At 31.6% G+C, this 66,026-nt stretch overlaps 1 protein-coding gene across 1 annotated transcript; it reads left to right on the top strand.

Moving 5' to 3' along the window:
* Positions 1-37,023: 37,023 nt before the first annotated feature.
* LOC134685519 (myomodulin neuropeptides 1-like) lies at positions 37,024-60,783 on the top strand. Its single transcript, XM_063545280.1, has 2 exons — positions 37,024-37,319; positions 59,609-60,783. Exons 1-2 carry the CDS (start codon positions 37,268-37,270, stop codon positions 60,511-60,513), a joined length of 957 nt encoding a protein of 318 aa, XP_063401350.1. The 5' UTR covers positions 37,024-37,267; the 3' UTR covers positions 60,514-60,783.
* Positions 60,784-66,026: the final 5,243 nt, after the last annotated feature.

Genomic DNA, 66,026 nt, shown 5'->3' with positions numbered 1-66,026 from the left:
TTTATACGTCTATGAATATAAACTTCGACATTTAAATATATTTCATGGAAAAAAAGTAAAATCACAAAAATACTGAACTCAGAGGAAAATCAATTTGGAAAGTCCATAATCACATGGCAAAATCAAAAAACAAAACGCATCAAAAACGAATGGACAAAAACTGTCATATTCCTGACTTGGTACAGGCATTTTCAAATGTAGAAAATGGTGGATTAAACCTGGTTCTATAGCGCTAACCCTCTCACTTTAATAACAGTCTCATCAAATTCCGTTACATTTACATGATGCGTTAAATAAACAGTCACAATCAATAAAATAGTCAAAATATGGGAACATCAGTCATCATCGTATAACAATTTAACAGGACACAACAACATCTACTATCTACGAACACATGGATTGATTTGAGTGTCTGACGTCAGAAAAATTATATACGTCACATAAATTTGTCGTTCAATGTGCATACAATAGTTATCAAAAGTACCTGGATTATAAACAATTTTAAATTTTACATAGGCAATGAGCGCAGACAGGGAATATGTCCTTTAATTTCCTCTTTGAAATGCGTGAAGGTAACACTACATAATTCCGTCATTAGATAATTAACTTTTTGAGATCAAAGGTTGAAATGTCCCCTGACTCACAAAATGGAGGACCATGGTTGCTAGTAAATATCACACGACTAAGTAAAGCAGATACATCAAAGGCCAAAAGACAAAAAGACAAATATCAAACTGCAGTTTAAAGATTGAGTAACACAAACTCTTTCGAAGAAAATTATTCATCAATCAACGTTTGATTCCATAGCTACTTGTAGCCTTTTTTTTTGCAACCATTGCCGGGGTCGATGCCACTGCTAGTGGATATTTATTTCACTGAGGGTATCCCCATCCCAGTAATCAGCACTTCGATGTTGACTTGAGTTATCATTGATATGTTCATAATTGTAAATTAACTGTTAACCAAATTCTGATTTTTCTACCTCAGGAACAGATTACCTTAGCTGTTTTTGGCATAATGTTTAGGAACTTTTGGTCCTCAATGCTCTTCAACTTCGTACTTTATTTGGTCTTATAAACATTTGTTGATTCGGGCGTCACTGATGAGTCTTTTGTAGACAAAACGCACGTCTGGCGTAAATATATTTTTTTTATCCTGGTATCTATCTATGATGAGTTTATTAGATGAGCTTACATTTTTGGTGGTATTGTCTGATATCTTTTGGTTTGTACTCAGGTGTTTTGAATTTCAGTGGATTTATCAAGCTTTTGACATTAAGAACAGTAGTTGACGAGTAAAGCTCCGTATAGACTAATAACTTATTATATGTGACTTACATACGAGCATACAATTATTTTTAGTATGTAAAAAAAGGCAAATGTAGGCATAACTATTCAAAATACTGTACCAATAACATGTCTTCTTACATACATGTAAATTATAAAAGTTCGTACTTGTTTAATATTTTAACATTAAGTTTTAGTTTGAATTTAAAAATAAAAGTACCGTGATTAAAAACAAACACGAACTCACCAGACAGTATGTTACAAAACAGTGAACATAGATTTCTTTGAACTTCCAAAAGAAGTTAAATGGATTCCGCCTGCATTTGTGTCGCTTGTAGGGTCAAACAGTAGTTTTAATGTCATCAATAGAATATTAATAATATAATAAGTAACTAAACATATTAAAAATTCCAACAAATTTTTCAACGTGAATCCACATTGATTCTGTCAGGCTTATGGTTTATTATATCATTTTTAAATTTAAAGTATAAGCATTTGTAATATTACTACAAGTTATATACATCATAATGTTGGTAGACCATTGAAGTACACGAATTTACGGATAACTTTATCATTAGAAATTGTCCTGATTTGAAATAAAAAGTAAAATCACAAAAATACTGAACTCCAAGTAAAATTCAAAACGTAAAGACCCTGATCAAATGACAAAATCAAACGCTCAAACACACCAAACGAATGGATATCAATTGTCATATTCCTGACCTGGTACAGGCATGTTCGTATGTAGAAATACACCAACCCTACCTCTTAGAAATGTTAATTACAGTTGATACATCACTTAATATACCTTTCTCCTCATTATTTGGTAAATTTTTTGATTTAATGTTTTACTTCATTTATGTCCAGTACTAATGAAGTTGTTCGCTGGTTCCCTTTTGTGGCGAATGATTGTAGCTTTTTTTCCTTCTCGATTTACATTAAGAGGTTACTGCATCAGATAATGATATACATTTGTTATAATCTTTGCACTGATTGGAGTAGCGTCGCATTTATATTACTTCATCCTGGCACAGGATTGTTTCTTTGAGCTCATATTTTTAAAATTCGTGATGAAAACCATTGACTCTCCTTTTTAACAATAGAAAACTGTAGCTCAATGCATGAAAAGAGAGATCCATCTTCCAGTTTAAAGAACTGCAATTAACAATTTGTATGTTTATATGCTTCATTAAATGTGTATTGAGTTTTAAAAACTCATTATTCAATATGGGTTACTGGTACAAAGTCATCAAAAGTCGCAATGAAGAAATGACATGACGTTAATTTTCATTCGTGTATTTATGACAAATTAGAAAAGCAATAGAATTCTGACAGAAATAACTTTCGTCCGTCTGTAAATTTATTTTTAAAATTATCTCTCTAGCGCTTAAACCAATATGCTACAGAATTAAAACCAAACTTGGTCAAAACCATCTTTAGGATGCTTATCTTCAAATATAATCAAGACGTAACGCTTGTAAACTAATCTTACTAAAAAAATACATAAATGGGGGTTAACATGTTTTCATTGAGCCAAAAGGCTCAAAGTGAATAAAGACTTTGAATTTGAATTCATTGCAGCGTTTTTTCTTATTTTGGGTTGTAAATATGTTAAAAGTATTGTCATAAGTAACCTATATACATGTCCGATTACTGTTTTGACTTCATAACATGTCTTGGATTAGCATGTAACATTGAAATATTTTTCTTTTTCCTTTTTTTCTGTTGTTGCAAATTTGGGATTGGTAACTGTTTATTTATGAGTTTCTGATCATTGATGAGTTTCATTATGGCTGCCGTACTTCAAAAATACTTATGGCCTTTCGACTCAAAAAACCCATTCGTCTCTTTGTACAGTTCCGATTAACCAAATAGCACACTATAAAATATGACTCTTGTGTTGAAGTACTCATTGAAATAATAGACCATGTCATCGCCGGAAAAGTTCGTGCAATATATAGAATAGACCATCCAACTACTCGCTCAACATGGACAGGCAGTTACGAGCCCTCATTAACGTATGAATAATGTTCACTAAAATCAAAGTTTTTAGCTAAAGTTCAACGAACTCGAAAGTGGTCTATTGTTTGTTTCTATGTTGGAAGTCTTCTTTTTTTTCTTGAATTGTTTTACATAGTCTTATCGGGGCTTTTAATAGCTGACCATATGCGGTATGGGCTTTGCTCATTGTTGAAGGCCGTACGGTGACCTATAAATGTTAATGTTTGTGTTATTTCTGGTCTTTTGTGGATAGTTGTCTCATTGGCAATCATACCACATCTTCTTTTTTATATATTTTTTTTAACTACATAATCAAGTCATCATTGCTAAAATTGTAAAAAAAAAAGCAAAACATTGTTTAAAATAGTACACGATGAGAATTCAAGAAGTATTCAATCGTGTATGTGTCATTCCACGTAACAACTGATGGCAAACACATATCTCATCACGTATATTTGAATCGTGATTAGCATCTGATTGTTCGACTCTTTTAAAATGTGTCTGGCTGAATGTCCTCGTATGTTACATGTACTTAATCTATTCAACAGAAATTTACGCAAGTAACTGAAAAACGAAAAAGCTAAAACATTTCCTAGAGGAGTGTCATTGCCTAATACGGATCATCGCGTTTTGTTTAGTGGGGTTTGTTCTTGTGGTTTTTTTTGCCATGCGCTTCAAATGTCCATAATAAATCGTACGTTTATGTAACTTCCTTAAAGTTTTTGTAAACAAAGTCAGATACATTGATTAGGAATCGCAATTAATTGGTCAAGTGTAAATATTATAGATTTTATATGATTTTAATTGACAGTGACGTAAAGGTACCTTAACATGTTAATAGAGTTTACTTCGAATAATATTGTAGATGTCATAATATACGGAAACTCTTTATCTAGTGGTCATGACGTTGTATGGATACAATGGGACAATAGTCTGTTCCAGATTCTAATTATAGATTAGTTCTTAATTAGGAAATACACTTAGACTACTCTCTTTAGATTATAATAGGGTTACAGTAACTTAATCTAGATATTGATGAACTAATTAGGTTTCATATGTACTGCTTCACGCAATGTTTAGCGCATAGGGGATTGACATTCTATATATTACACACTTTTGATTGGACACTTACAAATCACATGATTTTTTTTTTATACCTTCGAAGTTGACAGCAATAATTACAACTGTCCGGTAGTTCCTGACTTTGAAGAACAATGTATCTGATAGGAATCGCTAATATATATCAAGTTAAAGGGACCTATTAACATTTAACAAATTATAGAATGACTGTTTTAAAACTATCAGCCCATCATAGTTATGTCTTGAGGTTTAAGAATTTCCATGTTTTAACTTCATTCCAGCAGTAAATTTAATGTATCAATTGATAAGAAACCAGTGTTCACATATATTATTTCTTTGCACCCTATAATACTCCAAAATGAAATGTGGAAAAAATGTAAATGGACCGACGTTTTTTTTATAAGATAAGTTTCTTCTTCTCCCTATATTTCCACAGTAGTACTTGTATCATCCAATGTTTTGTTTGTTTTATCAATATATTTATGACGTAAATTTAATAGCATATCCGTTATCAGGTTCCGCAAGCTTGACAGTCAAAAGTGGATCGAAAAGTCGCTCTTGTTGAACAATGCATTTCGAAATATGTATCATTGATAAGTGGTTCTATGAGAGGAAGATCTACTTTAAAGGGGTTCTATGAGAATCAGATTTAGTTAGATGTAGCGTAGATAAATTGATTTTTTTTAATGTCGAAGAGTTGATGTGTAAAATATATTGAATAAAGCTAAAACTATCAAAATAAATTAATCTACATTACATTACAAATATTTCAAAAAATTAATGCTTTGATGATAATACTACAATCAATGTTTCTTGAAATTCAAGGTGTAAATGTTTCGTTGCCAAAATTCTCAAGACGTAACAAAAGGGACAAGTTGGTAATATTTTGAAAACAATGTCTAAAGTCCATCTTCGAGCAAATTATCTTACTATGTAACTAAGTGAAGAGAAGATAAAATCTTAAAGAATATACATCTGATTTTTTTGTTTTAGACAGTCCTAATTACAAATATAGCTGTCATAACTACTTACAAACAAACTCTTTGTGTAAACCAGATCACAGCAAAACCTTTTTCCAAGTTACAACCGTTCAGTTTATCTGCAATCAAACCCCGTCTTTAAGTGATCTTCACACTTTCTACGTTAAGGGTTTTGTGTAGTCAACGTTCCACCTTTAGTTTCCGTGTACAGCATAATGCTTTATGTACTGTTATTCATTTTAAAACTCTACATTAATAGATTTAGAAATTGTTAAGTCACGGAGGTTCAAATTAACTCAATCAAAGTTGCCTTAGCTGGATTTAGCTATCCTTTCAACTCCTTTTTGGTTATGCAACTCATCATGTTTTCGTCTCTTATTTATAAACTTCAGTATCATGTTTTCTGCAAATTGAGACCACAAAATAACAACTACGGGTGAGTTACTTGAAAGAACTAAAAACAGACGATACGATTCAACTTATAAACGCGTAGCAAACATTGTTCCGCTAATAATATTAGGTTCTTTTTATACTATGTCATGCATATTTGACACCCTAAAGCTATGCTATGCAATTTTATGGAGAGCTGAGAAGAAATCTGATAGACACAAGGTAGATAAATTAATATATTTCATATATCCTCATTCCAATACATGTATATGATTTTTATCAAAATCTATGATAGGATTTATTGATTTTGAGTGTTGTACTCAAAGGCTTAGAGAATAAAACATACTAGATATATAGTTTGTGTTAGAAAAAAATCAAATATCGAAGAGAAGAACTTCCAGCTACATATATGCAAAAATTTTATATTTATATAAAAAGGCACCGATTCATTATTTAATTAAGCCCATAGAAATCATGAATACCGCCAAATTCATGATTTCAAATATATAAACGAAAAATACTTTCACGGGACATACTTGTCTGTATTTTTAACGCTGTCATGCTGTCTTTTCATAATATCTTTAAAATACCCAAAATACAATACAGATGGATAGTGAGGGAGGATCGTGATGTATAAAATAGGGTTAAAAGCAGAATTATGTGTTAGCACTTCCTTCTTTGTTAGGCGTAACGACACTAAGAGGTAAAGTCACCTTTATCAATAAAATCATTTCCCGACCGGAACTTACAAATCTCAAATCCAGACATCTCACCGTAATTCTGTTCACCGAGTAATGGCGTGCATCTGACACTGTTATTTAATTAATGCACAACATAAAATGCAAATTTCTGGACAAGACAACTTGAAATGGCCCTTTATGGCTTTGTTAAGATATTATTTACGACATATTGTATAATATTACGTTAACTTGTTTACGTCACAAAGAAGGGATCAACTAACTCGACATTAACTCGTCATTATAACATACCGTCCTGGTAAAATATAAAGGTATTACAGCTGTAAACGTGTCTTACTGCGTTTAACAATAGTTACCACGCAAAATAAATAGCGGTAATTCAATAAACAACCACCATAACCCGTTGTTAGTTAGGATAATATTAACTAAATGTCACATTTTTGTTTGTAAAACCGTTATTAAATTTTTCACTGGCTGTGAGCACGACTTCAAACCTTTTGTCAATTTTTACAACATTTTTTGCAAATATTATTTTCGATTTCCGATTTTATGATGTGTATTTAAGCCTTGTTAATTTATGATAAAAGAATAAATCCTTGTTGCATTCCTTCCTACTATATTTTAGTAAGATAATTACTCTTTTCTCTGGAACGAATAATAATCGGTATGCTTGATTTACAATCTACCATAAATTTTGTACATTCATTATACTTGAGAAACTTCACAAATTCAATAACATGAATATAGATTCTACCACTTCGTTGATTCTAATATTTGTTCAGTCGAGACTGTTATTTTTTTTCAAAATTTAAAATGCGAAAGAGTGGATAAATATAAAAGTGGTGGAGTTTTGCCGAGAAAGTCTGATTTCCATGTGTTTTTTGTTTTGTTCAGCTACCATTAGTTTGTTCAAAGTAGTAGTTTTTATGTTTCATGTTTTTGTATAAAATGTCTTTGTTTAATCTAGGGTTTTGACATTTAGAGAATCTTAAATAAGTGATTGATAGTAGGTATGTTAGGAATTTAAACTGACTGAAAACTGTAGTTTTGATATATTGTATGGTAAATATTTAACATATATTCAAACAAATATGTAAGAGGACATTTTCAACTAAAAATGTAATTGAAGTAATTCCTAAAACACCAGCGTTTATTAGCTTGCATTGTTGGTAAGAACTAAAGAAATATTTATTCTTAGAGTTGACACATATATCTATAGTTTCAAAATCAACAGTTATTTACCGATGTTTATATTAAATCAATTAGGAAGACAAGTCTAGGTACAAAAAGACAAAATGAGAGAGTGGCATGAATTCCATAAGGAGGGAATCGTGATACAAATATATATGTAACATCTGTCTTTGCAAATCCACACTGAATAAAAATTTCATAATCGGGAATTAAATGAATTCGGTAAAATCATATTTCAGAAGATTATTCAAGTGTCTGAAGATCTTCTAAGAATGCCAAAAATCCGTGGCTAGTAGAGAGTTTGAGACACTAATAAATCGGCCAACAAATTCAGGATGGAGAACGCAAAACCTTATTTATTGTCGCTTTAAGTCGTTCTTCCTCATAACTCTGTTTGGACCGTTGTTTTTAGGAGCACATATCTTACAATAAAGTCAATATGGAGGGAACATGCACTATCATAACTTCAGTTGAAGTATGGAAACACCATACGATGGAACTGTGTGGGTGTTATTACTGAGGAATGAGAAATTGTCGATTGTAAAATTTTGATTATAGTGTTCCATGGATTATAGTTTTAAGTACTCAGTCTGTGTCAATATCGATGCAAGGACCAAAGCTTGAAACAGGCTCTCTAGTTTGGTTGTATTCCTAGTCGTACGTTCAACTGGAAATATAAGCAAGAAGTCCTTAGTCCTTTCCTCTCGAGTGTATCCTCAACCCAGCTGTTAGAACTTCTTTGTTTACATGAATTATCGTTGATAAGGTATAATCAAACATTAACTGTCTTCAAAACATTGCATTTTTCTATATATTAGGAAATCTTCATCATGCAAATATTACCACATCTGTATTGGGCAAAACACATTGTGCGGTTATGCAGTTGTAAACTTGAATTCTACTGGCTGCCTTGCCACCTGCTAAATAACCATGTTCGCCGTACACAACCCAATCAAACTGTCCCAATAGAAGAAACCTTCTCACAAAAAATGTGCCTATAGCATATCAGAAATAGCGTTGTAATATGGTGACCTTTGACCAATGTGCTCAAACTCTTGACCTAAAATCATGTGTGCTATAAATAGAACAAAGTAAGGTACACGCTGTCTTGTGATAGCCTTCGTGTATTGCCCTACATAAGGCCAGTTGCCTGTTAGCCTGCCCGCTTGTGGAAATTTCCACTGGTTGACATCTATACATGCATGACGCAATCAATGGCTTTATCAATCTAGAGAAATTCAAATAAAATATACTTATTATACAACTCTGTATTATATTATACAAACTTAACAGTAATACCGGTAATAGATTAAGAAAAAATGTTTTTTGTCCAGAAAACCCTTAAAAATACAAATAAGAAAAACAAAATATAAGATGGAATGAAACAAAGTGAAATGCTCCCGATCACATTAAACCGAACGGTAAATAAAAATATGTTCTAAAACTATCAGATCTGTTCTTCTTCTAAAAATGAAGTCTTTCTTTATTATTAACAATAGTTACGGAACAGTTGTTGAAAACTTGTGGACGAAGTGTAGTACGATTTATGTTTACGGCAGTTTCATTAAAATCGTTAAACAGTTCCTTAAGATTAACACCTTGCAATGATTCATTAAATAATTGTGTGCTGTTTCCTTGTTGGGTTGTACTTAAATGTTTTGGCTTAAACGTATTACATGGTAAAGGTCCACTAAATGGCAACGGCGGCGCTTTGTATTTCTTAGCAGATGAATACATCTAGTCTGTTGTCAAACGTTATAAGTAACGGAACTACGTTATGTGCTCACAAGTGTGGTGCTGGTTGTTGTAATATTCGGTAGTGGAAGAAATGTAGAAGGACCGATTGCTAAAGTTTTAGGAGGCACTGTACAACTTTAGCTTGGTAAAGCACGAATATTTGATGATGTTTCACCAGCAATTAAGGGTAATGCTTTAGAAAGTTCAGTGATGCTTTCTGTTAACGTCTGTACCATACGTATCCTATCACCATTATCAACCCGCTGATACAAAGAAAGGGGTGGTACTGACTTATGTCCAGTTACGGCCATGATCTGTGCATTGCAATATGAGTTTTTAGCTAGAACAGTAGCCCCGGTAGCATGGATTGAGTGGTAAGTGTAAATTTCAGACAAGTGGCACTTCTTGCTCAGGTATGACATGAAATTGACAAGCGTTTTTTCGCCGACAGGAATGTTATAATACCATAAAGGGTCCTCTTCCCAAAACTGATCTTTTGGTCTCTGCCATAGTTTCTCAAACTCTGGATTTAATTTATTTATACTTTTCAACGGAAGACACGGGGCAATATTCAGAACCGGTATTTTCTGGTATTATTCCTGAAGTTTTTTCTTTGTCACTGCTGCGATGGATTTTGTCAACTCATCTAAAGTTTTAACAACATATTTAAGCCCCGTCTTCGGATTTTTTTTTTACAGAAAACGTGGATTTTGTCATTTGTGGTATATTCCATTCCCCGTCTACAAAAATACAGGCGAATATCAAACTGAACTTTATTTTGAAGTCCAAATGGAGTATTTGGTGATAAATATGTTGAGGTATACATTTTTCTTCCGTCAGCTTCGTCAATAGACGGATAATGCTCGACGTCTCCTAATCCCATGCGTTTAAGCTCTGCCATTGCCGCTTTAAAATTTTCTCTGGAAGCGCTAAAACTTTCATCGTTCACAATGTCATTTTTTTTATTGTACGGTGGAGCCTTTAAATATCTATTTAATGAGTATCTCAAGCATTGCAGTGAATTTGTTTTATAACGATTTCCATCAGCTTTACGCACATCCATATAAAAATGACCCAACACTTCATCCAGTTTTAAGGTGTCATACTGTTCAAATCCAAGATCCATTTTCTTTACTTTTAAATACTCCCGGAAAATAGTGGATGCTGCTATATTCTGCTATATTGTTTTGTCAGCACTTATTTTCAAACGTTTTTTTTTCAATTTCTTCATCACTAGTATCAACAAATCGTCTTTTACCAGACTCCATCTTTAGTTGCATAAAAACACACGAACTATGCACTAAATGGAAAATCAACAGATCATCAGGTTACACGATACACATTAAGAGTGAGGTCAGTGGGCGGAGTTAACATGTACATATTGCGTAGTGAAATCTAGGACACCTGTGTATTAAACGTTCATTAATTATATACCTAATACGGTTAGCATAACCGCACAAAAATGTTATCATGCTTTGACCCAACTAGCATGATTATTTAGACGGAGTCGAAATAACCATGTTAGTTGGGTCAAAGCATGATAACTTATATCAGACTGGTTGGCTTCAGTACTCTTTAAAGATCGTTCTAATTTTTCCGTTTTAGATTTTTATGTGAGCGTCACTGAAGAGTCTTTTGTAGACAAAACGCGCATACAAAAGAAAGACTCATTGTTGCCCAAGGATGCTAGAAGGAAAAAGTACAAAGTCATGACCATTCCATTTACAACCTCGGTTTTCTTTAAAGAGTAAGAAAGTAATAATGGCTCATTGTAGATCGTTAATTCTGATTTTGCTACTGAACGCTTGGCCAAACAAATTTGATTCGTCAGGGTATTTATCCAGCTTTGGTTCATTTACGGCAGAGTAACCTTTCATTTTCCAGTTATGGGAGAATTCCATTTGTTGGCTAACATGTCTCTATCTGTACATTGTTTACGACACCAACGTCTCCAGTAAGCACATGACCAGTGGGATTATAGGGATGACTGAGGACGATGAACAATAACAAACGAGAGTAAAGGTATCTGGATTTGGAATGTAATTTTTTAAAGTAGATTTAGGTATATGAGATGGACGGAAGAGTTGTTTTCTCTTTGAAGTATTTTTTATTATTTGTATTAGAAAGAAGTAAAATCACAAAAATACTGAATACCTAGGAAAATTCAAAACGGAAAGTTCCTAATCAAATGGCAAAATCAAAAGCTCAAACACATCAAATGAAAGGAAAACAACTCATATTTCTGATTTGGTAAAGGCATTTTCTTATGTGGAAAATTTAAATGCAAATGGTTAAATATTTCTCCCGTATGGATGTGAAGAAAATACAATCTATAAAACACGTCAAATTAAACTTCAGCAATACATAGCGACCAATAATAATAGATATAGGTAAATCTTATTAAGTTTTTTATTTGGAAACCTGAGCTATCATTTATTCAAATACCAGTAGGTTTATCATATCTTGTTTTTATTTTGTAGATATAACCATCCATACCTTTTATATTACTGTTCATTATGTTGAAAAAAAATTGTAGCGTAAAGAAATGGTTAACCATGTTAAATCTAATTGTTTATTTTTAGTTATCGTTCTAGAGAAAGTCGTCCAATGAATTATGTTGAAATTAAAGCTTCAACTTATTATTTCTTTATACTCCTCTATATTGTCAATACAAAGATTATTGATAGTAAAGGTTATAAAATAATATTTTCCGATATTCATCCCGTTTATTTTTGTGTAAATTAGAAATAATGACTTTTTATTTGAATGGTTTTGACTGTGAATCGAATCTATCTTATATTGTGACGTCATTTCCGTTGAATTATTCAAAAATAAATACATTACTTTTTTGATAGCCTTAATATTTAGTTAAATGGTCATCAAGAGTTTTTTTTAGCTGTTAATATAATGTGAAGTTTATTAAATTTGCTTTTCCTGGTATTTATTATTGTTGACATAGTAACTGTTCCTTGACAATTATATAAATATTTAGTCCACACACAGATGCTTGTATCACCATTTTAGTTTGAAAAGTCATAGTGGCGTCTAAAGTGCATACATTTTGAATTTTGTTTTGAATTGAGTAGGTTACCTTAAAAAAACGAACATTAGGTGTTAGGTTGACCAATATGAGGTATAACCTGAAATACAGGACAAAAAAGGTATATTCTGACAATAATTGTGGATAACATGAGCTCATCATAGATGAAGGATTTAAATTATGTACTCAAGACACGCGTTTTCTGTACAAAAATCGACTCATCATTGATATCCTTATAAATTATTTTTTATATGATTTAATAAAATGGATCTTTGACAAGAATAGTCGAGAAACCATCATATAAGAAAATTTTTTCACTCTAATAATTTCTTGGTGTTTAATATAGCCAAAGTAATCAAAGGGGGATGATGCTAATTTAAAAGAAAAAGAGGGTACTTTGAGTCTATGAAGGTTTAACCCGGCATTTACATTTCTGGCATTCGGTTGCATGTTTAGGAACTATCTGATAGATATCTTTTCGTCCTTCTCATTTAAATTTATATCATTTCTCTCTTTCTTTCTTGTGCATACACACCAATGGTAGCTGGAGTTACAAAAAAAAAGACAGAACACACACAATGAACAACAGACTCATTAGAAAAAAAATTGAGGTAAACAAAGGAAACCCGAGACAAGCAAGCACAAAATTTGGTCCAGGTAGTCAAGAAATGTTGCCGAATGAAATAAACCAGTTGCTTGAGGGAGATAAACATACAGGCATTTCATTGTCCAGAATTTCCCAACATCAGATAAATGTACTAAAACATATAAGAGGCTCATGACAACTTTGAGCATTCATTTTTAGTATTTGATGTTTAGAAACCATAAATATATGCTCTGCCTTCTATATTATAATGATATACAATGTTTCGAAAGTTTAAAAAATGTTGTTTGCTGAAGATACGAGGGTCTAGATGGATTGCAAGTGTTGTTATGGAACTTGTTTATCTATATAGATAGTTATCAAAGGTACCACGGTTATTAATTAATACGCCAGACGTGCGTTTCGATACGGCCAAGAAAAATTCTTAGTATTTCGAATAATTCATACTTTTGAAAACAGTAAATATATGAAAATGACCATATAGTTGATATTCATGTCAACACCGAAGTGCTGACTACTGGGATGGTGATACTCTAGGGGACGACACGTCTACCAGCAGAAACTGTCCCTATCTAGAATAGTTAACGGTCGTCATATTAGTGCATGGTTTGTAACCCATATTTGTAAAGTACATGAAGTAAAGCTACGGTTATTCATTATATTGTTTTAATACTTATCAAAATTTAATCAACCTTATATTATAGCAACCTTCGATTTTTAATTTGTATTTATTTTTTGTTTATGATCATGGCACCTCACATTCCATTTAATATTTAATGTTTACTTGTTTGGCAACTTAAGCTGTCCTGAAAGGTCAACATATTTTACAGCATTATAACTGAATAGTTGTGTATAAGTACATTTTTGTCTAACACAGCATGAATAAATTGTGCATTTTTTGCTTTGATTGTTGTCAAGAAATAATCAAAGTATAAAGGCATATTTAACTCTATCAGGATTAGTCTTGCCTAATATTTTGATGTTTTGATCTTAACTTCTATGCAATCATTTCATTCTTTTCTTCGTCTATATTCACGGCACACTGAAAGCGACTTATCCTCGCCATTAAATGGAATATCACAGCTTGAAACATAGATTTAGGGGATAAAAAGACTAAAGCCAGCGACTGTAGGTTTATTAGATTCAATTTTTCCAGCCACGCAAATTGAAAGCATATCAATAGGACACAAGGTTCGTTATATCCTTGTCTGTAATTATGCATTCTGTTTGTATGTTTCTTCAGGATTACACAGAATTGTATAGCGGATAAAACGTCAATGAAATAATTCGTCAGATTTCAACAATTTCACGAGGCATATCGTATAAGATATAGAAAACTATCAATACTTTGTTTTATCTTTGCTTTCAGACTGGTTTTTAAATGGTTTATAAAATGTTAAATTATTAACAATAGAAAACCATGCTTTTTAAGTGCATTTTGTTTTTATCTTAATATATATACAAAATATGAATAGTTTTGTAAAAATTGTTTATCGTTGTGATGGGTGTCCTTCAACATTTTCAATGCAAAGATACAAACTAATGTTTAAACGTAGTTATCGCCCATGTTCACAAGCAATTGAAGCTTTGAATGCTACAATGCAGACATATGCGTATAATCATACCACATCTTCTTTTTTATACATGTGTTTTGTATAACAGAGGAATTAGGGAATGCTGAAGTTGAAAATATACTTAGAATTTAATATTTTGTTAAAAGAATGTTAAACGTTTATATATTTCATTGGCAAATTTCATCTGCAAGGTTTTTTTTTTTTTTTATCAAAGACTAGAAATTAAATATTCTACAATTGAAAATGAAATGGGGAATGTGTCAAAGCGACAACAACCCGACCATAGAATAGAAAACAGCCGAAAGTCATCAATGGGACATCAATGAAAAACCCTCACCCGGCGTTCTTCAGTTGGCCACTAAACAAATATGCCAACTAATTCAGTGATAATGGACGTCATAATAAACTCCTAATTATTCACAAGGGGCTGAAATTAAAAATCATTCCAGATTGACAAAGCCCAGAGGCTCCTACCTTGTGACAGGCGCGAAATTGCGGCGGGGTTAAACATGTTTTTTTTCAACCCTTCCCTATACCTCTAGCCAATGTAGAAAAAGAAACACACACCAATACGCACAGTAACACTCAGTTAAAGAAAAGTCAGAGTCCGATGTCAGACTATGAAACAAAAGAAAATAGATAATATGACAATAATACATAAATACATAAATAACAACAGACTACTATCAGTTACTCAACTGCCAGCTCCAGACCTAAATTAAACTGACTGAAAGATTATGTCTTCATCATATGAATATTAGGCACAATCCATCCTGTTAGGGGTTTAGTAATAAAGTAATAAAGTGAAATATAACAAAAAATAATAACATTCACCGTGTCTGCAAAGTAAACTGTTGTATTTTTTTTTGTATATTCTTGAATCATCCCTATACAACTTGTTGAATTTGTATCTATTGTAAAATATCGTATTCTAAACGCTAGATGTCAATCCAGCAGAAACTTTGTCACTATGGTTACTGAAGTGAAAAACATATCTCATACTTATAATAATAAAATAAGGAGATGTTGTAAGATTATCATTGAGACAAATACATGTATCTTACTACAATTTACGACAAAAGAGACGATTTTTCATTTCCTATTGTTAATTTTCCTTTTTTAGACGGCGATGTGCCTTTGGCTCCATCATACGGTGTTTATATATCCCAACTCGTTCAGTATGCCCGTGGGTGTTCTGATGTAATAGATTTTAACGAACGTAATCCCTGCATCACTGGAAAAGTATTCTGTGAGGGATTTCGATGCCATAAATTACTTAAAACTTTCACTTAATTCTTTCATAAATGCAAAGATTCATTAGTAAATTTGGCTGTATCTGTAGCAAACTTATTATAAATGGTATTTCACATCCTAAATTTTACGGTAATAGTGTACTTAAAGCGAGGAAATCTCGATTTTGTCATTATCAAAATAAAACGTAACTTAATTGTATCTCATTTAGAGACGGGTGTATAGAGACACAAATAAGTTCATTTTCATCTCTATGGAAGTCGCTCCTCGCTATCCGACTACCGATACATTTATTTTTGGCATTTCACAAGTCATGTCTTTTCGGACTGTTTATGACGTTAAAATATTAAATCCCTGGGATGTGTTTTAGTTGATTTTAGTCTCTGATGCATGATTGTTTTATTAATCATTGTCTTTTGCTTTTAACTAGCTGTCAGTAACTTCGAGTACTCTCAAATCGTATGTTCTTGTTAATTTGATCTTTTGATACTCTTTATAATGCTTTTTGATATTTTATATTAATATGGATCTTGTCTATATACCAGCTTTGATTATTTAGAATATCTACTATTTTTCGCTTCTTCGTACTACATTTGTATGAACTCCAAGATTATTCTTCTTAAATCTGTACAGAGAAGTTTTAGCTAGCTCTATTTGTATAGTTCATTGTTGATATTTACCCCACTTTGTATCTAGTGATAAATTATGTATTTATAGAACAGAACTTTCTTGGTATTCCTAACTATTGGAAGAATTTTATACACACAAGTAGTTTACCTAAAACGTCAAAGTTATTTTTCATTTACCTGTTCATATTATTAAAACCGCTTTTTTCAAAAGTGATTATTTTCGAAGGGTTAAATATCTCGAGTAGGTGTCTTGCCATGGCTTTGTTTGGACTTGTTTGTTTGTTTTATTTGCCTTGAATGTTTGTCCCTAATATTTATTTAACTGTGCATTTGCATTCAGATATCGCAGATCAAAGGAGTAGGTCCGGTAAGGACCTATTTTGGCCTCATCTGACAAAAGATGTTGACCACTTTTTAAACACTTAAGTATCTATTTCATTTGAATCAATTAGTTTAAGTAAAAGATTTGAACTGATTTAGTCATTAAAACGATCCGATTCAAGCTCAAATATGGAAAATCAACCAAATATGCCGAAAAATATCAGTTTTCGGATTGTTTTTGTCAAAAATGAAAGTGGCCGCATCCGTGTTCATCCTCAACCTTTATATATGTTATGTATTATCATAAAATACAACTTCCCTTTCAATATTAAGGATGAACACGAATGCAGCCACTTTCGTTTAACACGAAAACCGTCTAAAATTTAACTAAAATGTAGAATTTTGAAGAATTCAGTAATTTAGCATGACTTTAAGGTGCCAGTACCCGATATATGTGCATTGTATAGTCAAAAATAGTCCATATTCATGTAGCAGAAGCACTCTACTGTTCAATAAATAACTAAAAGGTTACATTTTATCAGTTTTGTAAAACTGCTATATTTTGAGGCCAAAAATGGCTCTTACTGGACCTACTCCTTTATTCGTTCACAGTGTTTAATTTACGTTTTTTGATTTAATTAAGCCTGCCAATTGATATTTTATCGTGATTTTTTTCTAAGTTGTAATGTTATGCTATTGTTTCAGGAGAAGGTTTGGTACCATTAAAACGTTTAAACCCGCTACAAATGTTTGCACCTGTCCTCAGTCAGGAATCTGATGTACAGTGTAGTTGTCGTTTGTTTATGTAATTTATACGTGCTTTTCGTTTCTGTTTTTTTATATAGATTATACCGTTGATTTTCCCGTTTGAAATGTTTTGCACTAGTAAGTTTGGGGCCTCTGATAGCTTGTTGTTTGGTGTGAACTAAGGCTCCGTGTTGAATGCCGTACATTGACTTATAATGGTTTACTTTATAAATTGTTATTTGGATGGAGAGTTGTCTCATTGGCACTCACACCAAATCTTCCTATATCTATATACCACAGTTGTAATGACGAAGATATAACTGTAATTATAGGTCAACGTTAGACCTTGAGCAATACGAAAAATAGATGCCATTTATTTATCTGGTAAATAGGTGCCGATTAAAAGAATAAGAGTGTAACAATTCAAACATAAAAATTAACAGGCATGTTTTTTTTCAAAAAGTAGTCAGGAGGATTGTGAGCAGATTATAAACAAATTTTCTTATATACAATATGAAGATTTTTTTCTTCCTTTATAAGAATTAACCTTTCACTTGTAATACTTTATCATGTTTACAACCAAGTCCTCTGCCGACAACAACGAATGTGAACGACATGGTATATGCCATTTTAAAAACACAGAATATGACGTAGGTGGTCTCTATAAAAATTATATGATTACTTTAATATCGTAATTAGATTCTAAATGCAATGAATGTTTTCATATTTTGGAAGTAACTATTTTTATTTCAATGATGATATCCGTTTGCTACAGTACACGGAAATCGGCGTAACTAAATGGTGTCATTAGTATTCTGTAATAATTATTTTTACTGATATTCATGCACATCATTGTTATATTTTTTGTAATAAAATTACTCGTCAGGAATAGTTTAATTACTGTTGTTTTTTGTTATGTTACATGGTAAATTTATTAAGGGGACATAAGAACCATACACATTGATATTACATGAAATCTTGTGTTAACTGAACACTCATTTCATAAAAGCATGTCACTAACCTAGAAATATATAGAAGAGTAAGTTTAAATTGCTTCCCGATATAATTACAACAATCACTTATTTGGGGATTTTCAATTATCAATTCGTTTGAGTACACACGAAGATGCAGTGTGGTCAACGGAAAGGATGGATTGAATTGTTATGGTTTAAAGTGTTGATATACATTTGTTTAAAATTGTTTATTGATTGTGGTTGTTATATTATCATATTACAGGGATTTCTGTGTTAAAAACTAGATTATTATTAAAAGAGGATATGATTTGGGAAAAACTCACTAAAACTATAATGACAAAGTGTTCTAATCTGTGTATGACGAGCCCCATGTCCAGGTTATGCTAACAAATTTCGCCCACGAGTTATACAATAAACAAAACAAAGTTGTTGGTAAAGTGAAAATGTTTGACAGATTGTAAAACATACTTAGTCTTATTAAAGCCTCAATTATCAATGTTCATCAAACATGTTCAAAACTTATTTTATAGCATCTCCTCTGGTATGGCTTATTGTATCTACTTGAAGCCACAATAGCTAATTAGTTTTCCGTTAAATCTATGTAAATGTAAATGTGGGTACACGTATAATATGTTACAGCAACCGGTTTAGATGAATTTGGAAATTTTATTTTGGAATATTTTTCTTTCTTTCTAAAGACTATGAATGCCAAAGAGAAAACTTGCAACTACTAGTTTATACATAATTTTCAATAGAATTTATAAGCGTAGGCTTTCCCAATGTGTTTGTACGTATATCGATGTGAGTAAATTTGTTTTATAAGTTCTTGATTTCTCTTAGAGCATGTTTGAATAAGTGCATCAGCAGTTAAAATTAAACTCACGGATATTTGTAACTTATTCATGTTCAGCCGAGCTTAAATTTGCATTGAAGAAAGTACAAACGAATAAGTAATGCCAATGACATACATATACAAGTCGTAAATAAGGAAACAGTACTATACCACCGTTTATTTGGCACGAATGGATTAAGCAAACACAAATTTAGGTAACAAACTTAAACGTTGGGAAACACATTAAATATAAAACAACAGAACAACAGAATAACTGAACTACAAACGTCAAAATACATAGAGACAGACTTAAGATAAAAACGGCCATACTCTTAACTCGGTGCCTGACATTTTAACAAAAGAAATAGTAGATGAAACGCTATCAAAATGCAATACAAAAAAGAAATTATGTTTAAAAAAAATAAAAAATGTTTCATGATTTATCCCATCGTAAAGAACGAGGAATCATTAAATTAGGAGTCAGAGCGTCGGACCTTATAGGATTAAAAACACATACCTCTCTTTATTTCTCGGTTGGTAGATTTAGAATAGATCAGAAGATATGTTCCAGCTGTCTTATGCAAAATTGCCCGTAGGCTATATTTCGTTTCGTTTTGTCCTATACATGTAGATCATCTAGTATTCAGATATTTTAAAATTCTTGCTATTAACAAGTTGCATGCTCTGGGCTTTCACAAGGAAGGTAAATACAATAAAACACTCCGAAAGCACTACATTACTCACTTACAGTTATTTTTAATTTCATGCTCATGTTGTACCTTTTAGACTGTCAAGTTGTGCTTGTTAGCTTTTCCTTTAAATTTTGTTATTCCTTATTTATTATAGTATAGTCGTTAGCGTTCTTTAATGAAAAGGGGCCGACAGATACCAGAGGGACAGTCAAACTCATAAATCGAGAATAAACTGACAACGCCATGGCTGAAAAAGGGGGAAAAAAAACCAAAAAAACATACAAACAAAAGTACACTTACATAACTAAAGATTAAGCAACACGAACTCCACCAAAACTAGGGGTGATATCAGGTGCTCTGGAAGGGTAAGCAGATCATGCCCCACATGAGGATAAAAGGCCATGTATATCTATCAGTCTAAATTGCTTGTGGCGAAGTGATCTGAAATTATGTTCTCGCATATAAACAATATAGTATAACCTTGGTTGAAAGTGTAGACAAATACATTTTTTATTTGAGAAAAAATAATGTCGAATAAATAAAATTGTAAGTGTTTCATTCCAGCTCTTTAATTCTACGCATTTATCTGATATGTATCAACATAAAGACAGTTCACTTCAGATATATCCATAAGCTGTGGGAATATAATTATTATAATTGTTCGACTTGCTTTATCTGTCGATTTAATGGCATCTACAAACGAAACGCTGAACCTTGGATCATTGCACTTAGTGCGTGCTGAATGACAAAATAACTATCAGAGGTCAAATATAAACACTTTTAATTTCAAATTTCACCTCAGAATAAGACAACTAACATGATAATTATATTATTTGAAAGATATTCATGGATTTTATATCAGGTAAAAAGGTTGGTTTGTTACCATCCGTGCGAAACCCACAGACATTCTCAAGGTCCTTAAATACTAACAAGTAGTACAATTAAAATCATATCGACATTTTTCGTCCTGAAACGTTTTTATATACCAACATATAAAATGACTCATTTATAAATTTTCGGTTGCAAGAATTGAATCGTTTTTTTAATGAAGCAACATTCAAGAGGCAAAGGCACATTCAGGCATCTATAACTTAAACATAGCTTGAACCCCACCCCGAAAAACTGGACATTGATTTAATTATGAAAATAACTCATAAGACTTGTTTACAACAACCAATTGCACATGCCCTTTTTATTAATATATGCAGTTTATTTTATTATTTCTTATTGGCAAAGATACATACGTTTTTAATTCTTATAAATGATAGTGAGGAAATAAAAGTTTTACTACGAATAACTAGACAGTTCAATACTAAAATCAGCATAACAAAGACGACAATAGGATACTCTGGTATTCGAACAGCGGTAAACTACTTGTGCCTTTATCCATTGTCAACCGCTATATAATAATCAAAAATATTTTTGCGAGAGAACAATTATATATATTTACGAAAATAATAACATTGTCATTCTCTAAAGAAGATGTGGTATGGTTTTTAATGAGACAACAATCAACAACAAACTAAATAGTAAGTCTTCTACGGACCCGGAGTTGAAACATGAGATACAACTCTCAAAAAGAAAACCAACAACCAATTGAATATTGCAAACATTAAACGTAAAACAAATATGGCAACCGTGCATATAACAATCACTGACTTACTGGCTGATAACTTCGTTAATGCTGGTAGATAAACATGTGGCTGGATAAAGCTTCTTACTGGTGGCGAGCCACACATTATTATTTTTTCTCAAAATGAAGTAAGATGAAATTTATCTCTGAAATTCTGATATAAATAGTTCATTATAGATATGTAAAAAAAATTAATTGTATACATATGATTCACGGAAGTCGAAAACCGATTGAAATATATACCATCATACGACGTGCGTATACATGCCCGTCTTCTAACTGTATTTTTTTTCTCTTAAAAACTAAATTGTTGAACAGTGAATGAGTAATATTATTATTGAGGAGAATTGTCCATGTAGTAGATAGATATTCTCCTATTATACCTTATTTTGGTGGAACGTGTTAGTCTTGTTGACGTTAAACTAGCTTTGCTGATTTCAATGTACTAAGAGCTATATGCCAATTCTAGTATTAGCTTAGATATAATAACACCCACACAAAAGTTGAACAAACCTTAGAGAGTATTGTTGGTCATTATTTTGAACCCTTGATGCGGCTGATCATAAGATTATTAAACAGATATCTCATATGATAAGTTTCAGATTTTCATTATTTAAGACTTATTGATATCTGATTAATTAACTGTAATTACATGCAAGATGTAGTTCCCTTGTCCTTATTGTTCTGAATTTACACTGTATAATTGTCGCACCTAGTTTATACAATTTTAGACAAATATTATGTACACATTAAATTCTCTTTCAGTGGCGGTATCTATCAAATTGTATCATTGAAGAAAAATAGTGTTAAATTTAGTATAATGTCTGCAAAAATAAGTTGCACTTTCAGTTATACAAATGAACACATCGAAAATACGTTGCTTAATATTTTGTACGCCAGACGCGTGTTTCGTTAGCAGCCACGCGTCCCCAACAAATGCCTCATCAGTGACGCTCGAATAAAAAAAAAGTCAACATGACCTAGAATAAAGTACGAAGATTTTACTTCTGAATGTTATTTAAAATCTAACTGATATAAACTGGAGGGTTGAGATCTCATAAACATGTTTAACCCCGCCGCATTTTTGCGCCTGTCCCAAGTCAGGAGCCTCTGGCTTTTGTTAGTCTTGTTATTTTAATTTTAGTTTCTTGTGTATAATTTAGAGTTTGGTATGGCGTTTTGTATCACTGAACTAGTATATGTATTTATTTAGGGGCCATCTGAAGGACGCCTCCTGGTGCGGGAATTTCTCGCTGCATTGACGACCTATTGGTGACCTTGTGGTGTTGTCTGTTTTATGGTCGGATTGATGTCTTATTTACACATTTCCCATTTCCATTTTCAATTTTATTATCTGCTCTATCTAAAAAAAAATGCTTGCACATATTTTTATTTACCGACATTTATATTATATAATGATCCGTATCAGTTTAAATGTATAAGAAAAACTTAGTGCTGAAACGAATATTTCTTTACGCTGTCACACATACAATAACGAAGTTCATAATTGTAATCCATAGTGAATGAAAATGTTCAAATCTATACGACCAATAACTCTGTTCGATGACAGATTTAGCATATTGACGTATTATTTTACTGAATTATATAGCATGTCTGTTCCCAATAAAAATCAACAATTCGTCCTCTTTGTCGTATTCATTAATAGAAAATTAATTGCGAACAGAATTATTATGTTGAATCAGTAATTGATATTAATATAATAATGCGTTAGATAGGTTTTATCTTTAATGTCATCACTGCTATATTATTTTAATTTCATTATATTTTCAATGCCGTTTACATTTTATACAAATGAAAACAAGTTCATATATGCCAAATTAAAGCATTTTGATTTTTCATAAATCTGTTTTTATGCCATCTATCCAAAGATAGCTGATAATTTTTATTATAGTTCGAAGTTTCATCTGATAAGACAAATAAAATACGTCAGTGGAAACATTTTATCATATTTATTGAACATTTTATTTTCTTTTATCTAAAACATAAATTGTGTCTTCATATGTTCAGTTTGTGCAAATATAATGAGATAAGTAGGAGAAATACGATTATGTAAACAAGAAATTATTGCTAACAATATATATGTACTAGAAAAAACCCACACGAGCGCGACTTGAAGCCTACTTGAAATGTTTATGGTGGTACACTGCTTGGATTCGTGTTTTAAACAAAGATGCATTATGATGACATTTTTATCAGTTCTTCTGCCCTAGACGTTTGAATATCTAAAAAGTAGCCTCTGTCATGATGTTGCAAATGTATTAATATTCGTAGAATGGGGGAAATTAACTCAGAGAAGACAATCTATAACAATGCATTGATTAAAACATTTCTTCAGTGGTGCGAGTATATTTTATATCGATTCAGTTCTGTCTCTCTATGACACGGGTGTGCCGTGAAAGGAGGAATTAACTAAGGGAATAAGAAAACCATTTAATGTGCGAGTGTTTGTGTGGTGCTTGTTGGCTGTGAGTCGAGTTGAATATTAAAAAAAAAACATGCGATCGCGGCTTAAGACTAATTGAACTGTTTATTGTTTAACACATCACACCCCTACATCGTCAGTTGTGTTTGTGTTTCTTAAATTGATTTTGTGCGATAATGAATGATGCTGATTATTTTTTTTAAGTTTGCCAGTTTGTCTTCAATACGAAATTTGAATGTCTAATATTTGTACCTTTTGCGCATGCATAAAAAGATACAAAACCATTTCCGCCTCATTACAAAACGTAACTAAGATCAATTATTTTGGGTTTGTATGAAGTAATAGTAGTAAATAATATACACTAAATACTCATTATTATAATACTTCAGACGATCGTCGCATCTCCTTCTCGGTTCATGAGACAGAATTGTTATTGTTATTAGTAACGACTTGTTACGTTACCTAACAGTCACGTCTTGTAATAGTTTGTATATATGATGGAATCTTGTTCACAGACCGAATTTCACTTCCGATTTAAAGCTGGCTTGCACAGGTAACTAAAATAGTGTTCTCCGGCTTCACGCGGAATTTTATCTTCGGTCCACACCTTACAAAAGGAAATACTTAAAATTTTCCCTTTCTACATTATTGGGGAAAGTATTCAGAACATTGAGACTTTCTACTGACGGGTCCTTTATCTGCTGTTTGTAAACTCTCACTCTATCAATTAGTCTATTGGTTAATGCTTTTATTAGGTTTAATTACTGTGCCTGATTTTAGAGTTTTACTTTGTCCCACTTTTATCATTTCGCACGTTCCACATCTGGGATCCTCGCATTTTTGTATTTCTGCCACCTTCGAATTATGTGTACTGACATTTGCTTTTGTGAGAAGTTTCTTTAGATTTGGTACTTGTCGACGGCTCCCAATAAGCTGTGATTCCTTGACGACATCTTTCAATTTCTTTGATTGATGCGCAATAGGTAAAAAATAAACTAAGCACAATTAAAGATCTGTTGATAATGTGGAGTATGAGTTATAACGAACGGAATTGATTGTTGTTTATCTTTGTTGTCATCCTTTGGAACTGTTGTTTTTTTATTTCAGCAACTGTAATCTTCAATGCATTTATTTATTCCATTGTCAATTGAAATGACTGGATAGTTTTGTCCTTTAAGATAATTTTTCAATTCCTGTAGACTCAAAAAATATAACTATTGTGCATATACGTCGGGCCAAGTTAAAATGAATATTTCGTTTTGTATGTGACGGGTGACATCACCTTAAATCTAAATACTGATTGGTATCCGTTGCTTTTCAGTATAATTCCGTCATTATTTGTTTATCTGCCCTGATAATATGGATGTCTAAGAACAGGTGTTTTGGGGAGCTGCAATCGAAAGTAAACTGTATCGATTCATTTAAAGCATTCAGCATCAAATGAAATTTATCTAATTGAACTTCACTTTTTGTCCAGAAAATAAAACAATCGTCAAGATATCGCATCCAATTTTCTTCAAAATAACACCTGTAGTTTTCATTGAATTTGGAAGGTATCAGTTCGTATAGCTGTTTTTCTATGCAACCCACAAGAGTGGAATAGGTTCTGGAACATCGTTTGTAAAATATTAGATACTTTTTTAAATGCAAAGCTTAGTTCTTACCTACCCTAAATAACACTATGTACATGTATGGTCAAGTACCAACAAGACCTAGTCAAGAAAGTCTCCAAACGTTTTTATTGCAATGAGATTTAAATAGCAGAATTCGATTTTAATGTATGAAGAAGGCATAGTGTATCTATAATAACATTTAAATAAAGTGGTATCAAGATAGTCTCCATTTAAAAAAAAAATTCATTGAAAGGACATTTATGTAGCTGAATATGATTTTAATGGATCATAATGCTAGATTTGATCAATTCTAGAGATTTCCTCATACAATTAATCAAACAGGTTGGCGAGAAGAAGCGATAGAGATCAGTTGTTCCCAATAAAATTCACGAATGTCTGTTTACGCAACATTCCACCACACATAAAAAAAAATAATTTGTCATTAAAAGACCATGCATTTTTCTTTTATCCGTCTCAGGAACTTCATTTTGATCATACGTTTGCCTTACAGACATGTTGTTTCCTACGTTTGCCTTTCGTGTCTCCTATTATAAAGTTAGAATGAATCTTGCAAATTGTTGCCTAGGTTAGAAAGAAAAATACTTCAGTAAAGTAAGAAAAGTCAAACGTTCGAAATGAGGCATTTTGAATAGGTTTTTAGAAGATGTTTTATAACATTCTCAGCTATTTTAACAAAAACTCGAAAATTAAAATCAATAATCATTGAAAAATATATCTCAATATAAAACGTTCGAATTCGTACACTTTTTCGTGAATTTCCAATGTCACAATGCTTTACATGAATTCGTTTTCCTCGAATAACCTCCGACCAACAGGTGTGACTCATTCATAAAACTAGAGATTGTTGGGTTTTATTTTAAGTCTGTAGATACCGGGAATATCATAAATTCCTATTATATAACTTAGTTTATCTTAATAGCACAATTACCATATGCTGTACGTTTCTGTCATGGTCATGTGTTATATCTTGATAATGCACTTTATCTGAAAGTGAAAATAGTTCCTAAAGAATGAATTTTCTTTGATCATTTTCGTATTTGAATTAGTACAACAATGCTTCTCATTTCTAGCGTAATACTTTCTCCATTTAGCTTTATTCAACTATTTTTATGAAATGTATTTCCTGCTTGTTATCTCAGGTTAATATGAATTCATTTACTATAAAAACGGCTGTTTTTAGTTTGCATTTTTGAAACTAAACGCAACTATCATATTAAAAGAAGGAATTAAAGTACGAATGAATCACTTTATTACAACAGCAAAGCTTTGATAAAAAAATTAAATTGTAGGATTCTGATAGTATTCAATTTTGCTTATTATTATTATGCTTACTCTGTAATTGATTTTGCAACAGTGCATGCAATTAAAGAAAGATGTAATGAGGGGTGTACTGTTGTACATTATTTGAATATACATAGAAAATGAAAATAACACATTATACATTTCATGTGTTCGAAATTTTATGTATCATATCAGGGGAATGAGTATTGCATTTACATATAGTCGATTAATATACAATTATGGCCCGTTGAAAAGGTGAATATCCAAAATTGTCAACACGCGAAGGTTATTTCAATGAGGGCGCAGCCCGAAGTGAAATAACTTTTAAGGGTTGACAATTGTGGATATTCATCGATTCTACGGGACCATAATTGTTTTATTGTGCCGAACTAACAGTGGAAAAGCCGTTCGAACACTTTCTATATTCTTTATATTTAAATATAACAAAGTCAAAGACAAGCTGACGACGTTTGAACATATATTTGTGTTCTAGAATTTCTAGAATGTACAACAAAAGTAGTATCTTTTTGTAAAATATTGATGGCCCTGAAAAGGGCCGTTACTTTATAAGAGATATCATCAGCTGCTGGCACTTTAATGATGTCTAATGCCTTATTTCCTCGTATTTCGATGGGCTTCCAGTGTAACGTTAACGCTGCCATTTTGTTTATTTACGTCTGTGACGTCATTTTCATGGGAGATAACTCAAGTACAAATCAACAAACTCAAAAGGTTATTCGCCGGTGAATAATAGGGTTATTCAGCGGTGGTGGAAATTTTTAGGTTATTCATCATTCCTTGTAATTGAATGAAAAACAACTGAATTATTTCATGTCACGTGATAACGTTTTACCCAATAGAATTGTTTAAAATATATGTAAGGTATAATAATGAATATAATTACATATAGTGTTGCATAATTTTGAGTAGGGTGACCTAACGCTTACGTTTTTTTAAGGATATAAGTTATCCAAACCTTCACAATTTACCTATTTCTAAACTGAAACGATAATTGTGATCTTATCAGTTTATTAAAGCGTTAACTGTGAATTATTCAGCTATTTTCAGTCTTTCAGTATTCTTTTCTATGAAAGATTATCAACTGTTGTAAATTGTAACTGTTAACACAATTCGCTCGCAATTAATTATAATCTTTTAAGTCTATGTTTTGTAGTTATCTTATACATGTACAAATTAATAGCATACTGAATTGTCTGAAAATCCAACGAACAATATTGAATAAGCTGCAAGGGTATTGTCTGAACTCTACAAGTGAATTTACTACTGATTATCAGTCTTAAATTTGACTGCAAGACTGAGCATGACTGAACTATCTATTGTCCCAAATATGGAGATGATGTGAAAATCAAAATGAACATATAAGACTAAAATGTATTTACGAGTATCATTTATTTTTATTAGAATGAGTTAATCGATCGTTATATTATGCCAATATTCTGTATTCCTGTTACAAAAATACAAAGGTAAAATAAAGGATCTCTTATTTGCACTCATTTTAATAAGATTGTAAAGCAAAACATCTTCAAATAATAAAACATACAGTAAGATATAACATTAGACAAGTCATTCTTTGACAAGGGTCCTGACTTGATATTTATATGTATTATATGTTGATTTCTGGAACCATTTGTTTAAATCAGATCGGTTTCACAAGTATTATTTACCTGTTCGTACAACATGATTTTAACATTTTATTTGAAACGAAGTTGATTTAGAATAAGGAATGTGTGTAAAATGAAAATATCTTTAGCGCTTTGCCGGTATCACTTTTCTCCTGAATCTGTAACGCGAACACCAAATGCAAAGCAAGAGATATACAGGTAAATGACTGAGAATTTTTGTAAGGTATTGAATAGTAAGAAGAGATTTACTTACATGTATTCTAACAGATCTTTGAAATTATTTAGAATACAAATTAATTTCCCTAGAGTAGATATTTCAACACTAATTTGAAACCTGGTTTTATTTAATCAAGATGATTTTCAGTTATCTATATTAGTAAAAAAATCAAATATTATTCCTTCTTAAAGACACATGTCTGTCAGATGCACAAACATCATTTCATTTTAAAGGGATCATCATTACAGTTTTGTTATTAGGTCCGTTCTGAAAAAAACCAGTTACAAATTTATTTTAAGATAATACATATAGCTGGTCAACTATATAGATGTTGAATAATTAGAAGCTGAACTGTACTCTGAGAGGGTTCACTTTGTCGTTTTATTGGTCAATATAACCTTTTCGTTATTATGTTCGTTTCTTCTGTGTTTTTTTTTGCCTTTTTACTTTTTTTTCGACATCACTGATGAGTCCTTTTTATACGGAACATGGTATCTATGATGAGTTAACTGTAAACAAACATTTTTTTTAACTGTATAAAATTTAATTAGAATCAGTTACACGTGCCAGAAATTCAGCGTGTGTACTGTTCTTTAAAGCAAGACTATCAAAAATGTTTTATTTGACTGTTTTATAGGATTTCTTTTAAAAAGCAGTTTTCACTAACGGCAATTCCGTTAAAGATTTCTGTATGTGTAACATTTTTCAGACAAATATATCTTTGCCATCATCTATTCAATACACAAAGGATTTAGTGTGTATATACACCCCCTTGACTTGAAACTGTATATACATTTATGTAATATATGATTATTTTTAAATAAGCTGTTACACGTTTTCGTGATATATTTTCGGATTGGCTTGTTGACGTTATTCCGATCAGCATTCGCGTAACATATCAAGAAATCAGATATTCTCTCCAGTCAACGATAATTATATAAGCACGACCTGTATCAAAACTGCTGTTAGTTTATATATGTAATTAAGAATAATGCTAAAACCGGTGTTGAATAATCATTAAATGCAAGTGATTAAATAAAGGCAACAGAAGTATACCGCTGTTCAAAACTCAAAAATCCATGGACAAAAAACAAAATCGGGGTAACAAACCAAAACCGAGGGAAACGCATGAAATATAAGAGGAGAACAACGACACAACACCGAAACGCAACACACACAGAAACGGACCAAGCATCATACAAAAAAAACACGAGAATAACAAATATAACATGAAAACCAAATGCATGAAATTGGGATAGACAAGTACCGTGCCACCGTGAAAACACAAACGACTCAACATTTAAATGCAACACACACAGAAACGAACAATAATATAACAATGGCCGTCTTCCTGACTTGGTACAGGACACTTTTAAAGGGGAATAAAAGTGGTGGGTTGAACCTGGTTTTGTGGCATGGCAAACCTCGCACTTTAATGGCAAAGTTAAATATAACATTGAAATGACAACATAATATTACAGGACTACAATACAAATAAATAGGAGAACATATTAGACAAAGAAAAACATGATTAATAGATAACAAAAAGCATCAGGTTTAAAATGCAATACGCCAAAAACGCGCCTTGTCCACACAAGACTCACCAGTGACGCCCAGATTTAAAAGATCGAAAGTGAAAAAAGTACAAAGTTGTACAGCACTGACGATCAAAAGTTGAGAAGATTTCGCCAAATACGGCATTGTTTTTATGCCCGGGATAAGAACATTCTTGTTATATAGAACAATTCATGCTATTGCAAACAGTAAATTTTATCAAATGAATATGAAAGAGATATACATAAAGAAACTGAAGTATTAACTAATTACAGAAAACTAAACCCGAATACATAACGCCCAAATATAAAAGATCGAAAGTGAAAAAGGTACAAAGTTGTACAGCACTGAAGATCAAAAGTTGAAAAGGTTTTGGCAAATACGGCATTGTTTTAAGCACGGGATAAAAACATGATTATTATATAGAACACTTAATGCTATTGCAAACAGTAAATTTTAACAAATGAATATGAAAGAGATATACATAATGAAACTGAAGTATTAACTAATTACAGAAAACTTAACCCGAATACATAATGCTAAGTTTATCACAAAATAGACACACCCGAATCAGTCCAGGTCGTCAACGTAATTAAAAAATGTGACGTCACATACGATGGCAAAAAGGCACAAACGTTATGCCACAGTTGAATTTCTGAAATTAAGAAACAGCAGGACGTCACATATGAAAAACTATCATTCAAAAGTGAGATAGAATTAGGATTGATTTAAGATTGTATTAGAACTAAATACTGATAATTCATTTAAACAAAATGCATATTGCAATACTTATTAGTAGCAATTAACTGTAATATATATATATGTCCAGTTTGTAATGAATGCAACTTCAAACATGAATAATCGTACAAAATTTAATATAATTAATAAAGAGGCGGTGATTATTTTTTCTATCCGTAACACCTAAATATAATAAAAAGACGTCAACACATTTGACAAAATCCGATGAGAATTACAAATATAACATTAAACATGTAAACCCATGAATTTGGGATAAACAAGTACAGAAACACGTCTTATAGTAATGCGAATTAACATTCGTCACGATTGGTAATTAAAAGATTAGACGACATAATGACAAACCACAATCTACCATGTGGTAAAAATGTCCTTAGCTAGTTTGGTTAAAGAGACATCATATGGATCCACCAATTCGTTATGGTGTCCATAAAATTTACGGAGTGTCAATTTTAATCTGTCCTTCTCTTAACTTTGTTGGAGCAGTTTCTGCGTAAGGAGCACACTCCTGTATATGAAGTCCGTATAGTGTGAACAAGCACGTGAATAACGTATCAATTGTGATATGTAAACACCATACGAAGGGGCAGAGGGTATGTTACTGCTGAGAAATGGGAAATTGATAATTGGGAAGTTGAAATCGTCCCGTTTATCATAGATTTTCGTGTGAAGTCGTCCATCTACATCAATATTGAGGAAAAGATCAAGGTATGAAGCAGTCCTTCTAGTATCAGTAGTATCCTTAATTTCAAGTTCACTGGGATATATAAGATGTGAGTATTGCCTGAAGTATGGGTTGTTCAATGATAAAACATCATCAATATATTGGAAAGTAAAATTAAAGAATTTCGCAAGGTGCTTTCTCTTTTTGTCTTTTAGAAGGTTCTAAATAAATTCTGCTTCATACGAATACAAAAACAAATCAGCCAGCAGGGGTGCACAATTAGTACCCATTGGAATACCGACTGTCTGTTGAAATATAAATCCTCCAAAAAAGTGAAATAACAATAATATCGAACTCTTAGAAAAATTCAAAACAGAATGTCACTTGTCAAATAGAAAATAACGTTATTGCGAAAAGGCAGAAAAAATATGACAGCCATTTTTTTTATTGAAGTTGATTTGTTAAGAGTAAGTTACGAAAAAAAAGGTTGACGACATCATTGTCGTATCACAAAATTATGTCTATTAGCTGACAGACAAAACCAAAATATCCAATCAAAAAACGTGCTACATTCAAATTGAATTTTAAATATATTTTAAAACACACCAGGGTCATAAAAATCCACTAAAAATGGCATAGACAATGGTTGTCTATAACTTGAATACACCTCACGAATATTTAATATACTTACAGGGGAAAACTATTACATAACAGGCAAAAGTAGATAATCTATGTTAAAAAAAAACTCGTGCAAAAGAGCGAGACTAAGTGCCTAGACAAAGTAAAGCTTACATATCAGCATATAATTTATTGCAATGAATTCAAAGAGTAGCATATTTTTTGTCAATTTAATTATTATTGTACTTGAATTTAGATGATACCAAGCATACACATAGGCTAATATATACCTTCAAATACGCATTCATTGTAAAATCAATATCGCGGTTTCCACTCCTACACCTATGTCTGTACAATGCGTTTTCCAACCCTCAATTATCATACGAGACGACTTTGATATTCCCGTGGTCAACTTTGAATATTTATGAAATGAAGAAACGTTAATACATGTATACCAGTAGCATTTGTATATAGAGTACATTATGAGCTAGCAGGATAATTATTCTACCGCTTGTGTTTGTTGTATGCTTATTCTTTTTAGTGGGTTACGCTTCCACGTGAGCTTATATACTAAGCGATCTTAATGGGTAACATTACAATTATCCGTTTGAATATTTACCAAATGCCAGCATGTTTTGTTTAGTGCGTACGAGAAATTTGATTAATCGTTAACCACTGATATGTTCTATTCTTCTCGGATTGAATTCGGTACTCCTTTCTCTATTGATGACTATAACTAAATTGAATACTAAGCCATCATCGCTCTCTACCTATCACAAAAACCGGCGAGTTTTACTAGTGGTGTTAGAACAGCTTACTCTTCCAGAGCCATAGACTTTATCCAATCATTTTTACAGCGAGATTTGTGTTGATTTTCATCAGTTTGCTGAGTAAGAATTGCGATATGTTATGTGTTTATTGAATGTGTTTTTTTTTCTATCTATCCCTTTTAATGTAAAACTACTTATATTTTCACAAACGCTTACATTCGATTCTTCAATAAAATTCAAATGATCTAAAACATTAACATTACAAATAATGTAGATTATCGTTTTCCATTATGTGTAACTAACGTGACTCTAGTGTGACAGAACCCTTCCTATGCCATATTCTCATTTACAACGATTTTCGGTCTTTTCATGTTCGAGCTCTTTGACCTGCAACTGCAACGGCTCTTTTTATATATGTTCCGTCTTAATTTCATAGGGTTTTTTGATGACCCCTAGTGATGATTAGCTTTATCTCTTTGCTGATGTCTCATGTGTTTGTTTTTTTTTTTTTAAATCGATTACATTATTATGCTGTTTGAGATTTAAGTATCATTTATAAAAATATATATTTACTCCGATTCTTATATAATAAAAGCCTGCGTGTATCATATCAGACTCATGGTCCATTTATAATGTTCTTTGGAAAGTATTCCATAAATCAGGGTGCGGCCTTTTCAAGAGTTATTATAGGACTCGTTTCATTATGATTTGCAGGTTGTTTATTTTAGAATTAGGTTTCAATATGAAATATTATTTCAAAGCAAACTGAGCTATAAAAATAAGAAATGCCGACGCTTAAAATATGTGTGTTACATGTTTTGGTTATTAAAACTTATAATAAATGTTTTACCGAAATAAGTAATTTAAACTCATAAGTCTCTGTGTCCGTCTGAGTATTACAGTTTACATGTTTTACTTTCCGTAACTGTTTTGTTGGACGGCTTATAGGACATACTACAGATTGATACATGTAAATTCATATCACCTTTTTGGAGAAAAGCTCATTACATATGAAGTTCCTCTTAAATAAAAAAAAAAAAGAAAAGAAGGAAAACAACTATTTCATTTCGCAGTTTTCCTTTTCACAGCTTATTTGAGGATATAAATTTACATATACTAATATATAAAAGAGGGACCAAAGATACCAAAGGGACAGTCAAACTCGTAAATCTAAAACAAACTGTATGTTGGCCATTAATGATAAATCATTACAATTTTAAAAAAATATATGAGACCACATGACGCAGAAATAAAAATTGAGAGTAGAAATAGGTAATGTGTCAAATAGAGAACAACCCGACCAAAGAGCATACAACAGCCGATGGCCACCAACGGGTCTTCAATACAGCGAGGAAAACCCGAACCTAAAGGCGTACCTCAGCTGGCCACTAATAAAAAATGTATACTAGTTCCATGACAATGAACGTCATATTAAACGACATATTAACTACTATAGATCACTGTACGGCCCGCCACAATGATTTAAGCCCATACCAAACACATCCTAGCTATAAACTTTATGTATGACGCTTCCCTTTTTTGAGTCTGAATCAATACAATAACAAAGATACATGAAGGACGAACAATGACAAAAATACAATCGTAAGTGTTCCGCGGTACCCAGTGTCTCGCCTACCTTATGCATGTAATTAATGTTTTAAGAACTTTAACTGCAGACGATGTAATGTTAACTGGAAGAAAATTAAGACTTTATATAAGTAACATATTGAAAAACTGGAAATATGTTTTTACAAAATGTCCTTCTGCATACTAGCTTTTGGTCATAAAATAGCTTCTGTTCAAATTTGGTAGAAATCCAGGATAATTAAAGAAAGCTATTAGAATTTTTTTTTTACCACAGAGTGTATGTAATGTTAACTGGTCGAAAACTAATTCCATTTATAATTAAATAAGATTTTTTTTTTAAATATTTTATGATTTATACATACAGGTTCTGTCCAAGAAATACAGGAAAGTTTAAAAAAAACCCATTAAAACTTCTAAAACTTAAAAAACAGAGTTAATTTTTGCGGACTACGCCGACAACGAAATGTAGGATCGCTATGTCAAGCTTTTTCGTCAAAACCACAAGATAAATAAATAATACTGGTTTGGTTAAATCAAGTTTCGGTTTGGCTGAAAAATGAACACACAATTCGTGATCAATGAAAAAGTTTTTAATATACCTTTACGTACTACAACTAAACTGATTTACCAATTGATCTATACTTAGTAACATTTAGAAGAACATGCAGAAGTTCAAAATCACTGTTTTTATAAAACGGCGGCAAACATTACCTGTATCTACGTACGTCTTCTTTACAAAACGTTATAATAAAATAACTCGGTATTTATAGTAATTTGGTTCCCTCTGAAAATTTTCAGATTGCCTTTTGAAAAAAACATGCTTTAACTTGCCACACTAGGTAAAACATAACTTGCATACAAAACATAGTTTTAGTTTCAACGTATCAGTATACCATTTTTCTTTCTTTTGAAATAAAAAACGATTCTGTATGGTATTGTGTTTGTGAAACTAAGATGTTATATGTACAGAAAGTTAATGTTTACCAGATAACTTTCAAACGGCCAATAACCCATGGTGAAAATCAATTGAACAATTACATAAATAATAGAAGATAGAAAAGCCAATTATCTAATTAAATACCATCAGAAATATAAATACAAGTATTCAATTTCTTAAGAATGAAAATAAAAGATCTTTTCTTATCTACCCGATACATATAATTTTTAATATTGACTTTTTAATATTATCATTTATTTACTAAAGACAGATGTGAGGAATATGTCTATGAGACAGCAGGCAAAAAAGAATGGAACAAAAGTTAGAGGAAATAAATATAAAAATCTTAAATGATATCTACAAATCCCTATTTTTAGATACAAAAATGTGTATGAACATTCTAAATGAGATGTGAGAGGATATTAAAATAAATACCAGTTATAAGATATTCGCTAATTTGGTTAAATTACAAAGGAAGTAAAAACTACCAGACTGTTTTTAATCTCAATGAAAAACAAAAACTATAACAAAATCTTTAATTCTTGTAAAATACGTATTAGATAAATTCATGTTGAGACGTAATATCTGTGTGTTGAAATTGCAAATGCAAACAGTGAAGTATATACGTATATAGTGTTAATATTTTCAGTATTTTACTGAAATAACTCGAATTGAGCTCACTTTTTTTTCAATTCACTTAATCATAGACAGCAATGATAGCACGTGTTGCAAATGAAGAAAAAATATCAATGAATTACTGCGATAATACAATTTATCCAAATGCACTTTATAAAATATTAGTAATACAAATCAATCACACAGAAGTACAAAATGTAGTTCCTTTAAATATAATTAATCTGGAACGTATATTTTGTATACATTTTTGAGAAATGTGATCAGTAAGCAATTTAAGAAAATGACCATATCCGGTATTCACCCTAGCATCTGCGGAAGTTTCGCCTACGTTAAGTTGTTGTCAAGTTCCATATTTTGATGTGCCAACCCAATATAATTAAACCTTTCAAGCCTTTGTTGGTACGATGATAACTTTAAATTAACAGAAAAATACATTTCATTGATTTGACTTCACATAAAATCAATTAAGTTCTTTTATAACAGAGGAATGTCTATTTCCATGCATATTAAAATGACCAAATAAGCTTTCGATTTCACTTAGGAAAGAAGCATTTCCAGCATCTCAAATTAATGAATATTCAGTAGGGCGGAGATAAAACAAAATCGTCACAATCCAAATGAGGGATTGATTGTTAATCTTTTGCGTCAAAGAACTTTCGCTTGGGTTGGACATCTTAGTATAAATAGGTGTTTTCAAATTGTCACTTTCATTTGGAACAAAGTAGAAGCGAAAAGAACATTAAGGACATACAATTTTAGTAACAGGACAACTCTAGTATATGGTTTCAGAGGAACAAACTTAACAACTTTATATACTTTTTCTAGCAAACAACGGAACTTACCAAGATTTTTCAAAAAAGACTTAGAATGAAATACAGCTTTACATTATTAGTAGTTTTGTATTCTTATGTAGTTGCAGGTGAGTAAATATTTTATGTTAACTGATAACATTCTGTTTCTTTATTTAAAAAATGATGTATATTTGCAATAAGTATGTTAATTCATGAAATTCCGATAGATTACTTCAAGTATGCTTAATTTGTAAAGGCTAACGGAATATATCGCCTTAACAACAGAAACAATTTAACAAAGTTGTCTTTAACCGTTCTGAAATATGAATGTTACGAATATTCAAAGTGAAAAAATATATCGACAAACCATTCTTGTGCCCATTTGTTATTGAAAATAGCGAAAGACAATTCTGGTAATTAACAAAGTTACTATAAGTCTTATAAGTTTTAATGTTCAACTATTTAAAAACCTTTTTTTAAATACGTTTCCTACATTCTTCGAGTAGATATTATAATTTTGAAACTTCAGACAGTCTTTTGGAACTTTAGATTTAATAAATACTTAGTAAAACGTGTACAGTATATTTAACTGTAAAAAGCAAGCGAAATAGAAAAATTATTTAGACCGTTGGTTTTCCCGTTTGAATGGTTTTACACTAGTAATTTTGGGGCCCTTTATAGCTTGTTGTTCGGTGTGAGTCAAGGCTCCGTGTTGAAGGCCGTACTTTAATTATAATGGTTTACTTTTTAAATTGTTATTTGGATGGAGAGTTGTCTCATTGGCACTCACACCACATCTTCCTTTATCTATATGTAGTTATAAAACTTAAAAAAAAAAAAAAAATGAAAATAGAGACTGTTAATTTATGTTTCATTTGGTCTATTGTGGTGAGTTGTGTCGTTGATAATCATACCAAATCCTCTTTTTTTTTTTTTTTTTAATTGAATGCGCCGAATTATCATCAACTTTATTAGATAGAATGCTATTTACGTTTATTTTGTCAATTGTGTAAGTTCAAGGGATCAAAGAAACGTAAGGATGCGTAATCTGCGTGCTCATCTACAAACTTCCGGTGATTTTTCTGTACAACAAGTCAACATACATTCATGTTTAAAACTTGATCTGTATAGATGCTTTGGTTTGTGATATTAAAAAATGATGAATCATTGCTTTAAATGTCTATTAAGTAAAATTACGTATGTAATATCCTTTACTAAAGATATTAATCGTATCGCGAAGATTAAGTGTTTCTCGCTCATTTCTATATTCAGCTTAGTGCATAATATCATACATATACTATAATAGATTTTCCATTTATCCTTATAGTTTGTCCTATTAAGCCGTATAGTAAATTAATAGTAAATGAGCTTACTTATACTTTTATGTGATAACTTATCAAATAACAATGCATATTATATTTCATTTTTGTCTACCTAAAAAGTAAAATTACAATAAAATGAACACAGAGGACAATTCCAAACGGAAAATCTCTAATCAAATTGCAGCAAAATCAAAAGCTCAAACACATTTAACGAATTGACCTAAGTGTGTATATTTTGCTTTTTGAACATCTCTACACTTTCAATTTGTGATCATTAAGGAAACAAACTTTTTGATTTTTTGTCTTGGTAATCTCTGAAATATTATTTTATAACATCCCTATCTTTCATAAAAATACTTCATAAGTGTCATCGAAAAAAAACCCAATATAATATAACAGCTAGAATAATCTTATTACACAAAATTAAACTTTACAACATTAAACTTTATAGATTTGAGTCGACGTAACCACTGCAGCAGAAGTTTAACATACGCACAGCACAGGGCGTTTTAGCATCTGCAATGGTCACGTTGTTCACGCGATAGTGTTAATATTATTTTTTTTAAGATATCATATTTGCCAAATCACCGATTGTGTCATCATCTTAGACGCTTGTCAATAATCTGATTTTAAATGAAAACATTATCCATTTTGGACACATATTACATTGAATAGATTATGGATTCTCCTTGAAACTTATTAAAAAGTCAGTAGACCTATACACATTCCATTATCAATTTAATTTGTTTTACCCGTAATTGTCAAATGTATATCAGATAAATATGATAAACGAAACCATAGATGTATACACAATTTTCTGCATTTTAACCCAAAGACCTTGTAATTTGTTTAATTACAATGGATTCATCAAATCCAAAGTCAAGTGTATCCACATGTCGCTTTCATCGCTGACTTTTTATTTGTTCAAAAGTGCAAAATATAATTGCAACTTATAGACTATAATATAGAGTAGATATGTGTAAACAAGCACAAGTTCAACGATTTGTGATCCATTAATGGCATAATCGGCAATCATGATAGTATCATTCAGCAAAGAAATAAACAGTTGATTGTCTTTGAATTGTGTTTTCAAAAGGAAATAATTTTGCGAAAAGTTAATTTGATAATACTTGTTTTCAGTTACTAATATCACACACGTGCTTTTTTCGGAATAACCTCCCTTATCATTATCAGATCTTAAACTTAAAGGATAAATTCGAGGCAGCAGTAGTTATCAAATACCATAACTACATAAAGAAGCTGAAAATCACGGTAGATAATAAAAAAAAACAGGAATAGTTTAATGAGAATATCTGACAAAAATGTATTACATTTTAAATATAACCGTTAAACTCAAGAGAAACATATGAGATTAAAAACTGCAAATTCAATACTTTTCATGAAAAAATAAAAGAATCTGTCTGCTAAGAGACGATCAAGTTTTCGCTTGCAATGTTCACACTTGTTCAAGTAATTCATTTTTCCGTTCTATATTTTCAAACTGCAGCGAATAAAATCGTAAACTGAAGTACATGTTAAATAAGATTTTAACCTTTAAAGTAAATACGTTGATTTGATAATCTGTTCGTGTTCATCGATTCGTGGGCCGCATCTTATAACTCATATTTGATAATAAAATTTTATTTACAAAGTAATTAAAAATACACAATGTCATTATAAAACTGAAGATTTTTATACCATAATCACATTCTTCGATTGATTAAAACTATATCAAATATTTGTCTAAGACAATTAAATAACATCTAAGGAAAATCTGGCCGGAGCTGAAGATGCAAACACACCATCGACAGGTTGAAAAGAATAATCATCAACGACCTCATTAAGAAGCAAATAATGAAAAACTGTAGAAAACATCCATAAAACTAACAGATAATCCTAAAACGAAAGAAATTGTATAATATGCTTTATTTGATATAATAGAATATAATTTAATTCAGTTTTGATTCAATGTCACTGTTAAATCATTGCTTCTCTGTCTGTTAAACAATAAAGTATTTAATCATTTTCTTAATTTTCTAAGTGAGATTAAAAATAGAATCAAGCAAGTTTTTATTTTTGCAACTTCTTATCATTGCTTATTATATAACAAAATGCAGTTATATTCTATCATCCACAACACAATGAATTATGGTTTTTAAAACCAAGGTCAACTATTTGAAATTTGGGGAAACTATCAAGGCAGTGCTAATTTGCATGTTACATTTTACCATAATTGTTAGAGGATTAATTGTTCAAGTGCACTACATAATTTATATGCATTTGTCTTCATTTGTTTATCTGTATATATTTATACATACGTTTTCGAGGCGAATCAGTGGTGGGTTGGTATTCAATTATATTTCTTAGTATTTAAAGTCAACGCTTTTGTTTTCGAGGTGATATGGTGAAGGTAATTTCATAGAATGTGTCACGAATATTGTAATTCGTATAAATATTCTTGCAACAGAATATTGAATGAATGAAGTAAGTATTTCTTATTATCAGGTTGTGCACAAGAAAGAAAAGGCTAACGATAAGTCAAACAATTTCTTGAAAGAAGGGCGTAGTCAAACATAATCAAACTTTACTCCCAAGTCTACAAGAATGCGAGTCACAATGAACTTAATGAATCTAAGTAATCCACATAGTTAAACACTACTTTTTGTAGAGGAGCGTTTCCGTTATCCGATATATAATGGTATACAAAACTGCAACAACAATTAAGAGGATTTCAGATTAAAAAAGCCACCACTTTTATGACTAAAAATGTTTCCATGTTATTGATATATGCAGTAACCAAATTAAGCACAGAAACCATTGACTTCAACTTATTTTTAACATTATCACTGGGGTAAAGCTGATGACCGTAACTGCATTCACGGTCATCCCAAGATGTCGGATGAAAAACTAGGTCAGTATTTTTATTGTCTGTTAAGGTGTTTCTACATCATTTTCTTTACAAAGCATACTTTGATACGATGTAAATTTATAAAAGATTCACACGTAAGTCACAAATCTCTACCGAGGAACGTGTATAAAACGGGAATTTGGATTTGAAAAATTCGCTAGGATGACCGTAAATCGTAATCGAGATGACCGTAACAGGATTAGCGTTTCATAACAAGGCTGACCGTAATTGGTTAAAAGATGACCGTAAATTGCTAAGGATGACCGTAACTTTTAAAGGCTGACCGTCAATAGAGAAACTGAATCCTGTCATTTAACAATTTTTTTTTAAAATAACAACAATAACTAATTTTGCGAAACATGGAATATAAATCTGCTATTTGCAGTGTTTAACCAAGAATCTACATAACTCTTTTCATACAGTTGAGTTCTCACAAGACAGCAGCCGTAGCAATTTCCCTAGGGAATTTAAGTTAATGAAATTGGAACATGATTCAGATGTGATATAAATAGTGTCTGTCTTCGTTATATTTTGTGCAATAAAAGAGAAAATGAACTTCATTTTCAATATTACCAGAATAACATTGCTGACATACGGTCTAAGGTTTGGAGAAGTACCCTGGTATCGTTCTATTTTAATCTGCAAATGGTGAGATGACACCCCAAATTTTGTTAATGATCTCCTACGCTAAAATTTTGTTATGATATTTATATAGATACTTTTCGAAACCATAATTATCCTTAACTGTCACATAAGTGCGGAGCTCTCCTTCTGATTTCTTGGTCAGTTGATCCTTCCAAAATTTGTATACACGTCTCTTTCAATATTTTCCTGATGGTATTATTTGAAATATTTTCCCCATCATTTAGATTTGCAAAACCAGAAAGAGTTTTTAAATTGTGTTGGAGAAAGCTAACCATGACGATTTATACGGAGAATATAGAGATTTGAATGCTGGTATGCATCTTGTAATAAAGGAAATTATTCTTATTTTTTAGTTTAAGCCAATAATTCAAAATAGACCTCACTAAAGTACAGTGGAAACCGACCAAGTTAAAATAAGGCTGCACAATTTGTGTTTTTATTTGTGCCGACCAGAATGAATTTACAAAATTTACTGTGTAGCTTTTCACAAGTTAAATTTGAATACATTTTATACATGCAAATTAGTTGGTTTCCATATCTAAATTTTGCTATCAAGGGATTGAATGAGCTCCAAATTTCACTTCCATATAGAGGAATAAGCTTAATAGCATGCTCAAAAACATGCATTCAGTACTAGTTTTTAAGGATTTAGAGATAATATGCCTATTCATATTTACATGGTCTAGAGATTTTTCCAAATAGTTGGGAAGGTCATTGATGAAAATCTTAAACAGGTTAGGACTTATGTTATCTCCTTGTATAACTCCAAACTGTGTAGGGAAGAATATAATACAAATTGACAGCAATGCGACGAAAAGTTAAAGAAAAAAGACATTGATTAAGCATAAGATTATCCAGCGGAATCAGATTAAAATCTTAACATCTGCCTTGAAATATACAAACAGTCCATTGACAACACCGGATCCGATGGAACTGCAAAATGTATTCGGCATTCAGTTGGTTTGCCTGAGATTAAACATTCCGTAACAAATGAAAAGCAACATGTTCAGTAAATATTCCATTAGATAAGGATTTCAATACGGAATTGAAGTCTTCGTATCGCCCTATCTCTTTTAGTTTTGCTTCAATTTTTGGCAATAGTTCATAAATATAAAAAAGATGTGGTATAATTGCCAATTTGACAACTCTCCAAAAGACAATTCTCCACTGGAGACCAAAATGACACAGAAATCAACAACTATAGGTCACCGGACGGTCTTCAACAATGAGCAAAGTAAATACCGCATAGTCAGTATAAAATGCCCCCTAAATAACAATGTAAAATAAATTCAAACGAGAAAACTAACGACCTAATAAAGTTCATTTTTAATTCCGTTGGATACCCTTCTTGAACATAATCGCCACTGACTTTAAAATTGATGGAACATCTTTTGAATGCTACAGTTAGTTCTTCTAAATTTATAATTTGGTTTTTACTTGTATTTAGATTTTTTACAGTACTATATATACATTGTACATCGGAAAGATTTAGAAATGTAAAAATTGTTGAACAATCCAACCCTCATGTTTAAAGCTAGCAAGATTCCTCTTTCATTCGGATACGATTTAATACAGTTGGTGAACTATGTATTTGAAGCAAGTCTTATTTTCTTCTACCTATAGGATAATGCAGTCTTATAAATACGTTTTATACCAACACACTTACTGATTATTTGATACAAAAAAGGTAATGCAAATACGAATATCTGTTAGAATCGATGGTCATCCTTTATAAATTACGGTCATCCTTTACAAATTACGGTCATCTATTTACCAATCACGGTCATCCTTGTTTTATGTTACGGTCATCTTGAAAATATTTTACTTACGATTTACGGTCATCTTGGCGATTTTTTCAAATCCAATTTCCTGTATCATACACATTTCTCGGTAGTAATATGTGATTTCCGTGTGATTCTTTTATACATTTACATCGAACCAATGTATGCTTTGTAAAGAAAATGCCTTAGAAACACTTAAACAGACAATACAAATACTGACCCAATTTTTCATCCGACATCTTGGGATGACCGTGAATGCAGTTACGGTCATCAGCTTTACCCCAGTGATTATGCTGCAGCGAAGACACATGCTTAGAACCATTTAAGTCTTATAAATAAAGTGCATTAATGTCAGAAGTTAATTGAATTCCCCATTAAAATATAAAGAATTGAAGCAACATTAAGCTTAAAAATTTCCTGTTTTTGTCTGGATCCGATAGAAAGATGAAATACCTATTGTCTAGCAGAAGTAGGAAAATCACGTAATATTAACAAATATTCTATAATAACTTAATCCTTATTTTATTTGTGACTTTTTATTTTAAGTATATATGAGTATAAAAGCGAAAATGACTTGTCATTTTAAATGTTTATCTTCCAATAGTTTCCAAATGATATGGATTGAAGCTACGATATGCCACTGTACGGCCCAACAATGGGGGAAACCCATACTGTATAGTCCGTTGTAAAAGGCTCCGACACAACAAAATTGAAAACAAAGTTGTCTTTAGAAAGTATTTACTTATACCACAAGTATATTTACTTATTAAAAAAACATCACAACAACATGTCTATTGGAACAGTAGACTGTTGTTATTTGTTTTTACTGCAACGCATGGTCATAGAATTATCATGTTATCTGGTTGACAATTTTGACAGATCCGTGAATGCAATGTGACATACGATGCTAGGTAATTTAATTATCAACAAATTATTGGACAATTTAGAATATTAATCGTAAATAGACCTTTTCTAATTAATTGATATTTTTTCCTGTTAGTGACAGAACTTGTTTACAATCTAAATCGTATTTTTCTAAGTTCTGATCAGATACTTTCAATAGGTTTGAGGTATTACCTTTATTATACCGACCATAGTGTTGTCATTTATATTGTAGGTTTGTGGTATTTTCTTATAACGACCGTGATATTCTCACTTGTGTTGAACTGATAATAACAAGATGTATAATGATACATTAGACAGGTTACAACACAATTGTCAGGAATATCTCTGTGATTGTAATATTACTTATATAGCCATTTTTCGAAATATTGGATTCAATTTGTAATATGGAAGACGCTTTAAGGGATTATGTTCGTGTTAGTAATTCTATAGGGGGTTCATGTATCATTGATAACCTGCTGTTTTAGATTCCGTTCTACTCTTCCTAAGTATTAAGCTATAGTAGAATGATGAGACTATCCCGTCTTAAAACTCGATACCTAAACTAAGAACGATATGTAGCCGGGTTCTCGTCGTCATTATTTCTAAAGAAAAAGATAGCATCACAAATAACCGAATACACTTGTAAGGATCCACTCTCAAATCTACAATAACAATTGTATAATTTTGCACTAATATAAAATCTTGTTACACTTCTATGCTCAATGTGCATTTGAAAAATCGACTGTATCGTCTCTTTGAACAGATTTATTTTTTCAAAATGGAAAACAAACATAACAAAATCTTGATTTTAGGTCGTGAAAAATCTTTGTGAAGATCCACTCTTGATTCCATCGGGTAATACTTTTGTATTATTTGTGCACTGGTAGTTATTTACTTCTTTTTTACTTTGATTTTTTATTTCCCTTTCAAATGTATTTATGAGGTTCTGTCGCTCAATACTCCATATTCCAATGAGTAATTACATCTGATATATCCTGGTTAACTTGGAATTACGGATACTACCGAAACTAGATGGTCTGCTTCAAATCATGATTTTTATTTTCATCGATATTGACACATATGGACAACTTCAAACATTCATCTGTGACAAACATGATGATTTCATCATTCGAATTGTATACTTCCCATTTTTCAAAAGTAACAAATCATTTGCTCTTGACACATAGATTGCAGCCAAATTACTCGGTATAATGGTTTACATCGACACTACAAAATTTTATGATAATCATCACGAATCAGTTTACCGGCATGATTGTATGCATACACAAGCGATGTGTTTGAAAGTTCATGCAAGTCGCTCAGTTTTTGTTTTTTAGCTGGTGTCTTTTCCTAATCGTATTACGACATTTGAACATTGGTTAACTACTGTCGTCACTCTCTTTTGTTTTCCTCGCAGCTTTTTGTCATGATGTTTTTTGTTTCTATTTTTTTTGTTTTTATAAATTTATACCTTTAGAAATATCCGCTTTTTATAGATTTTAATAGATTTCCTTTGCTTTCATTAATTGAAGGGAAGGTTTTTTTTATACATGTTAAGCATTAATTCATATGTTGTTTCAAGCTAAATGCTTGTTCCGTTTTCTTCCCTTTCCTTTTCTTTTTGCTTTTTTAGATAGACGACATGGAAGAAATATAATTAAACCTTTAGATATTTTTTTTAATTCAAGCCAATCTACCATATAAAGACATATTATCTATATGTCATAATGTGTAAAATGTAAAATCAAAATAGAGACTTCAATAGCATTGAGTTTCACAAATATTGATATTCCAATTATTCAGATTTCTAAAAGCTCGTCCCACTCCCTGAAACATCATCAGACTTATTTTCACTTCATTTCATTTCTGAGATACCCTTTTCACATCAAAGAATATATAAACGCTGTCTATAGGCATGCCTTTAGTTAATAAATTTATTATCCTTATCAGTAATTTTTACAGTTCTTTGATATGCTTCACGTTCAGAAAATAACTTAATTATCTCATTATAATTGCTTGAAAATTGTAATTAAGTTTTTCAGTACAAAATAATAGCAAGTGGTTTGTTTGACGATCACAAGCATGGGTATTAAACTGTAAAATATCAGAACCTACGTATCTGTCATTTCCTTCCAATTTTGTGACAGCGTTTTGTATTGATACATTTTTACATGTCTACATATCAGTAAAATTTAATACAATAAGATGAAAAAAACTAGTAATTCGAAGTAATAATGCCAAACGATTTTTACCTGTTTGAAATGACCACACTAAGGTAATGTAATTTATAAAATAATATTGATAATATTGAAAGTTATGCAACTCTGTTGATTTTACTATTATTGGAGCAAAAAAATGCGAAAAATTCTAAGTGGACAATCCAAATTCATAACGTGAAGGGAAACCATCAGAACCAATGCTATATATGTTTTAAGTATATAAATTTGCAAATGCAATGTCACAATTATCTTTAAAAACCTAGTAAAAGATTTACTTTTAAAAAGACATTTTGATATGAGGTTTAACAAACAAAAACAAAGTATGCATCGCTACAATAAGAAATGTAACTTCATCACAAAAAATAGATTATTTGATGTTACAAGTTGATATAAGAAACACTCTTCATCATTTCATATGTTTGTCAAAAGTAAATTGCTGGAAGGGTTTAAGCATGATCCGAACTATGACGTAATTAATATTTGGAATAATTGCTCCTGGAACTTTAGATTTATCATTTGTAATGGTTCCATGATTTTACATGACTCTTCCCACTTATAAATTGTAGAACGACTTTTTTTCTATTTTTCTTTAATTGGCCGATTACAGTTAAGTGACTTCTATCAATTAGGTAGCATTTGAAGACAATTTTACCAACAAAGTTGAATTCATTACTTGCATATAATTGCAAAGAGTTCATCGGAAAATTTCCATATTTGTAAAGCCATGATAAAATTATCATAATGACATATAATGCATACTTCAAAAATTTGTATCTTTAATAGTGTCAATAATATGATCATCTCTGAGATACTCCTCCACTTTTGCTGTAAACAATTTAAAAGGTTTTATCGAATAAATCTATCCAATACCTAATTGTTCCAATTAAAAGATAGGCATTGTCCAAGAGATAAAAGGCTAATTATCATAATATTAATTATGATTTGAGTGATTTTATTATCCTAGATATTCTAGATAGAAAACTGGAATACGGCAATTTCATCTATTTATTGTTGACAATGATCTTTATTTAGATGACTAGAACCTGTCATAATTTTAAGGTCAATCAGTGGCTATAAAACCACATTAGCATTATTTTGCGAAAATGTATAATCATAAGAAATTAAAAAAAATAACTAGCAATTATTCGCGGCCCAGTCCAATTTAATTTGCAAACTGTGAGTGATGGTTTACTTTTAAATTTCTCTGATCACTTAAAGACCCTCGACAATAATAGAATATTCGGTATAAGTCATTTCTGTTTTTATTTGTCCATTTGTGTATATGTTTACATTGTTATTGTAGCAGTTCAGTATTTCTTTTATTCAATTGTTTTCTTCTATAACTGATGTGTCTCCTGATGGTTTTGTTTTGTGTAGTCACTAGGTACTTAAGATTATTCTAACTCGTGACAATTACATAAAAACTTTATCAAAGAAAATACTTATCTAGTTTGATTATACCCTTGATTCAGATAATTTTGCATTAAAAGTGTGTGAACATTTTCCTTTTACAAGTCAAAACATTCGTAACAAGTTGTGTATCTCGGTTTTATGTTGGTCTCTTGTGGAGAGCTGTCACATTGGCAAGTATATAACATTTTCTTTTTATAAGTATATTTGATATTTTCAATAGATATGCTAAATAAAAAAGAAAAAGGGATTTTTTTCATTTGACTCATTTTTTGTAAGTGTCCTTGCAAACAACATCAAATTGACTGGTTTTCAGATTGCTTCATTCGACTTCGAGTTTGAATCCGTATGACTGATTGTGTATGGGCAGCAGCAGACACTTGCTCTGTTGATACTACCAGCCATGATTCTCTTTGAGTTCATATGCTTTCCTTCATTTTGTTTTTGCTACGTTGATTTGTTTTAATTAATCCATTTACGAGGTATGATATCGGTAAACTACTTTCGCCATTATTTCAAACCATACTACCTGTACTTCTTAGCGGAGGGAATCTAGTATTTATTCTGAAACATTTCAAATTGAAATAATCGAATACAAAATGATGATACCTTCTCCTTATAACTCTAATATAGCATAGTTATAGTATAAATATTAGTATTATTATAGTTTTAAAACCAAAATTCTTAAGGCACGTTTGTTAATATTGAAATGTGAACCAATCTTAAACATATAGACTATACCGATCTTTAAAAGTGTTAAGACGTTAAATACTCTAGCATCAGAATTAAACAATAAAAAGAATCAATTTAAGGTCAATGCACAGTTTTAAGTTTTTAAATGATTCTAATGTAAAGACATGGTCGAAAATAGCGTACTTAATCACTTCACACTTTCTTTTATAAAACCTTTTATAAAGCCAGCTTCTTATCAAATTCGATGATGCGGTGATTCGCTTGCACTTCGACATTAACTAACTAATCCATTTCCCACCAGTAAGAGCAATAGACACTAACATTGTATCTATTAGCAATAAAATCGCCATTAACAAAGAAACCCATGAATAAAAACAATGACTGAACGAACCAATTAAAGCAATAAAATAGCACCAAGTCTGGTATTTTTTCAAAGCATCAGATACAGTCGCAATAAATGCAGATGGACTTTTTTGTGGGTGGACGTTGTCCATTTCCTTGATTATGTCTAAGTTCATTATTTTATGCAGAGGAATGCATTTATAAAATCGCTCATGACACACGAAGATCATCACTGTTATTTCTTTGTATGCTATCGTTAAACAGGTTTTTTTTAATTAAATAATTTGTACTATTTATAGGGAGGTAGTCGAAATTACAGGAACTAGTTTTGTATTGCTGTGTAAAATAACTTGACTGGGTTCTGTTGAATTCGCTTAAGATCCAAGTCTCTTAGTGATGCTTTGGGCCAAAATATTCAAAAGTGAGAAAAGTTAAGATGACAAAAATTCTAAATCACATTTAGAGACCAATGGGCTTCTTTATGAAACTTACTTTTTTTATCGACCATGACAAAACATTACATTGTACTTGGTCTTTTTTAGCTATGTATGTTGCGTTGCCGGTTTTTTTTTATTGCAATTCAGTGTTTTCTTGTTTTGTCGTTTTCTTCTTATAGTGATATATTTTCCTAGGATTAGTTTGTAACCAGGATTTGTTTTCTCTCAATCGAATAGTGACTTTTGAACAGCGGTTTACTACCGTTTCCTTTATTAAGCTAAATGTATCAGTTAAAATGATCTTTCGTCTAGGTGATTCATAAAATGTGATTATAAAAGTTGTTTTGGTATCGGTATCGTTGTCTTAAGTATAGAACTTGTCTTAAAACAAAGGCAAATCAAGTGCAAATATCAGACCAATATTGTCCTCTTCTGGTCATGTCATAGCCATCCATTAACAGTAGGCTATTGGAGAATACTTGGTACATTTCCAATAACATCAATCATAAACATCAAGCTGTGAATTATAGTGCGAAATGCACAGTTAAATTTGAGTATTATGGCATTACTTAATTAAGATTAAGTAAATCGAATTCATTCAACTTCATTTGAAATAATTTTACCAGTAAAGCCGACTATTGATATATCTTTAGGAAGATAATTTGGAATTTCAACTATATTTAGTTAATCGTGAAATAAGATATACTTCAGGAATTAGACCACCATATGATTAATGTTACCGTATCGACCTAATAATGTGGCTGGTTTAAATAAGGGTTTAGAAAACCATTCTAGTTGTCAAATAAAAGACGATTTAGAGACTTTATCTACAGAAAGAAGATAGTATTTCAACCTTAAACAACTAGAAATTATTATGAAAATTAATACAGTACTCATAAACAAAATTAGTTTCTTAGAAAATAGCTGAACCATATATTTCCTGTAAGAAATTAGCGTTCACATTGATATAACCGGTCAGTTAAATTCTCATTTGCGTATACTGCATGTAGTGTGCATGATTTAACTAAAAAAGTGAAGGATAAAAATTATCAAGACATTAAGATCAAATGTGTTCAAAGTTGATGAGTTTTAAAAAACGAAACATGTAAAACTAAAACATAAATTGTTTTTTTTTCTTGTTGACCGTGTCGCACATACATAGATATAGAAGATGTGTTATGCGTGCTAATAAGACAACTCTCCATCCAAGTCGAAGTTTGTAAAAGAAAAACCATTAGGGATCAAAGTACCGTTTTCAACACGGAGCCGTTGCTCACACCGAACAGCAAGATATAAATGGCACTAAAAAGAAAAAGAGGAAAATCATTCAAATGGGCGACCAAATCTATATACAAAAATGATAAAACGAGAAACACTTATAAACCACATCAACAAACGATAACTACTAAACATTAGGATTCTTAACTTAAATCGCGTGTATTTGAATATAATATTTGTATTTCATTTATTTCATACTCGATTCATTTGTACTTGACTTTCACTTTGTAATAAGTACTTTAAACGGCTGGATACGACTTCAGGTGCTCTGACTTCGCTGAAAATAAACAGACTTAATTCTTCATGAGATATACATAAGGTACACATTGAGCAATTAAAAACCTATAAAGATATTATGATAGACCCCAAGTTGTTATGTTGCTATCATTTATACTGTTTGTTTCTACATCACTAAATATACTATCCATTTTTACACTTCAAACTGTGACTTAACACTTCTAATTTATATTTACCAGAGTTACCACTACTGATGATAAAAGCTGACTTTCATTCAGCTTAACAATCAATTTCAGATCCATTATAATGCCAGACCATTATCTAATGTACACAATCAAAGTGTTATAATCTGTCAGGGCCTGCTGAAACCGCCATATTTACCTGCCATCAGATTATTTCCTATGCTTGAGTAACATTGCGTAATTTTTATTATTTTAAACGTTTTATTGATAATCTGATCAGATTTAAAGCAAGGTGTATATACAGTCCAACCTTTCCCAATTAATTTCCAATTTTTATACATTTTCCCCACTAAATACTAACGGTCCATGGGACACTCTATCAGATACAATTAAATCGTAATTGATCGTGAGGATTCCAATCGAATATTCTTTATTAATGAAGAGTGTGACAAGATAAAGACTACATAGGAACTGCTTTAATTTCTCATTTTGTATTTCCGATTCATTCCATTTGCTCTTATAGTATGATTAGTGTTAAAAGGTCTTTTCCAAATTGAACAACACCTTTTACAATAGATTACTCAAATACTTTTAGAGGTTTTAGAGGTTCTTTGTGAAAATGATAACCATTTTACAATGTGACAAATTTGTATATAAAGCTTGTTAGAACATATCATACTCTAAAAATGATATCGACAAAATGTCTATTATCCCACTGTTAAGCTGCCAATGTTTAGAATTCTATATACTAAGGAGTTAAATAAATGAGTGAAATGCGTGACATTAAATAGAAGTGATGGCCACATTCCCTAGCACCTTTTAAAAGGAAACATTATGACCGGTTGTTCTTATTCGGAAGCACGTACATAGTTAAATGACTGTTGCAACGCGAAGCCATTTGTGTCATAATCAATCAATGTATTTCCTTTACTCGCTCTTGAATGCTTTTTTGTATGCCTAAATAATCATCGGGCAATTTAAATTTACATTTAAAATTGAAAGATTTATCATTTGAGCTTTTAAAAAAAAACACATTTTGCGAAAACACATATTAATTTCAATTTAATATTTGAAATCACCATATTGTATTTAAAAACGACAGCATAGGAATGTATACATTATATATGTCGTATTCAATAACAAAGATACAGATATATAGTGCGATGCTGTTAAATCCAAACATCAGAAATTGTTTAACCTGATAGCGAAATCTCTTTTAAAGAGACGGAACAGATGTAAAAGACAATTTCATGACAACAATAAATAACAAAACGACAAAAAGACAACCAGCAGTATATATGTAAAACAAAACACCGAATAAAAACCTAAAGACTGAACAAGACTAACCACCAAAAATAAAATGTGATCTCTGGTGCTCCAGAACGTTAAGCAGACCCTGTTCTCTTGCAGCATCCATCGTGTTGCTCATAGAAGTACACATCCTGTAATCAGTATGAACTGGTAGGTGCCATTTGAGGGAAAGATGATGTAATAACGGAACAAATCTGTCGTCATCTTTGAAATTCCATAACCGTCAACCAAATCGTGATGACGTTAGTTAAATTTTTAATAAAAAACTGCTCTTTGCAATGCATATTAAGTGAAACGTTTTTTAAAGCAACATGAAAATGCGAAATATACAAACACACAGAAAGAAAATATGTTTATTGATACTTATTAGATATAGGAAGATAAATTACATAAACCAACCACAACTACTGTACATCAGATTCCAGACTAAGGACAGATGCAAACATTTGCAGCGGGATTAAACGTTTTAATGGATCCAAAACCTTCTCCCTTTTTCTGAAACAATAGCATAACATCACAACATAGAAAAACACACGGTAAAATATCAATTGGCAGGCTTAACTCAATCAAAAAACGTAAATTAAACTATAAATATTAAAGACACAAAATATGGAATATTAACCAGAAACATATTGATGATCTGAGATCGAAACAAATTATTTCCTTTAACGAGCATTCATGTTAAAATAATTTAATTTGTGATCTTTTGAGAAAATTTATAAAGTGCTATTAATTTAACAAATTGTTTTATTGTTTACTAATAATTAAACACATGTTGTGCTAGATTTTTAGCAATTACGATATTTGATGTTTCCAACTGGAACTATTTTATATCTATTTCATACACTGTATGTGGGAAAGTATGCGATGTTTGTGTTTTTCTTTAGAGCATTCTTGGCATTAAGAAAATCGCGCTTAGCAAGTTTAAAATTTAATCTTATTCTAACTGAAGCGAGACAAGATATTGAAATTGTTTCTTTCTGTAATTTGAAATTAAGATACAATGAAGGAAACGTACTGCTAAATTAATTGTGACCAAATACATAAAAATGAAATAAAAAACGGGATTTGTTTTTCGAATTCAAAGACAGTATTTGCTCTATACTGTTTGACAAATGTTCATACCATATGTTTAGCACTAAATCGCCAATTGCTTGCAATCATAGTGAAGCAAACATAATAAAATTAATCATCTAATTCTAATATCAATATTTCTTGTGTTTAAGCATATTATATTTACATGAATAGTAAAGGAGATTTATAAAAATATAACAACGTTAACATTAGATGATAGAAGTGTTTTGCGACCTTAACTGGCTATACAGCCCTCGCACGGTCGGCTTTGTGCCCAAATGCGTTTAGTGAGCGTTAAAATAATGTGTTGAATTATATCGAAACTCAGGAACAGATGAAAAGGACGGCCGCCATTTTTTTGTATGATCTTTTTGTTTTTTTGACTATTTTGAATATTTCCTTCACAACGGTTTTAATATGAGGGACAGCTTCTCCAAATACCAAGATAACAACCACATCTATGGTTTTGTGATATCATGCTCGCTTTGAATACAGAAGGAGATGGGTTTGATCTCTTCCTGTGCCAAACCAATGTCTTGAAGTTGGTATCAACTGATCCTCAACTCAGCATGATGCAGTTAAGAGACATGTCATTTCGGTGTCAGGATGGGTGACATGATTTCGTGTGGACTGTCAACTTAAGTTAAATGAGCACGTTTTACATCGGTTAGCATATCGGTCTAGAACAAATTAAGGGTTAAATTACATGTTCTAGTCCTGAAACATGAAACATTTGCCACTGGACAATATTCCCATTCATCTATACACAAAACGTTTTTTTAAATGACAATATCAAAAGGTGGATTAATTTCAAATAGAAATATCAGCCTGTTTTACTGTTTCTTAAATGTTGACTTATCAGACATATTATTTACACATATTTCGTACACATTGCTTTCAATTCCTTCATGTAGACTCGTTAAAAAACTTTATCATATTCGAGACATTTTCGGTTTTTCGTAATTTATCATGTGTTTTGCGAAATGCGATTTAAAAAGCATCAAAAATGTATATTTTGTCTCCTATGTAATACATGTATTATATGCCTATTTGTAGACGGTGCAGTTTTGTTATTTCCAGTTTAGTTTTGCACGAAATTGAAATACTTCTTAATCAAGAAGCTATAAACTATTGCCTAACAAATTCGGCGCCTTTAATTATTATGTTTATGTGTATAAAACTAGAAGTGATTGGTGTTTTAGACATTTACGATCTTTCCCTTGAATGATTAATTAGCTTAGCAAGTAAGGCGGTCTTTTTGAAGCATTCGTAAACTATTTACTTGATAACAATCAGAATTATTTTCGATTAACGAATGAATTTATGAGTTTGATAAGGTTTTCGATATGGCAAAACGACTTTTCCCGATTTTATCGTGTCATATTCTCTCTTAATAATAACAAAACGATTTTTTATTACTGTTCATACAAATCAATAATCCTGCCATATGCATTTATTGACATTGTTCGGGAAATGGTGCACTAATTTTGTACGTATCTATGAATGCAATTAATTTCAATTGTTTTATAAATCAACGTTTATTCGTCCATTTTAAATTTGTTTTGAAAATCAAGACAGCCAAAATATTTTTATGTAGGCGTTTCTTTTCTGTTTATCGGATTTAGTCAAAAGTCGCCCAGTTTCCCATTCACAAGTAAGCATATGGATGGAGAGTTGTCTCATTGGCACTCATACCACATCTTCTTATATCCATCTACACGTAGTAATGTCTTTGTTGGAATATAAAAACATATCATGATCTGGAACTTTAACCGATATAGTCCCTAGCCGTCTCTTTGAGAGACAAGTTGTTTAAACACATTTTGGAAAATACAGTGGCCGATATTAGACATGTTAAATTATGAAGACATGCTGTCTATATCAGTACACTATTAAAGTTAAAATTCGATCGAAACTGTAGTTAAAAAACATTTCGAAATTCCGGAACACAATGTTTATTCAATTTGTTCTAGATTTGACCATTCAACTTTGTTTTCAATCGAGCGTAACTAATGTACGAGCCTTTCGTAGACTTAATACAACATTATAAATTTGGTATTTTTGTTGAGGTTTTTTTTGCTCAAGGTAACTGTACCTTCTGTTCTTCTAGCTAAGCTTTTTATACCGATATCTGATATTAAAATGTCTTCCTGAACTTACTTTTACTTTCGATGCTATAATTAAGCTATTTGACATCTGGGCGATTTTTAAGTTGACATGTACGGTATGGGCGCGTATATAATGTTAAAAACCGTTTTGTGTAGACAATAAAATGAACAGGTGTGTGCTCAAATATTGCGTTGTTTGGTTGAAAACACCCACATATTCTTTCACTCACTTTTTCATCATTATGATAAGGAGTGTGACATGGTCATTTCCACTTTTTTTTAATCTTAACTTTATGCTGTGACATAAAAAGAACGGAGCGTTTTAATATTAATTCATAAAAAAAGATCAATCAAAATTTATACTGTGATTTTTAGAAATAGAATAATTTTTTTTGTCCAAATATAAATTCTGTTCATTCAATTTTGACTTCTGACTTGAAGCAAACTTAACTTTTTAAGAATCAAATGACTAACTAGCGAAATGTTTTACACTTTTATAAATGATTAATATCATGTACGTGCAAAAACATGATATTGCTGGATGACAACATGTGATTTTTAAAGATATAGCTTTTCCTATAATATTATAGGTTAACTGGACACAAACCATAAAAGAAGAAGCATTCTGTAACTGTCATGACCAAACTAGCGATAAACATAATTAAATAAGTCTTTATAATGTCTGAGGCATACAATATTGTCTTCTGTCGCGTTATAGATTTGCAGTTTTGATATCTGTACATAACAATTACCCCATAACAAAGCAGCATGGCCTGAATCAGACAATAACATCATATAAAATCTAAGTTATTGTGAGATCAGACAGAGATTTGTGCTACACTTTGATCAATGTATTATCATTTAACGTGAGAAGACAACCAGACTGAAAAAATAAGTTATGTTTTTTTTCTGTCATTCCCCCTAATGTACTATTTTTTTCTAATACCAGATTCAAGCCCACACGTGTCGTCCGAAATCTAAGATGGTAAATACTTGAAGAAAATTTGACGTTTTAGAAAGCCGTTGCTTTCAGCCAGAACACGGAACTTACGTCTTTCATTTTATCTATTATATTTTCTTTGACGGATCATTTCTCATTTCATTGTATATCATTCTTCAAATGGGTATTGTCTTCTTGGTCTCGATCTGAAAAAAAATGCATGACATATTGGCCTCTGCGCGTAAAGCAACCTACAATCAATCATCATCACTTCATCAAGTTGTGTAAGTGTTAACATTCTTGATATGATTCTTGTTTAAATACTGAGATGGATGAAACAATAATGTTAAAAATCAAGATCATTAATGAAAAATTAAAAGCAACGCTCTTACAACTCTCTAGCAATTTCTTAAATGCAACAGGTGCATACAAACGGGTTACCGATTAAAACAATAATGCATAAACTATTCCTTCACACTTTTAAGCATATTTATGAAATTACTCCACAATACATTTGATTTGTTTACTTAAAAGGGAAGTAATAACGTTATATAACTAAGTTCGTAAAAAAGGGACGAAAGATACCAAAGGAACAGTCAAGCTCATAATGCTAAAATAAGCTAAAGTAAAGTAACCCTTATGCCATAAGGGGGTTATTTTTTCTCCTACGCGTATCCTGATGATAACTGGTTTTTAGTGTACCTTCTAGTACTTATGATGGTATGAACTAAATTAAATACACAAGAATTACAATACATGATTGGTCGACCTGTTCATGCAAATGAATTTCAAATCAAATAATTTACTCTTTAAACTCAATGTTTAATTACTTTAAATGTACTTTTAGACAGCTTAGAAGAATATCAAAGCTTTGAAAGTTGTATTTTGTCAGTATGGAATTAGCGTAGGACTCTGCGGTATCCTCGGTCAGATATCATAGCCGTCACACGTATGACTATTTGTTGTATGGTTTATAGTTAGGGTAATGATCTTACTGTTTGAGTTATTAGAATATAACGGAAACTGTCGGCGTCATTATTGACATTTCTCATGGCTATCAATTCATTACAAAAACCAAACAGCAATAAAAAATCCGTTTGTGACCGCAGTCGTAATCTTATTTAATCCATAGCGGTTATAAAGTGTTTAACTTGCATTGTTTTCTATCCAATTTATTCGTACTTTTTTTAATCAAATAAAGTATATAACGACTACAGCTTGTCCTCGCCTGTTGCTAGATATCGCTAGAAAACTAATCCGTTCTTGAATAATTAAATTAAACACGATGTCAATTAAAACTCTATTTGGTAACTTAATTCGTTATTACTTGACGATTTACGAGACTGTTCCTTTCAAAAGTATTATTTTCTGACTGAATGTAAAACAAAATAAGTAATTAATTTTATTGGATTAACAAACCAGTGAGATCAGATTTATATAATATTCTATCATCCCTTGAATGACACATGGCTTCATAGCAATGTGATCTAGGATAAACAAAAGGTTAGATTATTGTATGTCAGTAATGAGACTGGAAATCTTTTTTTCTTCATTGATTTGTTTTTATTAATTACACGTATGATAGCCTTTTTGTCAGATGGGTCTGTATATTCAATTACTTAAATTGGATTGAAAGACACCAAGGGTCAGTGGCCTTGAATGTATCTATCATATATATAATCTATTGCGAATTAAACGTCAAACGGACAGGAATCCAACGAAAAAAGGAAGACAAAAAACAACAATGGCTTCGCATAAAGTAAAGGGTTTATATCCTATTTCGAGCTCTAAACCGTCACGAATTCAAAGTAATTGTAGAAAAAGTTAAAAGAGACTTTAAAAAATCTGAAATCATTACCAAAAATATACGTAAGATACAACTAAAGACAATCACTGACTAGTTGTTTTTTCTTGAGACATACAAAAGAACATAAGGCGAGGTTAAGTTAAAATATTTTTTTTCATCTCCACCGATACCATTGTTTACAAAATAAATCTCCATTAAATGATTAGTACCAACACGGAGTCTTTTATAACAGTACAATAGATTACAACACAGAAGTACGTGTACAACAATTATAGAAAATACCACCTCTAAGAATGCTCGCAGTTAATGAATTTAACGTGATGATAAATCAAATATGTCGCCCCAAAATGCAATATTGCTGATTGCACTTTGGAATATATGTCATACTAAAACGGCATGAAAATAACAGAAAGACAACATGTGTTTGCAACACCTAGAGTATATATAAACAAAAACAAAACAATGCAAAAAGGAACAAACAATAAAAAAACAAAGACCCCCGTATTTTATCTTCGTGGAACTATTATAGATCAGCATATTATTATAAATTCCATGTACTTACTAAATTACGTCTACCCACGCAGTAAGCAGTTTAAGTTATCTTAACAAGCTTTAAAGGTGAACAAAAGATCGGTCGTTGAATACTTATTTCTGTTTTTATCCAAGTGTCACTGAAAGTTCTATTAACATTTATAGAACATTAATAAAATAAAATTTGAATTCCTAAGATTCAACAAATCTGCTTTTAGAATCAAATAGCACAATATTCAAAACGCAATTGAAGACATGACTTAGAATTTCCGATAGCAATTAAACTTATTAAATTCTTGTTCTTCAGGTTCTTCAAAAGTAACTGAATCCAGTCACGACGATGGTCAACTTAACAGAGTCAGACGAGGTGGGTTAAGTATGTTACGATTGGGTAGAGGATTACAAATGTTACGATTAGGAAAACGTGCCATGCCTATGCTTCGACTGGGACGTGGTGTAGAATCATATACACCCGAAGAAATTCGTGTAATTATTAACACATTAATAGGAGAAGAAAGAGGTGATAGACAGGTGCCTTTACCTAGATATGGTAAAGACGTTGAAGTACAAATGCTTTTACAGCGACTTTTAGGAGATCCACAATTTCAAGAACGCCGATCAATGAGTTTATATGACGCAGACGATGATTCCCCACGTCTGATTAACCCAGGACCTCGTCCAGGAAAATACCGATACCGTCGTTCCTTACCAGATGTCCCACCTCAAAATGTTTATGATGAAGAGAAATTTGAAGATATCAAAGAAAAAATTGCCGATATAAAGGACGAAGTCAAAGACAGTGAAGAAAGAACAGTTCCACTCCCACGATTTGGTAGATACCTCACAGAGGATGACTATGTTACTGATATTGACGAAGAAAAACGCGCAATGCCCATGTTAAGATTAGGAAGAGCAATGGCTATGCTTAGATTAGGCAAACGAGCAATGCATATGCTTAGATTAGGCAAACGACCAATGAACATGCTTAGATTAGGCAGATCTGATGGATCAGTTGACGATGAGGAAGAGAAACGAGCAATGCCAATGTTGAGACTAGGAAAACGACCGTTTAAGATGTTAAGATTAGGTAAAAGATATGACAATACTGCTGATGATGTTGAAATAAAAAGAAATTTACGAATGATGCGATTAGGACGAGGAAGTGATAAACGTGCCATGCCAATGCTTCGACTAGGCAGAAGTCAGCAATAAATATCATTATTAAATTTCATTGGTTCAAATCGTATTCATAACGACTTTAATGCAAAATTATTGAAATATTGGTGATAAAAAGTTAAAGAAGTTCTTCTGGGAGCCGCCATTCACGGGACAAGTCAACCGCTACGACTATGTAAAATATTTCAATAAATGTTCATCTGATAACAAAATTATAAATGAAGGATGTTATTTTTGTACAAAATGCTCATGTGTATATGTCATTTCTGTGATCTATTTAATAAATCAGATAGGAGTTTATAAGAGTTTCTGTAGTAGTTTCAATATTGGGTACACATAACACTAAAATATTCCAAAATAGTCCGGCTAATTTTGGTAAATGTATTAATAAATACTCCAGCTGCTAATGTTCCTAAACATTTTAAGCATTCCTCAACAACTAACATTAGTTACTTATGGTAGAATCTGAATTTCAAAGTATACGTTGTAAAATGACGCCTTCAAATCTCTCAAATAGTTCTTTAACGTCCAGAAAGTCCGGCACTCTTTCTCTTTCCTTTTCGTTAACACAGGGGAAAACCGAACGTTGCTGCGTATTATAATGTCTCGCACAACGAAACTGACACTCTTCTTTAACTCAAATTTTACTGATGTGTTCCCTAACTGCCGGAGGATGTAAGAATTTCATTTGACTGTTGGTTGATAGTCCAGGCACAAACATAAATACATTAAGAAATGAACCTTAGGAATTAAACCTTTACCTTAACGATGTTTTGGTCCGCCCTTTTATGAAACTTTGAAACTTCTTAATTCAGATTTGTGTTTACTAATCTACAACATACCTATTCGTTTCGTGGCATAAAATCAGACTGGCTACCATTTTTCTATGTCTTTAAGTTTTAAAATTGCGGGCCTACTTTTAGATACACAGTGCATGCGAGTAAAATAAAAGATAACAAACAAAACACAAACAAAAAAAACCCGAATCTGCCTTCACTGTGATGGACATCAACAATACCACAAGTGTACTATCTATATTGCTGGGTTTTTCAAATGCTTCAGGCAACCTTTTACAAATTATAATAATCTACTTCATCGGCAATCAACCCTGCACTTCTGACTTACTGAAAAACTACCTACACATAGGGCGCTGTGGATAAGACATGATTTCATTTATGGAACGTAACTTCTTTTTAAAAAAAATATTAATTCAAGAATACCAAATGATGAAGTTGAAGTAATTTCTTCAAAAATGTCACAGGAATCAGGACGTATTCAGGATTTTGTTTGACCGGTAAGGAGTATTGGTTTAAAAAAAAGATGACATGTCATAAAAAAAACTCCAATGAAAATAATAATCCGGAAATACCTCATCAAATGACAATATTAAAACCTCTAACACATCAAACGAATGGAAAACAACTGTAATATTCCTGACTTGGTAAAGTCATTTTCTAATGTAGCCACATAATTTTTACTTGCAATTAGTAACTCAACAGTTGCCTCTAGTAGAGTGTATTCGTATCTAAGTTTTAAGTATTTGTTTAGGTTTTGCCTTGATTCAGTGTAATATGTGTGTAGCTTTCAACTTTTGTTTTTGTTTTGTATTTTCTGGTTAATTTCAACTTCTTTTACCCTGAAAACAATGCTACAATTTCAAACTTTTGTGCTGCAATCTTAATTGTCTATGATTGTCATTTATCCTTCTACAAAAGTCAGTGGTTCTCTCCGGGCAAACCAACCTCCTTCTACAATAAAAACTGACACAGAACAATAGCACAATAGCTCTTAAAAATACACTGAGCAGTCATCTATTAAATGTTTGCGTTCGGTCAAGTTTAAGAATAAAGTAATTTACAAAACAAACAGTTTTGTAAGTCGGTAGTTTCTTCGGATCAGACAAGAGACATTTATCAATTCACAATTAGTTTCTAAACAACAGTAACAATACGTGTGTTACCAATGGAAAAGACAATGCCACAATTTCAGAACTCATATGCGTTCACCTGTTTTTTTTTGTTGAGTTCGCGTTCCTCAATCGTAAATTTCCATACTAGTATCATGTTGAGCTTTTGTGTAGTGTTTTGTTGAGAGTTGTATGTGTTTTTTTTCATTTTGTGTTGCCATGATTGCTGTTTTTATTTGATTTATGGCTAAGTAATTGCTCCTTGGTGTATTGCTGCTGTTTTTAATGAAATGTTATTTCGAGAATAAAAAAATATGTATGGTCTTATTAACTTGCACCAATTGATAATCTTACATCTAAATATAATAGTTCAACCGCTCCGTAAACCCATATTGCTTTGATGAAACAAAAGTATATACTATCCCTACGTCTGAAATAAGATTTGACGTACAGAAGTTTTTGTAAGGCACTTTTTTCCATTGCTTATAACGATATCGCAGGTGTATTGGATTTTCTTACTATCTCTATTAAACACGGACTTTGTACACACAATAGAACAGCACCTTACCAATATGAAGTACAACCATATAGAAACATACTTTCTTTTGATAGTTGTCCATAAATTCATGTTAATTGCGACCATTGCCACCGCATTCTTTTTATTCTTTCAACCGACTGTACATTGTAGCTACAAAGCATGCTGATTTCATGTTTTGAACAAACTCGTTGATGCAAACTACTTCAAGGTAAAACATAGTTAGAAAGGGAATTATGTACACGTGTTCAGTTTTGCCTGTCGTCTCTTGTGTTTTCCTTTCCTTTCGTGTTTGTTTTTGGTTTTATTCGTCTGTTCTTGTTATTTTTATCTTTTATGTGGTGTAAATGTTACTTACCATGCTATAAAGAAATCTAAATTCAGTAACATATACATGTGAAATAGTATGACTTCTATAGCAGCAGATCTCGTATTTAAGGCTTGTTCATAGCATCAACTAATAAGCTATTAGTAATGGTGTCTTACATGCGCAGTGTATTTATCCCTGTGTTTACAACTTTAGAGAGACAAAACCAGTTTCTCCGAACTAACTTTTCCGATAGATTTTCTGTACCTTTTGTTTCTCCACTGATTGAGATACAGAGAGAGACAATAAAGAGAAAGAAAGAAGTCAGTCCGTTCTTCTGATGCTTGTTCAAATTACAGTCTCCCAAGTAGTCAATTTTGTCTGTATATTTATTTAAAGATATTCCAGAGCTTTTATTTCTTATGAAGATTTAGTTAGTAAAGGATTTATAAGCTATTAAAATAAGAGTTGAAGTTGAAATTAACCATTTGAAAATTGTACAGACGCCATCACAAGTTTGTTGACCGCTTTGAGTAATCTGTTTCACAGATGAATGTTTTGTAATTGTCGTATGGTTATCATCAACCATTTTTTTCCCTCAAATGCGACATACCGTTGTATCACCGGCGTTTTACTTAGAGAAGCAACAAGACAAATGCCACATGTGGATCAGGATCTGCTTACCTGTTTGGAGCACCTGGAAACTTAGTTTTCTGTATTGGATTTTAATCGTTTTTTCCCACGGCATTGTCAATTTGTTTTCGACTTATGAGTATGACAATTCCTTTGGTGTCTTTTGCTTATCTTATTTGTTCATTCTGTTCAAGACTTTGATGTTGAGGACATTTCTTGTAGTATAAAGTCACTTAAAGTATACGAAAGGACTACTGAATACACTTATCATCGATACGAAATTGTTAAAAACAAAAAGATCAGCAGACAAAAACAAAACACAACTAAAATAACAAAAAAAAAGAGAGCAGCATAAACCCTACCAAAACTGGAGGTAATCTCAGATGTTCCAGAAAGGTGAGTAGATCCTGCTCAACATGTAGCATTATCTTGTTGGTAATGTGAATATCAGTACAGATGTCATTCGGGGTAAAGGGGTTGACATTGAAGTTACCACAATTGGAGCATATATGTCGTCATCTGTGGATAGATATAACATAACGGCTAACAAACATGTCATGACGTCCGTAAAAAATATGACGGAATGCTTCACTTTTAGCATTTGAAAATACAATGTATTGGTGTAGTAGCTTCCTTGTGGGCAGAAGTCCTTTATCAAGGAAATCATGATAGGAAATAAAATCCCTGGAATATCGTTTATTATTTGGTTTTGTTTTCAACCGTCAATCATTGCAAATTTCTAGACGTAACCTTATTTTTTCGGTTGTATTCTTTATCTCAAGTCCGATGAGATAGATGTGTTCAACATAGCACCCAAATTTAGAATTAATTAGTTAGAAAACAACATCTTTATAGCAGAAATTAACGTTAAAGGATACTGCTTTTTTTGTCCTAAGACATTAGAAGGGATACTGCTTTTTTCCTACTAAGACATTAGAAGGGATACTGCTTTTTTCCTACTAAGAAGATAATTCATGAAGTCTCATATTGGTCCTCAATGCTCTCCACTTTCGTACTTTATTTGGCCTTTTAAACATTTTTTGATTGGAGCGTCACTGATAAGTCTTTTGTAGACGAAACGCGGGTCTGGCGTAATTATAAAATTTTAATCCTGGTATCTATGATTTGTGTATTTATATAAATAAAGGAACAAGTCTGCAAGATGAGGAACACAGTTACCTCACATGGGTATATCAATGTTTTGTTGAAAAACACGTCCCCGAAACGTAACACATATGTTTTCGATCAAGAAATCAAGCATCTTGATAATGCCAGTTTCAGAAATGTACGATGTGTCCCACACATGCTTTTATGTTTTATGTTATCTGTAGGCAATGGCTGATCAACTCTTACAATTTGTCTTTTACTTTTGAATGAGAAATACTTGTGTAAAGTGAAGAAAAGTCATTTTTTTAATATCTCTTTTGCAAGATAAGAGAGTCTTAACTGTATGTTTCTTTCGAATTTTTATTTTCCACATCTGATTCACGTCACTTTTAGAATAAGTTGTTTCAAAAAAACTTTGAGGTCCTTCTTCGATTGCTGATAAAGTTAATGTTAAAAATTTAAAAAGAGGTTTCAATGGTCACTTGGACGACCCAGCCATATAAAGTTGTTGATAAGGACTCTAGTGTAGTTGAAGTATCCAACACAGTAAATAACGATTCAGCTCGTAATCTTTGGTTAAAATTTCCCAAAATGAATAGAACATACTTATAATTATCCAGGATTTCCTTCTTGTTGAATGTTGTGTAGATATATGATGTCAGATATATGTTGAGGTGTCACATAGGGAGCAGGATCTGCTTACTCTTCCGGAGCATCTGAGGTCACCTTCAGTTTGTGGTGGGGTTTGTGTTTCTTATTCGTTATTTCCTATGTTGTGTCACGTGTACTTGTGTTTGTCTGTTTGTCTTTTTCATTTTAGCCATGGCGTTGTCATTTTATTTTCGATTTATGAGTTTGACTGACCCTCTGGTATATTTCGTCCCTCTTTTTTTTGATTTTCCAATTGAATTGTCCTTACGTAAAATTCCTGTTAAAGTCTGTATCCAACTAATGCTGTGGTCTTAAAACTCTTGATCGAATCTGTTCTTTTAAGAAAATAAAGTAATTCAAATCATAGTATTAATCAAACATGAACTTATATTCAATTATTATTTGCTTCT

Source organism: Mytilus trossulus, chromosome 9 (genome assembly GCF_036588685.1).
Source record: "Mytilus trossulus isolate FHL-02 chromosome 9, PNRI_Mtr1.1.1.hap1, whole genome shotgun sequence".
NCBI lineage: Eukaryota > Metazoa > Mollusca > Bivalvia > Mytilida > Mytilidae > Mytilus > Mytilus trossulus.
This window is presented reverse-complemented; position numbering and strand designations above follow the sequence as displayed.

What these genes read in the sequence shown, in the direction of transcription:
- LOC134685519 (XM_063545280.1), top strand. Translation starts at nt 37,268, where the DNA reads ATGAAATACAGCTTTACATTATTAGTAGTTTTGTATTCTTATGTAGTT. An exon ending in GTATTCTTATGTAGTTGCAG is followed by an intron (nt 37,320 to 59,608) that starts GTGAGTAAATAT and finishes CTTGTTCTTCAG; the next exon opens with GTTCTTCAAAAGTAACTGAA.